The 61,387-nt window shown below is 34.7% G+C and overlaps 2 protein-coding genes across 7 annotated transcripts; both read left to right on the top strand.

Moving 5' to 3' along the window:
* Positions 1–2,186: 2,186 nt before the first annotated feature.
* LOC146993469 (protein GVQW3-like) lies at positions 2,187–2,816 on the top strand. The gene has a single exon (XM_085808262.1). The coding sequence runs from the start codon at positions 2,187–2,189 to the stop codon at positions 2,814–2,816; it is 630 nt and encodes a 209-aa protein (XP_085664388.1).
* Positions 2,817–8,459: 5,643 nt separating this feature from the next.
* LOC118186154 (centromere protein V-like) lies at positions 8,460–30,314 on the top strand. 6 transcript variants are annotated; one of them, XM_035356208.2, is made up of 4 exons: positions 8,460–8,601; positions 13,312–13,451; positions 17,324–17,508; positions 29,698–30,314. In XM_035356208.2, exons 2-4 carry the CDS (start codon positions 13,342–13,344, stop codon positions 29,811–29,813), a joined length of 411 nt encoding a protein of 136 aa, XP_035212099.1. In that variant the 5' UTR covers positions 8,460–8,601; positions 13,312–13,341; the 3' UTR covers positions 29,814–30,314. The 6 variants fall into 6 exon arrangements, with proteins under 6 accessions (XP_035212099.1, XP_035212097.1, XP_035212102.1 ...); XM_035356206.2 differs by having other exon boundaries at positions 8,466–8,601; positions 13,337–13,451; XM_035356211.2 differs by having other exon boundaries at positions 8,578–8,601; positions 13,342–13,451.
* Positions 30,315–61,387: the final 31,073 nt, after the last annotated feature.

The raw sequence follows: 61,387 nt of genomic DNA, 5'->3' as shown, positions 1-61,387 counted from the left end.
AAGTATGTTCCACACGTGCTCTACTGGATTCAAGTCCGGTGAGAATGCTGGCTACTGACCTTTCCTTTTCTTCCCCGTGGTCTTCTCTTGACGAGGATGAGGCTCACTGTGAGATGCAGTTACTGCTCTTTAGTTTCTTTCACCATGGTTAGAATACTTCCTACGCGTCCTGCAGGTCAGTGGCCTGTGTACAAGCTTTCAGAATTTTTTGGGGAGATGGGGAAGTTGACTGTGGGGCTTCAGTCTACATATAGGCAATGTAGGCTGGCGATATCCTACTGAATCAAATATAATATTTAAAAATGCTAAAACAAAAGGTGCATCGGAAGAGTCAGGAATTCATGGATCTCGTATGTGTCTTCAATAAACTCTTCTATTTCGAGTAAGAAGGTATGGGAAAGATTTTGGATAGCTTCATTTATAAAGATCACACATGCTGCATCTTAAAGCTAAGTAGTACTACAATCACCAGCAGGGAAAAAATCGGGAAAACCATTGGACAGGCCTCTCTTTTTTTTCAGCTGTTTCAAATAGCAATAATTCTCATCCTTCCTTCTTTTCTGCAAAGAGGCTCATTGAAACACAAATGATTGATTTTAATATCCCACTTCTGAACTTTATAATCAAGATCTAACCATGCTAGAGATGAAAAGAACACTGTCGCAGACAAGAAGATCAGGTCCTGGTCCAGACGGTATTAACTATACCATGTGTGCATTTCCTTTGTAAGGCATTGGCCGCCATCCTCTCCCTTTTCAACAGTATGGAAGAACAAGTATTTCCCATTGCATTGAGGACAGCTTTTATTATCCCAGTCGTTAAACCAGGAAAAGATCCTACGAATCTCTGAAGTTACCGCCTCATCCGCTTTAACTAGCTGCCCTGGCAAATTGCTTGAAAAGAATGTCGACACTCGCCTGGTCCACTATTTAGAGAAAACTAACTGTATATCCCCTTATCAAAGTGGATTTAGAAAAGAACGGGCAAATGTTGATTAATATTCTGCTCTTAGAAACTGGTATCCGTAAAGCGTTCGTTAAAAGGAATCACTTCAGCACTCTAAATATGTGGCGAGCCGAAAGTCCTCTCGAGAGGTTTGTGGTAGGGGAAGAAGTGTGGGAGATCCTCGAACCCATCCGCTCCCGGGGTACTCTACATCAAATTTGGGGGCGGAAATGAACAAAGTCGTACTGTCACCTGTATGGTGCTCAAGGCTCTTGCCAATGACAGGTGCCGCGAAGAATTCCGTGGCCTTGTTCTGATGTTACTGTTAGACGAGTGAGATAAGTCACAACAACAAAATTTTCTTCCGGATTGAACCATTGTCATAAGATATATGTAAACAAATGAATTGTAAAATCAAGTTTTAAAATATGAACTATTGGGGAGTCTACATTGCCCAGAAGTAGCAATTTTACCTCAGCCAATACACTGAATTCAGCTGTTTCCATCTGCTTCCCCAAGAGCCTCGAACCTACGTCATATATGATAAAATCAAACTCGGAAGTGAATGACCAGCGGGAATTTTGATGGCGTAGAAGTGTTGATCCACAATGAATGGGAAATTGGAGGCGAAGGCAGATTAAATCTTCATGTTTTATTTCAGCAAACATGTTGCGGCCACAAACAAGTTGGCACATTAATTGTGCCTATTCCAAAAAGCTTACATTTTACATATTTTGCCGTAAGAAAGGAGAAATAGAAAGACTGCAGTCTAGCTAGGCGAAAGCATAGAAAGCAAGTGCGTTATGTTCAGGGTGAAATCTTAATTCAGACTGAGTTAGTTGGTTCTTATTACATTTTGATTGTATTGTTAATATTACTGTAAAATTACAATTGGCTCCTTCAGTTTTAGTTCCATTTACATCACCAGAATTATGTAAGAGTCATATGACATGGATTAATCTAGAAATGACGCAGTGCAGAGAGAGGTTACTATTTTTAAAATTGAGAAGGGAAAATTTACGTTGCTAATTTAATCTTTTACATAGTCTTTATTTTTCCTATATATATATGTATATATACGTAGGTTGTTTTTTTTTAAACCTCCGATCGCGCAGTATGATGGCCAGGTATGCGGCAAGTGGTTGGTGTGCGTAGTAGGCGACTGCGCATCTTCCCCTCCACACGCTCTGTCATTGGCGTATTCAACACGCCATTTTCTGTTGAGTTGCAGTCACGTAAACATGGCTGTCGCTATTGATTCTCCCGCCAAGTGTGAATTGCGAGCTGTTATTTGTTTCTTGCAAGCAGAAGGGAACAGTGCAGCGGAAATTCATCGAAGAATGGGTCGAGTGTATGGAAACAGCTTTATGAGTGATGGCGTTGTTCGTGAATGGTGTCGAAAGTTTAAAGATAGCCGAACTGATGTGCATGATGAAGAGGGTCAAGGACGCAAGTCTGTCGCTACAGACGACATTGTTCAACGAGTTGACCAAGCGGTTAAGCAAAATCGAAGGTTCACTATAAGTGAATTATCGATGAAATTTCCGGAAATTTCAAGATCTTCCCTGTACTCTATCGTTACTGAACAGTTGTGCTACAGAAAAGTTTGCGCTCACTGGGTCTCACAGATGTTGACTGACGACCACAAAACTCGCCGAATGGTTGCAGCGTTTGAGTTTCTTGACCGTTACAATGCTGACGAAGAAGAGTTTTTTAAATCCACTGTGACAGGTGATGAGACATGGGTTCAATATGACACGCCCAAAACGAAACGACAGTCACAACTATGGATGCACACAAATTCTCTAAAGAGACCCACAAAATTCAAACGAACCTTTAACAACCGTAAGGTTATGGCAACTGGTTTTTGAGACCAAAAAGGTGTGTTGCTTGTGGAGTTTATGCAGCCTGGAACAAAAATTAATGCAGATTCCTATTGTGAAACTTTGCGACGCTTACGGAGAGCTATTCAAAACAAACGAAGAGGCATGCTGACTTCTGGAATTTTTCTGATCCACGACAATGCCCGTCCTCACAGCGCTCGTGTAACCCAACGGCTCCTTCAGCAATTTCAGTGGGACCTTTTCGAACATCCACCATATAGTCCCGACCTAGCGTCGAGTGACTTTCATCTGTTCCCTGAACTGAAGCAGTGGATTGGCGGGAAGCGCTTGCAAAATGACGTGGAGCTGAAAGAAACCGTCACAACTCACTTCCAATCATTGGCGGGGACATTTTATGAAGAGGGTATTGCAAAGCTTGTTCACAGATATGACAAATACCTCAATCGTCAAGGTGATTATGTAGAGAAATAACCTGTATTGTACATTACTTTTGGTAATAAAATCTTTTTTGTATATTCACCCGTCTTTTCTTTATAGCACATCGGAGGTAGAAAAAAAAATAGCCCTCGTATATGAGGCAGGCAGACTTGAAAACCTTAATGAAGACGGATTCTATTATATATGTCCGTCCTCTTTTAAGTTTAAAATGTAGTTCAGCAGGACATTCAAAAGCCCGAGCATTCTTTGCTTACACTTATTTACGCCACTGGTGCCTTGCAGTTGTTAAATCAGGTGAAAGACAAAATTGAGTTCTCATCCTCCAGGATCTAAATCAATTCATTAAAAATTGCTGTCATCATCCATACGTCAAATACTAGTTTTACAACTCCATATTCAAGAAAGAAATATTAATAAATATAAGAAAAAAATTACACTGGAATATTTTGATCAGATTAAACCAACGACGAATGGAGCTCGTTCTACCGGAATGCTCAACTTTCATAGAGGTGCCGGCACCTAGGCGAACACAGTTCGAAACTAAGGCTTCCGCGCTTCTTGTGGAACGGTATGTGATACACATGGATGCCTAGGCTAACGCCTTACCCCAAATCGAACATAGTTGAAAATTTTGAAATATTTTAGAAAGTAACTTATGAGGTACAGTAATTTTTTTTAATTTAAATTGTCAAGAGATTCACGCACTATAAATTCAAGCCTCAAAGCTGTCTAACTGAATCCTATGTTATCAAGGTAATTTTAAATCAATAGGTCTCACGTGGTGAACAAAAACCAGGGCTGTGGAGTCGGTAGGGAAAATGACCGACTCCGACTCCTAGAATTTTAAAGACTCAGACTCCCTCATATATATATATATATATATATATATTACACATGGGCTACAGCTTGTTTTTTAATATAAAGGAAGTAATAGATGCTACAGAAAAAAATTGATAGCATAACAAATTGTTTATATTAATTAGAATTTATTATGAAATGGAAAAACTAGCATTAGTTATTTCTAAGAAACAGTATAGCTTCGGCAAGATCTTCTTTGTTGGAGGGCCATAGATCCGATTTGATAAGCTTCAGAGCTGATAAGAGTCTTTCCACACTAACTTGAGTAGGAGGAAGAGCTGTTACTGTTAGGACTACTTTCTTTAACATTTCAGAATAGATTTTTATAAGTTCTAAAAGAGGTGTATTGCAAGCGCAATCATATTTCTCTATTTCTTCAAAGGCCGTGTAGAAATCGCGTTTGTATTTTTTCATTTTTGCAGCTAAAGGCTCTTGGTTCTTTATTTTCATTCGCTTTGACTTAACCTTTTCAATATTATCCAAAAATATTTCTCAAATTCTAATTCAGCACTGAGGATGATAGAGATTCAGTTGCAATGGCTGCAGCTTGACTGTCCTGATTCGAATTCTCCAGTTATTCTGAGAATAATTTCATTCTTAATGAAAGTTCATAGACGGCTTTCTTTGCTTTTTTGATTTGTTCGTCATCCAAGAAAATTCAGTGTTTCGAATCTTCATATATTGAACCCAGCAAGATCTCATTGTCTAGCAAACTAGTTTCTCTTCTCTTTTCTTTATTGAAGAAGTGAGTCCTTCTGCAATAAACTCTCCATTTCAGAAAGAACAAACATTACATTCTCCCATTCTCGCCTCCTGTCAATTCTTCAGATTGCAACTTTTTTGTGGCTATATACGGTGTAGAAAGAAGAGTTTCCAATTCTGCAAGATCATCCCACAGTCTTTCTAATGGTCAAACATTAGGGTTATCTGTATCTTATAAAATGTTATTAATTCTAAAAATTTCATCATCATCAAATACGCACTTCCTTATCGCGTTGCTTGATCAATAATTGCTCCTTTTTCTGCTCGCTTCCTAAAAATGGCATCAATTTTGGGAGTTCTTGCTGCTATTGCTGCTTACCTAAATTTACCAGTGAGATTTGTAACTAAATGAATCAGTTTAAGCACTAATGGCAAATATCACAACCATCCTCCTCCCGTATATTTATTTATTAATATGTCAATAATTCATCACTGAGGATTCATCCCTTAATCACTATTTATTAATGAATATAATCTATAAATAAAACTAATAACTCAGCTTGTCATTAATTTTTTCAATTCATTTTAATTTCATTTCAAATTCAAACTGTCCAACAAAAACTGGAGTCGGAGTCAACCTGTTTTTAGCGATTCCAGTTCTGACTCCTTTTACCCCCAAATCTGCCCAACTCCATGACTTCGACTCCACAGCCCTGGTAAAAACTTCTCAGTGGAATTATGCCTAGTTCCGCATGAATTGCATTGTTTCTAATATAGTACGGTGCCTTTGTAATTTGCTGCAGAACAACATTCTGGGCAGTTTGGAGTTTTTGCGTAGAGTTTTACATGAATACGCCCAGATTGGACAAGCGTAACAGTGCATGGGACGCAGTATGTATTTATAAATGAGTTATTATCTATAGACAGAACGCTGTTTCGAGCAATGAAGGGGTTGAGTTAAGCTTTACGAACCCGAAACTTCTGAATACTAGAGTGAATATGTGCGAGCCATGTGAGAGAATTTGTGAAGATCACTCCAAGATAAGAGACTTGCTTAAGCCAGGAATGTGAGGTTCCAAGAAACTGCAGGTTTTGTTCAACTTTTCTATACTTAATGAAGACCACGGCAATTGTTTTTTAAATGTTGACCTGAATTTTCCAATTCAGTAGCCAGGCCTCTATTTCATGTATGTGATTTCGAAGATGCTGTATGACTGGGCTAAGGAATGTATTTTGAACAAGGACCGCTGTGTCGTCAGCATACATTGCTAGTTTAGTGTTGGGTGTGGTGGGTATATCGTTCACATAAATGTTAAAAGTGTAGGCCCTAGTAGTGACCCCTGGGGGACGCCAGCTGGAACCAGACGTTTAGTGGAGTAAGTGTTAGAAAGGTAAACGACAAAGTGTCTACTTGTTAGGTAGGATTTAATTATGTGTGTAATGTAATCCGGAAAGACCAGATTGTGGATTTTGTATATTAGTGTGTCCATCCAGACACGGTCGAAAGCTTTGGCTATGTCCAGGAATAAACCCCCACTATACTTGTAGTGAATTCCTTCAGAGATGTGTTCCACAACACGATAAAGTTGATAGGACTTCCGAAATCCAAACTGTTGTGGGATCAGTACATTGTTTGCTTCCAGATGATCACGTACTCTTTTGGTGATAACTGCTTCCATAAGCTTGCTTATGCAAGGAAGTAGACTAATAGGCCTGTACGACCAGGCTCAAATGCAGGTTTATTTGGTTTGAGAATAACGGTGATTTTAGCTGTTTTCCACTCCTGTGGAATGTATGCCATCGAAAATGTTGGTCAGCTTGAATATTAACTTCAGTGGTAGCATCTTCATCTTGTTGTTGATTTGATCAATGCCGGGGCTTTTGTTTTTCTTTAACTTCTTAACATAGCCAATAACTTCCGACGAAGGACTGGAATGATGTTGTTTGTGACTGGGTTTGTTGTGTAATTGTTATGAAATACAGAGATAATCTATTCTGTTGTTGTGTCATGCATGTTGTTTATGCAAAACTGAGATTCCAGATGCGAAGATAAGAGTTCTACTTTCTCAGTTTCGGTGTAATGGATCCTGTCAGGGCCTTTAAGGGGCGGAATATTATTGTAGCATTTTCTATATCTAGAGCATGTTCTCCAGATGGAATTATCATCCGTAGAAAGCGACGTAGGTGATTAGTCCAGTTTTGTTGTGATTGAAAATTTGTTAAGAGACCTGACGGCATCATTCAATCTATTGAGCAGTTGCTTAACTTCCGCGCTGTTGCGCATCCGGAGTAGATGCCATTGTGTGATTTTCCGTTATGTTTTAGAATAGCGTTTCTTGAAGAGCACTTATGATAGCAGATAGCAGCGATTGACATCAGTTGACAAGGTGAACCTACGGCCACCGGCGCTTCGCGAAATTTCCTGACAGCCTCATTATGGTTATCTCATTTCCTGTGGGCTACAGGGACCAATTTCATACGTATTATGGCCATTTAGTCACCTATTTTAAACGAAAGAAGCAGAAAAACCAGGGTCTTGCACTTCCTAATCCATATTAAGGAGTAAATTTTAAATCTTCATAGCTTACTGAAATTTCTTGAGACACATTTAAAGTAGTGAATGTGCGGGACATTTATGTCCCAACCCCATAGAAAAGGATAAACGAGTAATTTCCCATGTTTTGGCACATAAGGACGGGTCTCTGACATTACGTTACACTCGAAAATACATAAACGATTAAAATAAGGTTATATTTTGGGATGAGGCAGGCGTAATATTTGTTAAAGTTTTTAAATAATCAGATCTTAAGTATGATATTATTCATTTACGAAACAGTGCTAAAATATGCCAAAAGCATAATCGTTAATGATTAACTAAATTATCATTATAACAGCATTTAATTCACCGTTAAAACAATATTTTAAAATTTTAATTTTCACAGTTAAACAGTTTCAGAGCTTTGGCGGGGAAAAATCGCGTTTAAATAATTTTGCAACTTATTTTAATAGATTTAATTACACACAAAATTTCCTCATGCTGTTACAAAAAATAATATGAAATACTATTTCAGGAATATAGAGATATTAAAATGTAAAATATCATTCTCCTTTTATTTGTTATTTTTTAGCAGAAAAATTTTTCATTCCGAGTAATTCTGCAAATTAAACGCCTCAGTTGTTTTGTCAGACTTTAATCAGTGAATTTAACTAAGCTATCATTCGGAAGCAATTTCTCAGCGAGAATTATAACAGCATTCAACCCTAACGCGAAATCTTCGAAGTTTATTTACATCATATGGTCAAATAATTTATAAATTCTGCCATAATTCAACTCCAAAGGTGATAAACAGCCAAATATCGTAGCAATTCATCTCTTAGCTAGCGACATGTAAATCACGTGACAATAGACTTCGTAACTGTAATGCCTCATGATAAAGGACAGTGTAGTAATTCTAGAAATCATAATTTCTTTTGAGGTTAAATTTAATCTATAGTCATTAGAAGTACACAATGAGCAAAATTTATGATTGTAACTAACAATAACCATTCGAACACCAACCGTAAAAATACGTTTATGCATTTTCATATACATGAGTGAATTGCAAATGCATACTTTGAATCTAAACATACTAAGTTTTATCTGCAAATTCTTGACCTTTTGCATCTAGGAAACACGTTGGCCAATGAGGAATAAACATCCGGAAGATAGCGGCCAGCTAGAATAAGTACTGATTTATTTTAGCGTTACTTTTTCTTTCTTTGCTGGTTATGCAGTTGTTGGAAATAAGTTAAAGATTTTAATTCGCAGTTTTTAGTAATGTATCCCCAATCCATTTATTCTTTTATTCACGATTAACGTTAGATTTTATATGGATGTTTCTATTTATACTGAATTAAAGCTGCCTATTTAAAATGAATTAAAAGTGCAAGTAAAATTGATTTTTACTATTTTTCTGTCCTGAAAGAAAATGGAATGTGTAACACCGTATGTTTGGCTTCTTATAACCAACCTGTATAGGTTATGCGGCATTAGTATGTTCTATCCTTTATTTTGAAATGACAGAGACTAAGAATTATGAAAATATAACTCGAATAAACGAGATATTAGGATTAATTAATATTCTCATTGAGCAGAGTTTGCTAGTTGTAAAAACTAAATAATTTATAAGTAAAAATTTGATACATTTTTAATGTTTAGAAAAGTTTTAAGAGAGTTTGTACAATTTATATTTCATGCATTGAAAAAAGGGGGGATTTCTTATTATTTTGGGGGAAATAACTTGTCATGTTGTCTAGCTGGGGAAAAGTAATGGAATATGTTACGTATAAAATTAATTAGAACTGATAAGCTAAAAATAATGAAATAAAATCAACCAGAAATTAATTTTTTAGTTTGCCAGATTTAGATATATTCTTAATGAAATGTTAAAATACTGTTTCGAAATATATTATATTTGTTGGATTATTTTCTTATTGCATGATTATGCACTAAGAAAGGACCCCTGCATGTGTAATGTATGTCCATTATTTTCTTTTATTTCTAAAACAGTCATATATGTGTAATATTATTTTTTTCTCCACAGACAGGGCAAAATGTATTTAAAATGCATTTTTTATTTATTTTAGTCTTTATTAAATAGAGTTTAAGATGTTTAATGCAGTAAAATCCGTTGGTGGAAATGAAGCTGAATTAAACTATACAAAATTTAGTAGTCTTTAAAAAAATATATACTTTAGTGATGTATGTGTCAGTGTATAGTAAGAATACACTGCAAAAAATCACGTAAAGAAATCCATAAAAGTCACAGGAGGTTTTAAGCGATTTTATTTTTAAAATTTTTAATTACAGTTGCTTTCTGTAGATGTCACTTCATTTGTAAGAAAAACCAGAAAATATCACACGAGAAATGTTGAATATGGGAGTACTTATTATGGAAGTATACTACCTGAAGACAAGCTAAGATGAAGAAGAATCAACATTTCTATAAGAATCATTGATACACATCATTATTTATCATGTTTTTAGTTTGCTAGTGATGTTGGATGTTTTCTCTGTATCTATGACTTCAGGTAGCACCATAATAAAAAGTCACTGATTTTCAGATCTAAGGATTTATACAAAAATTTAAACAAGTGATAGCTTATTTCTTCATATTAGCTAAACATTGAAAGTAAGAAGCAACATGGAATGATGTGCTATTCTGTATAATTGTTACAAAATACAATGGTTGCCTTATCTCCACATCAGAAGAATGAGTTCTTTTTTATTATCCATCGGCATCCTTATGACAGGTGATACAATCTGTTGTGTTTTGGGTGTATTTTTTAGTATACACGCAACAATAACTAACTCACACATGCGTATAAAAGGAACTTTCCCATAACTTTATAAAAAGATACGAAATAAATTAATTACTTTTTTTGGACACTGAGTAGTTTTAGTTTACCATATTTCATATATATATATTATTTGCGTAAAAGCTACACACAACACTCATCTACGACCACCCCTGATATTATATATACATGCGTGTGTAAATTAAAGCATCCTAAATTACAATTAAATTGGAATCAAAACAAGGAAATTCCCTAACAATATTAATAATTGCAACCGTGGATACAAGGTCTAACACTGTAGCTAAACATAATCAAAGTTAATATAAGAGTTCATCAGTAGAATAAACCCGAAAAATAAAAATGCGAATTGGTAATAAAAATAAAAATTAAAATTAAATTGCTTTGTCGGAAAACCTAATTCAGAACTCATCAGGGGAAAATGAATTAAAGGGCTATAGTGTAGAATTGGGTGCCTCTTCGATTAGCGACAAGTTTTGTTCAATTTTTGGCGATGAAATAACTATTATGGTAACCAGAAATGGGGTTTCATCGCCAAAATTAGCTAGCTTTAGCTTCCCGATTTTTTTTAAAATGAAAATAGATCGACCTATACATGGACAAAGTTAAGGCAGTTCGCAATGCCTAGTTTGTGCAATTCTCTGATGTTTTTCTAGTGAAAATAGATCGATGTGTACATGGACGCCAAGTTTGTGCAGTTCTTTGATTTCTTACTTTGGTTTTGTGTAGCGGCTATCTTGATATTATGCCTTCCTGGCGCCGATCTTGGCGTCAAAAAAGAATCGCCAAAAAACAAGGGGCACCCAATTGTAAACTTTTACCAATTAAAGTTTCATAAAAGTCGATTAATGTGTCTCGAATGCATGTTGCGTTCTTCTGAACCATTTGAGATCAAAAACCGATAAAAGATTCAATTAAATTCTCTTTAAAAACATTAAATTCAATTAAAACTGAAAGGTCGAGTCTCAGGTGTATTCAGAATTTTCCCTACACGTATTCGAACACTTAGAAATGAGAGGATTGGATTATTTAATTATCGCAAAGCACACGAGGGCTATCTACCTAAAGGGAGGGATGCCTTCGTGGAGGACTTTCTAAGGAAAACTGGCTCGTATACATGTTACACATGGGGAAAACCACGAAAACGCCCATGCAGCCAGCCCGTTCGCTGGATTTGAACCTCGAACCGAACTACCAGTGTTCAGCGTCTTTACCGCTCGGCCGCCGGTGGGCCTTGGAAATGAGAGAAAATGAATAAAATACTATATTATGCGAAAATGACTACTTTAAGAAATAAAATTTGCCTAATTAAATGCAAATCCGACTTTCTAAAGCAATTACAAATTAAGGAGTAAAAAAAATTCACTTTTAAATTAAATTATCAAAACTAAAAAAATTCGGGTTCCTCGATTATGTGAACCTTAAACTTTTAATACTAAGAAAATGACTTTCAAACTTTTCAAACGAGATATTCATAAATAACATAAAATTCTAACCCCAGCCTTAATCAGGTGTCTGAAACACAAATGTGGTTTATTGAATCATACATTTCTTTCATTACTGCCAGGTGATTAATTTATTTATCGTCTCAGGTGCTAATGTGTATAAGTTTTGTAAGTGAAAGCTTGCTTCAAGTGAATCGCAATGGTTGATAGACATAATGACATGGGAGAGTTATATGCCCATTTCATATTATCTTATCTTAATCTTAAAATCAATAGGTGTTTCCAAAGTGGAAATCGATGAAAGGTTGTTAGTGGAAAAAAAATAATAAGAAGCCATATTTTCCTACACAGTGAGCTTTTAATGGATTTTGTTATCAAATTTTAAAGTGTTTCCTTGTTGTCATTCCTAATTATTCCATTTCATCTAATATCGAGGAAAGGCTATTTACATATTAGAATAGAAGTATTATAGAAGAAAAATGGTGTTGACTTGCAGAATCAAAAATTTAGCTGTTACAAACATTGCATGCATATTTAACATTTTAATTAGGTATTTATCCCAAAATCAGTCAGTAAAAATACTTAAAAGTAGATATTTATTTCTTTTGTTTTAGCGGAAATTTCATGGCAATTGCATTAAGACTAGATTTTAAAAAGTGTTCCCTTCAGTGATTTTGCAGCAAAATACTGCATTTCTGTAGACATTTTATTGCAGTTACTTCTGTAGCAGGCAAATTCCAAAAATGCATATTTTAAAATTGGCTTTAAGACAAAAAATATCGTAATTTTTCTAAAAATGCAGTTGGAACTTAAAATACGACAGGAAAAATGCGCATGAAAATGACGATGTTGCTTGAAAGATGTTAAATTTGAAGAACTGTTACGGGCATGGTTATCTAAAGAATTGTTATGTGCTTGATTTCCAGAGTTCGGCTCATTCTGGAATTTTGGTTGCATCTACTAAGGCGGTTGCACAAGTTCGTAAGTACCCGAGGAAAGGAATAAGTTGATATGGTACCAAAAATGCATGGTGTGGTTTTAGTGGAAAAGTAGCAAAATATTTTCGAGAATATTGAGGTAAAATATACCAACTCTGGAAATAATATGACTTTACAAATTTTCTAGTTATTAAAGATTATTACATATTTCTACTCAGTAAGGTCTTGCAGTCCTTTTAGTGATAATGTGATATTAAAAAATGATCATTGTTTTTGTGTATGTGCAGGTGCTTTTGCTGTATTTATCTGCCACAGATACTAAAAATAAAGTGAACTTAACCCTATGTTGATAGTGTGTGACGGTATTTGTTTGCAGTTTGTAATGCGAGATTAGAGTTTATTATGTGTGATATTTGTTTGTCTTTTCATAGGTTTATTATGTGGAACATTCATTATGTGAGGCATCAATATACTGTATTAAAAATGATTCGAATATTAACACTCATTGTAAATTTCCATAGAGAGCATTATGGAAATTGTATGCACAAAAATAAAAAGTGCTAGATAATTTTTGCAGGTTTTGTCTTGAATAATTAAAGTCAGTCTTTTAAAAAAGAGTCACCATTTTATTTCCCACACCAATAATCGTTTTCATAATTCACATTGCACCTGATCTCATCTTTACTCGAACACTAATAAAAATAAAAATAAAAATAAAATTCACTAGTTTGTACGTAATTTATATGATACATATTCTTTATTGATGAATTTTTATTGGTATGTTAGGATCATTTTCTCTTCTAAATTCAAGATTAGATGAAGATGGAATCAAAACGTTCAAATGTACAGCATTCTGGGGGATGTCACTGTGGAGCAGTTCGTTTTGTTGCTTTAGGTCCTCCTAGGGTGAAGGTTTATAAATGCAAGTAAGTAGCTATTCTTTTTGAAAAATCAGTGCTGTGATATCTGATTTCAGAATTAAGTATTTTGAAAATTTCTGTGTTGAAATAAAAAGTTTAAATTAGTTATTCCGTGCCTTGTTTCCCTTTATGCTGCCACAAATTTCTATGGAAATAATAAAAGCCTAACATGCCGTTAAATTTTATACGAAACTTAATTTATAACTTTGTTGAATTGTGGTTAATATGCTAACGTTATAAGGTTTAGTTTACGAGTATGCTGCAACCCTCCTGGTCGACAATAATCGGCCTCATGGTTAACGCAGCACACCCGACGCAGACAAACAAACAAAAAAATTTAAAGTCCTATTCCTATGATAGTCTTGTTTTCATTCACAATCCTCATAATTTCTGTTGCATAGCTATTCAAGAATTTTCTTTTTTCAATTACATTCTGTTCATTTATTTTTCCAAATCTCGTCCTCACACTCTCGGTCAGTTTACATTCTTCCATAAAATGAGCTGCATTTCCGTACTTCCCACAAGCCAAGCATTGATCATTGCCCTGGAGATTAAAACGGTATAAATAGGCCGGGAATCTACCATGATCCGTGATAACTTGAATAGTATCTATATTATTAAATAGATCCATTTTTCTTTTTATGGTCAAAATCCTCAAATAACCCTTATTTTTATTTGAACCATTCCATTCCCGAGCCCATTTCTAAATTATACTTGCTTTCATTTTTCTCAAGGTAATTCTTCTGGAATCATTAATAGCGTCATAAATATCACCCTCTCCCAGGGCAGCCTCTTTAGCTAGCATATCCGCCCTTTCATTCCCGATAACACCAATATGTGCCTTGACCCAATGAAAATTTACCATTTTTCTCTCTTACTTTGTTATAAATGCTTTTTATATCCAAAAGGAGTCTATTACTTGGTTCCGGATTTGCCAAGCCCTGTAGGGCCGAGAGAGCATCAGAATAAATATGTATTGTAAAGTACTGTGTTAAGTTTTTATAACTCCACCGCAGTGCCTCTCTAATTGCAACCGCTTCAGCTTGATACACTGATTTATTTCCTTCTAATCATATTTTTCTATTATAGATTTCGACTCCGTAATAAAAAATAACAAAAGCGCAACCAGTTCCACCTTCATATCCGGAGCCATCAGTGTATATATCAATCATGCCAGTATTCGTATAATCTTTATCGTACGGTATACCCTTGAAATCTTTTGGATGTATATTAATAAAATCTTTTCCTGTCAAGGCGTTACCATTCAAAACATCACCATTTTCACATGTTAAAATCTTTTTAAAACCATAGCTGAGTAAAAATTTTTTATAATAAAAGTTATAAAAAATTGAGAGTGGCGGAATGCCAGCAAGTAAGCAAATAACTTCTGTAGAAATAGTACGGAAAGCTCTTGTGATTGCAAGCAGCCAGCTCCTTTGCAATGAATCCAGTTTAGTTCTCAGTCCAATCAATTTTCCTGCCCGGCAGCCCCACATGCCAATACCATATAAAATTTTTGGCCTAATAACATTTAAATAAATATCTCTAAGGGTAGTGCTTTTTAACTTTAAAGTTTGTGAATCAAAGGTACTTTTATAATATTTTAAAATTTTCTCTATATCTCTGTGAATCGCCTTAAAATGTTCAATAAAAGTTAGCTTTTCATCAATAATCGCTCCAAGATATTTAAAGTGACTTTTAAAATTAATCTTTATACCATTAAATTTCAACTTTGGTTTTCTAGTAGCCTTACCACCCATAGGAAAGAAAATGGCATTTATTTTTTCATTGTTGAACTCTATATTTTACTCATATTGAGATAGGTTTAAACTGTCACTATAACTGGCAGGAATAAGCTTTATATGTTAGTTTTTTCTGAGCTGTAGCAAAGGAAAAATGCTGAAAGTGAATCCTCCTGATCAAAAGTGGATTATTGGGCAGTCTTTTGCTTTACTGGAAGATGATTGCCCATATCATGCTATGTTATTCAGATGATGCCTGGAAAATGATTCAGTGTCTGGACAACCAACTTCATTTGTTACAGCGGAAAATATTGCTCCTTTCAGAAATCCTGGGGAAGGCAGGTGTGCTACCTACTGCTATGTACGATATTCATGCACCAGCAATTCATATCGTTGTGCACAACCATCTTTAAGTTAGGAAATATGCGTTCACATTGGATACCTACTTTAACTAATGAACAGATGGCACAACCTGTTTTATGATCATTCTTCCAAATCTTTTATAGCAGATCTTGCGGGTAATTCATCATTTATCCAATACTATAACTGAGAACAATCTACATACATGCAGCAGTAATTACAATTCTTTCTTCCTTTATTATGCAGTATACATAATAATCAAAATCAGCATACGCAGTACCTGAAATACCATGTATGTTTGTATACCATGCTCTACCTGATTGTTTTTAACCATACATGCCTTCACAAAATCTGAAAATTGGCTTCTGTAGTTGCCTTTCTTTGTTAGTCTCCAATCTTTCAGTTATTTCCATATAGATTTCCTTAAACAAACGCAAGCCTTTGGCAACCAGCTTTGCTTTGAATTGTTTTAGGTGTTCCATTAGCATTATACTCGATCTTGAATACCCATTTTCTATTAACAGGCTTACAATAAGGTAAAAATGGTATTGCTTGCCGTGTTTTATTTCTTTATGAGCTTCAAGTTCTTCCGGTATTGTCGCTTTCTATTTTAAAGCATCTGCATGATTAAGAGAATCATTGTATATAAGTGGAACAAAGACCTTTATTCTTTACAGCATCATGCAGAGTATTAGATTTCACATTTCACATATTTAAACAAATGTTTACTTTTTTTTGTATTGCTGGTGAATCCTTTTCTTTCAGCTGGATTTTATGAAAAATATTAAAGTAAATATAAAATTTGCTTTAACCCTTTCCGGCACGCTACCTTTTAAAATTGGAGTTTTGATTTAAAAAAAAAGGTAGGCAGTCTAATTAGGCCTAGAGGAGTACACAAGTAAAATTTTGTGAAGATAGCACTTATCGTTTAATTCTGTGGGTGTGCCCAAAGTAGGCACACTGATTGAATAGAGCTTCGAAAAGAGTGCTGAAACGAGCATTGTTGTCAATGAACTGACCGATGAGATGAGGAGAAACAAAGAATACAGACTCTTAGTTGTCCTAGATTATCGGTGAGCCTGGTCTGGGCAGTTTATTTTAGGCAAGATTTGAAAGTAAAAATTTAAAACTAATAGAGAATAAGGAGATTAGCATATAGCCAAAAAAATAACATCGAAATTTCTTTTCAAACAATTCCTTTTATACCCTAAAAAAAAATCTGGAAATTTCTTTGAAAAATGAGGGTCTTAAAAAACTAAACATGGATAAAATATATGGACTGGTTTGCGTTGAGCTGCCATCTACTATAAATAAAGAAGGTTCAGAGTAACCTATAGTAACCTATAAATCCTTGTTTATTCAATTTTTCTGTGCGTACAGAAAGAAATTTTTAGGTGTATCCAGACCGAACACACTGTGCCGCAAAGGGTTAATATAATGGTGTCTTTATTTAATGAAGCAGCTAAAAATAATGAAGCTCGTTGTAAAATACTTTATTTCTTCCTATGAAACAAATTTTAATAGTGTATGTTTTAATGAATTCCAAATTATATCTGAATGAAGGAAATTGTGTTGCAAATATGAAAATCTTATTCTTTGTGTTGTTTTCATGACATATTGAGTGACATTTGATGAATAATAAGAGAATTCGTTTATTGATATTTTAGTAACATAATATCTTCTTCCATTGAATTGCAACATGAATATTGATAATAATTTCTTGTTTATTTATAGTTTTATTGTATAAGCATTAATAATATAATATATTTATTATAGTTGCAGCATATGTTCAAAGAAACAAATAAAGGGATTTTTTGTTCCGCAAGAAAATTTTTCACTTTTAAAGGGAAAGGATGATTTATCTGAATATACTTTCAATACTGGAATTGCTAAGCATTATTTTTGCAAAGTGTGTGGTGTTCAGAGCTTTTACAAACCACGTTCAAATCCTACTGGAATGAGTAAGTATCATAAGGATGTAAAAATTTATTTATTTATTTCATAAATACAAGATAATTTTTAAAATTACCTTAATTTTAAAAAATAGGTTAAGTTGTTTTTACTACATTTCTTAAGAAATATTTACTTTTGATAGCAAAATACTTTTGCCAGTATTCATAAAGTCTTACATAACATTCTTTAATAATTATGTAACAGTCTTACATAACAAGGAAGGGAGGAACTGTAAAGGAAACAGTCTTACATAACATTCTTTAATAGTTATGTAACATGGTTAGTCACAGGCGATGATATCTTCATAATTTCTGAATGATTGTCCGATCAGTAGGAATTTCAAGTGAGGCAAAAGCTGTCTAGTAATGCTGAGAAGCATATGCAGATCATATACAGAAGCATATACAGATATAGACATATATATATCTCATAGCAGTATACAGTATCAGAGCGCGTAGGAGTGGAATGAATCATGATTTTTAATGTCAAATAAAAATATGAAAAATTTTCTCACAATTCAGACCCATGATTGCAAACCATGTAACAAACAAATATTCAAATAAGAATTCTTCAAGGAGACAGAAGTGTTCTTTTTAACTGTCAACTAAATTTTGAAAATTTTGTTAACTGTAGAAGCAATAAATAGGTGGAACGTAAGGGAAGTTCATTAATTTGAATGTGTTTAAAATGTGAAGTTTTAAATTCTTAACTACATTTATATGTCATTTTTCTTCAATGTGCCCCATTTCATTTCCGTGTGAATTTTACTGACAGCTATTTCCCTAAGTAATCAGATATACATTTTAAAAAAAAATTTTACTGTTCATGTGAATTTTTCTGAATATTTCCAAAATTAGCAGATATGCTTTTTTAGTGTTATTATTGCAATTTTTACAGACAACATTTATGAAAAATGCTAAAGTATCTTAAATTTAAAATGACTAGTTGAAATATTCATGACATAGCCATTAAATTTTACACCTGTTATTTGTCCAGCACGTTATAAATGCTACCAGTTAAAAGTGAATTAAATTTACCATGTAGCATATACCGAGTAAAACAGACTGACGTTTTCAAAAATTGATAACAGGAAAACGGCTAAGGTTAAAAAAAGTCTAGCAGAAAATTCTTATGACAGGGCATAAATGTTTTCTCTTAAAGTTCGTAGTTTTAGTTCAAAACTTTTCCGACACATGGAGCTGCAAATCCCTTCTACCGTTCTTTCCAGTTTTGAAGTCTGCAAGTCATTAAAATACGCATCCGAAGAAGAGTTTTTGACTTAAAAGGAATGTTATCTGTGACTAGACGAGCAGTAGAGAGTTGAACAGCAAATTCTGTAAGAAAGTGTCGAAATGATGTATTCGTTGGAGGAAAGGAATTTCTTTGTACTGGAATTCAGCTGAGGGGGAGAGAGTATTACAGAAGCAACAAGAAGCTTTCAATGCAAATTCCAAATCGCTAATAATTCGCAGACTAATCCAATAAAAACATGATGCGAGAAATTCAAACGAACGAGTAGTGTTGCGGTGGAGAAAGTCGGAAATGTTGGATGACACCGGTTTCTGCTATTACAGAAGCAAATATACTGGTCGTTGAGGAAACAATTGCACGTTGCCGATGCGTGAACGAAGTTCAGGTTTCTGTGGGCTCCTGGGTTAGAAAACCCTCATCCCAGTCGAATACATGGATCTGTTTCCGAACTTTGTCGATCGTGAATGAAACATAGATAAGCATTGGGGTAAGGCATAAGTTATTTTTCATGTATGTTGTAGAAGATCTTGAGATTCAGTTCGAGTCTGGGAAGCAGAATAAGCAATATGGCAACGGGAACGTCGATTTAGGATGGTTACCATCGGAGAGTGCAGTTTTCAATTTTTTAAAAGAATGTTTTGATAACCTTGTGATTGCTTTAAATTACCCCTACTTCACAGGAAAGGGAATAGAGTGGGCACCGTATTCACCAGACTTGAATCCGTGCGACAGCTTTCTTTGGGATCACTTGAAGGATTCAGTGTACCGGAAAAATCTTTAAACACTAGAGAAACTTAAAGAAATAATCAGTGACGAATGTGCAGCCATACCATAGAAACTGTCTTCTAATTTCATCCTCCGATTGCGACATGTGATTGCGGCTTATGGTGGACATTTCGAAAATATTATAATGTAATTTTCATTCAGCAAAACATTTCGAAGAATTGTGATGCGATTTTCAATTATTTTTCTTTGATTTATTTGTTTACTTTCTGTAGCGCCATCAGTCGGAAGATCTTTGAACTAACAGGAACTCTGGGAGAAAAAATGTATGCCCCGTCAACATGAATCTGCTGCAAGAAGTTTTTTTTAACCTTAACCGTTTTCCGAAATCAACCGACAGATTTTGAAAGCTGTCAATCTACTTTAGGACAAACGGTACTTTGTGATTTTAAATTATTTCTTCTTTAACACATTAAAGACCAGCATGGGCTAAAATTTATGTTTTTAGTGCTTGTGACTAATTACTGAAATTTAAAAATAAGTGTAATCTTATAAATTTCACTGTTAAGTTTTATTAAAGTAATACGAAAAAAATATATATTTAGGAAACAAAGAGAAAAAAATTTAGAAAACATCAAAATGTGTTATATTTTCAAAGAATCAATCTTTAATTCGTCAGTCAACATTTTAATCATTAAATAATATTTAATCATCTGCAGACCGAATAAAAAATATGCTAACTTATACTTGGACACAAACTATGGAAGAGGGGAGGAAATTGATTTTGTTCGTTTATGATAGTTATTCCCCTTTTTGTTCTTGCATTTTTCAAATATATTCATGTACATTCAAGAAACAACTGAAGTACTTCTTTTTATAATTCTACTGTTACACATACTGTGATAGATAAAATTCGAAGTTTTGTTATTAGTATTTAGGCTTTAAATTTTAAATTATACATGATATAATTAATGAGTACTTATGTGCATAATAGGCTGCAATATTTCGAAATCATATTTTAATGAGTAATTTAAAGTAATAAAACTGTACTTTAAAATTAAATTTAAGGAAAGCTACTATATTGTGGTTGAAAAAAAAGAGGTATAGTTTGATATCTTTCGTTCCAGCTGATCCATCTAGAAAATTTAAATTCTATTTTTCGAGTTTCAAAAAGATGGCTCAAGATATATAGTATATGTGCATGTGTACAACCATGTGCTAACATATGCGTTTTGACACAAAGTCGAACTTTTTCTGAACTGACATGCTGACTCTTTCACCAACAGATAATTTTATACTTACATACAAAGTTTTGTAAAAACCACGTAGCAGTGATTTGTGTTCAAATATGGCTTTTTGCCTTGTGTGTGAGTTGTGATGGGGTGGAAGGGTGTAACTTGAATTTTTGCTTTATGTTAACTTTGAGCTCCTTTTTAATACTTCAAAAATGAACACGCTATAAACTGTACAGAACTTTGTTATGCATATTAATTCTGCATTTTAATAGCAACAATTTGGTATTTTGAAGGGGAAAAGCTGAATTTTTCTATCTAAAGTTGTAGGATCTTAAGTTTTACTAACGTTTATTTTATTTTAAATCTTTACTATCACTTCTTATTTTCTACTTCCGGCCAGAATTATAAGCGTTAAGGTTTTTATGCAAAGTTTGTCTGGCGAACGCCAAGTATTTAAGTTGTGGCCTTTTGCCAAGCGAGAGAGAGGAAGCAGTGAGTCAAAGCAGGCCGCTTACCTTAGAAGTTACTTAGTTGCTGTTTGCCTTCCAGGCCAGAGGTTTTAATCCTCTTGATAAATTTAAACGTATTGTAGTGTTCCCAGTCTCTGTACTACATACGCTTCCTGTTAATATAAGGCCAATCTTCCACGTTTATTATTCTAAAGTTAAATTAGAGTTTAGTTTTATTTTTATACTTTTACGTTAGACCCCGAGTAGCGGGTCGGTGTATTCCGAAGTACGGAAGTTATTGTATATAGAGAAAAATAAAGGGTTTTGTATACCCTTCGTCTGTATCCTGTCTACTTACCACAATTAGTGAACATAGCTTTAGTAAGCTCTCTGTTCCGAGTCAGGTCCTTGTATGTTCCCGAAGAAGGTAAGAAGGAACATTGACCCTGATAGTGGCGCCCAACGAAGAAGAATAACCATGGCCGAGTTTCAAGAAGAACCTGTGCTGCCTGCAGAAACGGCTCAGAATCCAGAAATGCCAGCTGCCGCCCTAGAAGGATTTGGTTACATCGTCCAGACCATGCGCGCTTCGATGAAACCAGAAGCAACATTTAATGGAAACTCACCGGTAACCAGTTTTTTGGAAAAATTGGATGACCACTTCATGCTCTACCCCGTGCACGAGTTTCAGAAAGTTACCTTAGCTACCAGCGCTTTGAGGGGCCAAGCGCTTAACTGGTTCAAATGTATAGGCAGAACTCTCTTGGGTCAAGCAGGAAGTCCCACCTATACTTACGAAAATTTCAAGACTGCCCTACTAAAAGCCTTCCCTGTTGTAAGGGATCGTGCGAAATTAGAAACGGAACTTTTCAGTATATATCAACAAAGAATCGAAAACCTCTCGAGCTTTATTTTAAGAAAAATTCACGTTTTCAAGCTCTTGTATGGAAACCGTCCGGATCCTGAAATAATTCAAGTGATTTTGCCGAGGTTACTACCCCAAGTGCAAGACTTTATTGAATTGAGAAATCCGACTACACTGGAAAAGTTATTTGAGCTAGCAATCCAGTTTGAAAGTAGAAGAACGGCGGACGTCGAAAGAAGATGCCAATATCAACAGCGAAACCAATTTGGTACGCCAAGACTACAGCAAACTCAAGCACACGGCTACGGAGAAAAAGCGAATCAGTGGGCAAGGAAACCCGAGCATTCAAAAACAGCCGGCGAACGTCGACAGTTCAATAGCAACCCAGGAAAAAAGTCTCAAGGCCAGTGGAAAAAGAAGGAAAGCACGGAAAGGAAAAATAATTTAAACTAAAACGGATTTCTGCGGACGAGAGGGTGCGGAAATCCGAAGGCCACGAAAACCCCTCTTCCTACAAGTTAAATACAGTAATGGTGAAAAATTTGACTCTTCCGAAGATTGAAGTCTTGGTGAATAATATCCCAGCCACCGCACTCCTGGATACCGGCGCGCAGTGTTCCTGTGTGGCAGAAGAGTTTTTTAGGAAGTATTTTCGCAAATACCGCATATATAATGCGGATAATACGACAGTGTTAGCGGCGCAAGGAGAAAAATGTAAGTGCGTAGGTAAAGTACCTTTGTATATCCGTATCAAGGACGAACAAGTAAAGGTGATGTTTTTTATAGTAAAGAATCTGCAAGCACATTTAATTTTAGGAATAGATTTTCTTTCAGAAGCACAAGCTACGCTGGATTTTAATGAAGCGTCCCTTAAGCTGACAATGAAACCAGTTCGTACAGAAAACGCTGAACCGCCGATGTTAAAACTTGACCACCTCCCTAATGACGAGCAAGGAAGAATCCGACAAGTGGTAAGTGAATTTGCTTCGTTATTTAGTGATATTCCAGGATTTACTCAGGTTACTAACCATAGTATTGACACCGGAGATGCAATGCCAGTTCGTCAAAAACCATACCGGTATGATAAGAATAAGGAAAAAATTATAGAATGGCATATTACCGATATGCTACGTAAAAAGATCATAACGCCCATCTCAAGTAGTTATGCTAGCCCGGTGGTTTTATGTAAGAAAAATAATGACTATCCTTTGACGCATCCAAAAAGATGGAGATTCGCTATTGATTACCGTAAATTAAACTCCATAACTAAATATCCGGTATATCCGTTACCGATCATAGAAGAAATTTTAAGGAACATAAAATCAACCAAATTTATGACGACTTTAGACTTAACGACTGGTTATTTTCAAATAGGGCTTAGGCCTGAAGACGTGCCTAAGACTGCTTTTATAACCAAGTCTGGCACTTATGCATTTTTGCGTATGCCGTTTGGCCTTTCAGGGTCCCCGGCAACATTTCAGCGATGCATGGACATTGTGTTAAGACCTGTTCTTGGAAAGTCCACATTTATCTATTTAGACGATATCATTATTACTAGTGATAATCTCGACCAACATGTACAGGATTTAAGACAGGTGTTTTCTTTATTAAATGAGGCCGGTCTAAAAGTTAATGTCGAAAAGTGCAAATTTGCAGCCCCTGAATTAAAATATTTAGGTTACAAAATATCTCAAAAAGGGTTCGAGACAGATGAATCAAAAATAATCGCTGTACAAAAGTATCCGACTCCAAACACGGCAAAGAAGCTCTCTTCTTTTCTAGGACTTTGTTCATATTATAGGTCCTTTATAAAAAATTTTGCAGCTATTGCTGAGCCATTGTTAAAATTAAAAAGGAAAAAGGCAAGATTCTCGTGGACGGCCGAAGCCAATAGTGCTTTCAAAAAATTAAAACAAGCATTAGCGCAAGCCCCTGTGTTGAAATTTCCTGAAAAGGATGAGAATTTAGAAATTTCAGCGGATGCTTCGGATTATGCGGTAGGAGCGGTACTTTCGCAAAATCAGCAGCCCGTGGCATTTTTTAGCCGAACTTTAAATCAAACACAAAGAAACTATTCCGCGACCGAGAGAGAGGCACTTGCAGTTCTGTTAGCAGTGCAAAAGTTCCGAGTCTATTTTGGAAAGGCGCCGATAACAGTGTACTCTGATCATGCGGCGGTAACTAGATTGTACTCAGGGAAAAATTTATCCCCCAGGTTAATAAGATGGGCACTCAAGCTGCAAGAATATAATCTGGTAATTAAGCATACCCTTGGAAAGGAAAATATCGTAGCAGATGCCCTATCAAGAATTAAAATAGACGAACAAGGAAATACCGTAAAGGTGGCAATGCTTACAGCATGTACAATAAATTCCCGAGAAACTGTAATAACCGAACTGGGTAAGGATCCTGAGTTTGGAAGCATTTATGACTATTTGAAGGATCCTCAAAATTTTAGCCACCAAGATATTGTGGCGATAAGAAATAGGGCGGCCCATTACGAACTAATAGATGGTCTATTATTCTATACAAAAACTACGAATTCCAACAACGAATTTCGACCTGTTATCCCAGCTAGTCTTAGATTAAATATCCTGCAGGAGCTCCATGACAGCCCTTTAGCTTCTCATGCTGGTATTCGAAAAACTATCCAACGCGTACGCGAGGCAGTCTACTTTCCTGAACTGCAAAAGTTAACAAGGGCTTATGTCCAGTCCTGCCCAACATGTCAAGCAGTTAATTATATTAATTTCCGCCCGGCCGGGTTTCTAAATAGTATTAAATCCGAATTTCCAAATGAAATAATTGGCATCGATTTATTGGGCCCTTTCCCAAAAAGTCAGTTAAATAAAAGTCGCTATCTCCTTGTTATGGTTGATCATTTTAGTAAATGGACCGAAATTGTTCCCTTAAAACGAGCCTCCGCGAAATTAGTTACTGATTCTATTTTAAATAAATATATTTTAAAATTCGGGGCGCCCCTAAAAGCTATATCGGATAATGGTCCTCAATTTGTAAGTAATATATTTGAAGACATGTGCCAAAAACTGGGCATACGTCATTTAAAAATGGTCCCGTATCGGCCGCAATCAAATATAGCGGAACGGGTCAATAGAAATATAGTGAAAATTATCCGTAGTTATGTTAAAAATTTTCATAAAAGCTGGGATAACTATGTCAATGAAGTTGCTTTCGCCCTTAGGACCGCAAAACATGATACAACGGGCAAAACTCCTGCTGAGTTATTTCTAGGCAGAAAGATTATAACACCGTTAGATAAATTATTTTATGTGCAACAAAGAGCCCCAGAATTTAAAATGGGTGATATAGAAAAACTAATAAAAGAAGCAAAAAAGAATACGGAAGTAGCACAAAGAAAACAGAAGCTCTATTATGATTTGAAACGACGGGGAGTAAAACTTATAAAGTAGGGGATGAAGTTTTAAAAATTAAGCATTCACTTTCTTCAGCACCAGAAGATAAAACTGCCGAACTTTTTCCACGATTTGAAGGACCATATGTTATAGAAAAAATAACTCACGCTGTAGTAGTGTTAAAAGCCAGAAATGGTGAAACCTGTTCCGCAAACATTGATCAAATCAAGCCCTACTTCGATCATAATAAAATGCAAATATTTTCAGATCTCTTGCAGGATCCGGCACGGCAGACACCGCAGGCGCAAGCTCCAGAGGTGGAAAAACGACAAGTACAAGGGCAAGCCAATAAGAGGCAGGAGCAAGTGAAAAGAAAATTGCCCCGCGGAAAAATTGAAGGTAGCAAGAAAAAGAAGCCGTTCCACCGTCCAGAAAAGAGAGCTCGCGAACACCCCCAGAATGAAGAAGGGAGAAGGACGACGTATGCAAAGAGAACCAGGAGAAATGACGGCAACTATAACCCGGCTCTAAAACGGAAGATCGACTCATCCGACAGGACTCTCCGCAGTAAACGTAGCCGAACTGCGGAAGGGCCATCAGCGGCGGAGGAAAAGTTACAAGGAAAATTTGAACGGCCACAACGAGGTCCAAGCAGGAACACGACAGAAGTTTCCCGGTTCCGCCAAGACCAGCTGCCATCAAACGGCCAAGACCACAAGCAGAGGAGAAAAAGAAGGTATTCAAGGGTGACCGAACTGGTGAAAAAAGGAAGCTTCCAGAGGAAAGCACTGAAGGGCGAGCCCGTACAAGAAGGAGGATAAATCACACAACTATCTGCAATACCTTTAAAGACTGGGCCCAGAAAAGGATGTCCGAATATCACAAAGATAAGTAAAATTTTATGTTACTTTGCAAACTTAAGTTAATCTTTCATTCTTACTGCAAGTGGCAGATTCCAAGAAGTTTTACCTCATGCGAGGTCTACCTTTATCGCCAAAAGGGCGAGAAATGAGTTGTTACCGATTTTCGTATTATGTTTTTAAATTACTCGCGCGTAAACTGAAGTTGATGTATAATAGCGTTGTGTAAAGACTTAAATATTGAAAAAAAAGTTATTGTATAAATTTTATTTAAAACATTCTAGCAAGAGAGAAGTTTTAGTCTGAAAGACTTTTTGAAATGTAGTATTTCAATGTAGAAAGAATTGGCACTTGCTTTGAAAAGAATAGAAGTTAACAATGTACTACTAATATATGTTTTCAAATGTGTAAAATTAACGGCATGTTGATATGTTCTTATATACAATGTGAACTGTTATTTTAAATGTTAAGAAATACCGTGATATGGTAAAAGTGAATGTTAAAATTTTTTTTTATTCGTGTGACTGTAAAAAGACTAAAGCATGGCGAATATGTGTTAAAGGTTTAATGATGTAGTTAGGCTCTCTGACGCTACACTTTAGAGTTAGCCACTTTTAGAATAGTACCTCAGGGTTTAGAGTTGAAATTAGGGTGTGTTAAGAGGTCTTGTTATGTTGAATTTTAACACGTTAGTGTTTTGATTGTAGGAGGAAGTGTGGAACACGTAGACAGAAACACATTCGTGTTTGGTGTTCTTTTACAACACATGTCAGAGAGCACGGGGAGAGATAATTAAAATAGTCATGAATGAAATAAGAATGTTAAGAGAAGTATAATTGTATATGTTACTTGCTATTTCATTGTGTAACATTTCATTAAACTAGTTTTCCTTCCAGATCTCTGGAAGGAACCAGAATTGAATAAAAGCTCCTGTTTAGATGCAGTACAGATGAAAAAAAATTGTTGTATATCCTGGGAGCTGCTATTGTAAAAAAAAAAAAAAAAAAAAAAAAAAAAAATTTCTTTCTTTTAAATTTCTAGTTTCTAGCGAAGTATGTTTGTAAAAGATTGGCCTCGCGTTAGATTCTAGAGCTAAAAGTTTTCAACAAGGTCGTTTTAGACCTCAGTTTCAAACTAATTAACTCTGGCGGGAAGTATGTAAGGATCTTAAGTTTTACTAACGTTTATTTTATTTTAAATCTTTACTATCACTTCTTATTTTCTACTTCCGGCCAGAATTATAAGCGTTAAGGTTTTTATGCAAAGTTTGTCTGGCGAACGCCAAGTATTTAAGTTGTGGCCTTTTGCCAAGCGAGAGAGAGGAAGCAGTGAGTCAAAGCAGGCCGCTTACCTTAGAAGTTACTTAGTTGCTGTTTGCCTTCCAGGCCAGAGGTTTTAATCCTCTTGATAAATTTAAACGTATTGTAGTGTTCCCAGTCTCTGTACTACATACGCTTCCTGTTAATATAAGGCCAATCTTCCACGTTTATTATTCTAAAGTTAAATTAGAGTTTAGTTTTATTTTTATACTTTTACGTTAGACCCCGAGTAGCGGGTCGGTGTATTCCGAAGTACGGAAGTTATTGTATATAGAGAAAAATAAAGGGTTTTGTATACCCTTCGTCTGTATCCTGTCTACTTACCACAATTAGTGAACATAGCTTTAGTAAGCTCTCTGTTCCGAGTCAGGTCCTTGTATGTTCCCGAAGAAGGTAAGAAGGAACATTGAACCTGATAAAGTTAGGGCATTTTATAAATGTTTTAAAATAATAAAAATATTAACGAAAAAAAAAAACTCTTTAAAATGGCATTCATTTACGAATAAAATTAAATACATCTGATCATCGGCTATATTAAAGATTAAAAATTTCAATTTGTTATTTCATAAAAGTGTGTCAGCACAGGATTATCATATAAAATACACAACATACAGCCATGAAATTGTTGAAAAAGGCTTTTTGCGATCATTACAATAAAAATTGATCGCAAATTTGTAATGATCGCCAATTTTGGGTCTGAGGACAAGAACTTTTTGCATTTTCTAAATTTAATTTTTAATTTTTCTTCTTTATTTTCGTCCACTGGGATGTAGTATGTATTTTACGTGATATTTTGATTAGAACTGGTTTGACTGTCAATTATTTGAACAATTTCATTTGAAAAAGACTTAATTATTAAATTTGTTGAAACAAAATATATTTCCTGAAAATTAATTAAAACCCAAAAGAAAATTAAAAATTTCGACAAAATTGTCATTTCGACTTTTATTTATATGAACCTTCTTTCGCTTAATAGTTCCTCATCTGTACTTCCTGAAAAATCTTAATGTTTGACTTGGAATTAACTGTTTGATGTGCTGAATGGACTAAAGAAGGGAAGAAGGCCTCTCACCTTCAATCTGAGCATAAATCTAGTTGGTAAAACCCTGTTTCTGTTGAATTCGTTTATGTTCGTCCTCCTCAAATAGTTTTTGAACACAAACTATGGAAGAGGGGAGGAAATTAATTTTTTAAGTTATGTGTTGTGTCCGAATACTCGGGCCCTAAAATTCCTAACTATAGTATTCTTTGTCTGATTTAGGATCCTCAATGAATTAATTATGGAAAAGGCAAGAATACTGTTTGATTTTGGAAATGTTGCTGTTTGGGAACTTATAAGGCATTTCTCCCACTTACCTAGCGTGCCTTCGTGGTGTAACGGCAGCACACTGGGCCGGTATTCCAGAGGTCCGTGGTTCGATTCCCGGCGAAGGCAGTAGCATATTTTTCATCTTTTCTGCTTCCAATTAACCTAATGACTCTACAAGTGGCGCCCGAATTAAAAGGGTTGTGGATGATGATTTTCTGCACCCAGGATTTGGCGACTAGGTCCCCTAAAACCCTAGTCGCCCTTTAAAAAGGGAGTATATAAGGTATTTCTCCCACTTCCCTAACGTGCCTTCGTGGTGTAACGGCAACACGCTGGGCCGGTATTCCAGAGGTCCGTGGTTCGATTCCCGGCGAAGGCGGTTGCATATAACTGTCTGATATAAATAAATAGAACATATAAATACATATATGGTACACATATAAGTAAATAGCAAATTCCTACATGACATTTATTGCTTGATGGACTGTAGTAGATCATATTTCATGACCTTGTGTCTGAAAAACAGGAATCTAGTAACTAAAAGTCACAATCAATTGATCAATTGATTGTAAAGTTCTGAAAACCTGGTCGAAAAATAGGATTGCTAAAATAGTGAATAATTTATTTTCCATAAATGGGAACTTTCCAATTATACTCGCTGCCTGCATTAAGTAAGCAATGAACATAAATGTGATACCTGAACGTGTATCATTGTAAAACCTCGCACTAAAATGTTTAAAATTATATGCAGTTAGAAACAGCCATGTGTGATTTCAGTAAAAGTTTATAATATAGTGCATTGTTTTTTTCAGGTATTATGATTTATTGTCTAGATTCTGGAACAATAGAAGATGTGGAAGAAATTGAATTTGATGGCCAAAATTGGGAGGCTTCAATGAAAAAGAATCCACCTATTTGTAGCCATTAGGTGTATGAGTTTCTGTCACAGATTTTTAGAGCTGAAATTTATATTAAAATAGGTATTTGAGATAAAGCAATTCTAGATCAATCATTGATGCTATATTTAATAAAAATAACACTCAGAAAAACTAGAGTTGATGTAAATTCTACAAGGGAGATGAAATAATAGTACCTAAGTTTGAAGTTCTGTATTCAGAATTTGGAGGCATTCTTTTATTTCGTTTTGATATGTAAAACTTTATTCTACATGTAGTGCCTTCTTTGCTATGCTCCACTATTGTAGAATATAAAAGAAATTTAAAATTAAGTTAATTATTATTAGCAAAATTTTTTATTCCACTCTTTTTGCCTCATTTACATTATATATATATATTCTATTCCATTTATGCATCTGTGTAACTGAATGGTATTTCTTGATTACAAAGTGATTTACCGGCTTTTTTTTCAAGAATTTGTCCTAAAAATGCCACTCTGTTTAAATGTAATTAAAGAAATTTCTGTTATTGTCCATATTTTAACATTAATATATTTACGTAGACAACATAATTAAACACGATTTTTTAACTGGCATCAGAATACTGGGATTGGCAGCCAAAAAAAGAAGGAAACGTAGTCGAAAGAATGCAGTCCCCTAGATGCAGATTTAAGTGCATTGCTCTTTCGATTATTTGTGCGTGGCGTTGCACACTCTACGCCAACCTTGTGCTCGCCGATTGTTTTGTATGTGCTCGGCAGCCCGATTAGGTACTACGAACAAAAAATATTTTTAAAATAACCATTAATTTATATTTGTTAATTGTTAAAATATGGTAAGCATTTACAGTCATAAGAGATATCTCGCAAGACGTTGTAAAATAATTGATTGCTGAATGATGAACTTGATAGCGAACATGGAACCTTATTGCTCCATTCCGATGTTTAGATGGCTCAGCAGGGGCAAAGTACTTCAACGCTTTGTAGAATTTCTTTCGCCAATAAAGCAGTTTTGGGAAACCGGAAACGAAAGTTATAAAGAATTGAACGATAATAATTGGTTATCCGATCTGTATTTTCTCACGGATATAACTGTTAAACTGAACAAACTGAACGAAGATCTTCAGGGAAAAGAAAAATCCCTTTTCAATTGACTGGGACTGTAACTGCTTTTCAGATAAAGTGAAATTTGTGGATAAATCAGATGAAAGAAAAACATTTCGCCTATTTTTCAGAATTTATCAAGCCATATTAATAACCACAAGGCAATTGAAACAGAGAAATACTTGGAAAACCTAAAGGCATTGAAAAATAATTTTGAGCTTCGCTTCTCTGATTTCCATAAGTTCAACCAATATTATTATTAATCTCAAACCCACTTGCCGAAATTAATATTTCAGATGTATCACATAAAATTGGAAATATGTTTAACAAAAATGTTGATGTTTTGGAAATGTGCTTGTCGCAATAGGACAAAATGTGGTCGCGAGAGACCAAAGGTTGGGCAGCACTGCTTTACGCTATACGTGAGAATGTATAAAAAAAAAGTATGCACAAGTCCGAGTATGAATTGCGTCTTTAGTTTTAGTTTCAACGATTAGCTCGTACAATTCGTTCTGCATGTACAGATTTATCTCATTGTGAATACCTCGAGGCAGTAACTGAAGTTGTATGCGAAAAAAATCGAAGATTTCGGGTCAGGAAAACATCAAGAAATTGTTCGATGGCGATTTGACTGAGCCGTGCTTTAATGCTTGTGTGTAGTGTTGTTGGCCGTGATCGTATTAAAGTAACGATACTAAGAGCATCAAATGCGAATTAATTCCGCGTAAATAGTTAAACTAAAATTTAGTGGTTAGTACATTGCGTGATCTTTAATAATAAGAATAAAATGACTTACCCAATAAGGCATGCATGAGTCTGTATTTCTCTTTTAAATATGCATTTATTAAATCACAAAACACACTTTTCTTGATTAGCCTAGATAAATCACAAAAACACACTTTTCTTGATTAGCCTAGATTATATATGTTACAAAAAAAACTTCATTCATGAATGCCTTTCGGCATGTCCTACTCGTTAGTCCTACGAGACTCTCACAGCGTTCATTTCTTACGGTATACTGTAATTCCTAATCCTACAGCATCGATGGCACATTACTTATCAGCATCTTGCAAGCAGCTTAATTAATAGGCAGTGCAATTATTCGCGATAGAAGAGAGAAGATCTCTTGTAGATGTGCTTGAATTTGGCGCACATGGTCGTCACTTCGAAAATTCCAGTTATCAGGATTATATACGTTGAATCACAGCACAGAAACAATTTTTACCTCGTAGCATATTCAGTAAAGTTTACCTGAGTTCTTATGTTCTTCGTACAAGAACATATTTTCTCCTCCATCTTATGCAAAGGAATATCAGCTCGATTACATTATGTTTTACCGTGGACGATGGCGAGAGCTGTGTGTGAGGCCCGAAGGCCCACACACTCGTTAACAGGACGACAGGCAGAAAGAGAGAGAAAACCAGTCCTTCCAGGTTTTATCCACTGCGACGCACGTGGCAGGGCGCGATAACGATTCAAGAATCGATAAAGCCACCGTGTTCACTGTGAGAATTCTGTGTTCTCACATTCCCTCCGGCCGAAGAAAAAATTTGTCCGATCACTGGACAAATGCAATCCCTCTCTGCTGGACATACTTGAACTTTCGTCTGCACTACATACACATTTCACACCAATCTTTACATCAGTTGTAAAGGCACTACACTTTATCATTTCGTTGGCACTATATAAACATTTCACATTACATGCACACAGTTGAGCTCTCGTATGTAATATACACACATAATTCACATTAATTTTTCACATTGCTTGGGAAAAAAAACACAGCACTTTAAACACTTTGTTATACACATTTTTTTACATTCCTAAATTAGTATTATTCTTTTACGTACTCATGCATGTCTACTCTTACCTAAAATATCACCACAGATGTGATTCCATAAAAGAAATTTTGACATATATAATTTATAACTCACATGTGATAAAATCAATTTATCAATTACTAATGATATTGTATTATCAATTTGATGTTACTCCTCTTAACCATTGTTTACATTATATCATTCTTTACATTTTAGAATCACATGCACTATTTCATTACTTAGCTACTTTTATCATTTGATCATATTCATTTCACATATACATTTCATACACCAATGTGTCATGTGTCACATTGTTACAAGCTACATTTGTATTAGATCCACTACTAAATTACATACCTTCAATTTGATTCAGCAGTAAGACAAGGAGATTTGCACCACACTCTTTCTTTTTTAATCTGCTACCTAGTAATCAATGATACCCTGCATAGTACAATTCAATTCTTCTGGTATCTGGACCAGCCAACTCTACCAAAATCGTGCAATTAGCGCTTTATTACACTAAATTAACCCATACCACACATATCATCATTCATTATCTAGCTTGTACACATGCTACATTCTTATCATAATCACAACTTTTTTACACTTTTTTTTTTTTTTTTGTTTTTTTGTTTTGTTTTGTTTTGCTGATCTACAATTTACAATTGTGTTACACTCCTAATCCTCATTTTGTGTTGAATCTATTCTTGAAGGCTTTTGTAAAAACAATTTACTTACGTGAACTTTAGTGGTTTTATTATCTAATTGTATTATATAATTATCATTTCGTAGCTTTTTAATGATCTCATATGGCCCCTTGTATTTTGGATGTAGCACCCTTCGATCAGTAAATTCCTGCATAAAAACTTTATCCCCTGATTTCAATTCTGGAATTTTTCTCCCTTTCAAATATTCTTTTGCACAATTAAAGTATTCATCCTCATTTAATTTTACTTGTTGCTTATCTCTACTCAATTGTTCCTTTAGTCTTTTGGAATATTCCTGGAAATCTTCTAATTTAAGAGGATCATTGCTATCTATGGGAGTATTTAATGTTCTACCAAAAAATAATTCTGCTGGTGAAAACTGAGTTACAGAATGTTTAGCATTATTATAATACAGTTTAAACATCAGTACTTTTTGTGGCCATTCAAATATTTTGTTTGTTATTGCTGCAATTGATTCTTTCATTACCCTGTGAACTCTTTCAATCAACCCATTGGACTGTGGATAATAAATTGAACTTTTTCTGTGTTCTATTTTAAGCGATTTTAAAAATTGTATAAATTCTGTGGAACGAAAATAGGAGCCGTTGTCTGATAACAAAATTTTTGGAATGCCAAATCTGGCAAAATAATCATTTAAAGATTTTATGATGGATTGAGAAGTGCAGTTGTTTAACGGAACTGTTTCCAAATATCTGGAATAATGATCAATGATAGTGAGTACATAAAACTTATTATCTATGGATCTTGGCAGTTTACCAACTATGTCTATAGCTATCATCTCTCCAGGAGCAAGATCTTTCTTAGGAATTAGACGTGGCAGAGTGTTGTGAGGTCTAGACTTATTTTGTAAGCAATCTGAACAATTTTCTACAAAGCTTTTAGTATCGCTGTACATACCTTTCCAATAATACTTTGCCTTTACAAACTCATATGTCTTTTGAATACCAAAGTGAGGCACATGAACTGTCTGTAATACATCTTTAATTAATGCCTTAGGAATTAGAAATTTATTCTGGATACTTCTGTCTTTCTTTCTAACATTTACAGGTTTTAATTTTATCATTACTACATCTGTATGAATGTCAATAAAATATTGTTCTACACTTTCTTTGTGGTTATCCTGTAATTTTTTATAATTGATTTTATGTCTGGATCACTTTGCTGTTTACTAATTATGTTTTGAATAGACAAATTATCATTGGTCTTAAATATATTTACATTGTTTACCACTACATCCTCTGAAACTCTTGACAAGTAATCTGCTGGGTTTTTTAAACCAGGAATATGCTCCATCGTGTATTGAAATTCCTGTAAGTATAACAACCAGCGTGCTACAACATCTGGCTGTTTGTCAAGACTAATATGGAAAGTCAAGAGGTTTAGCATCCGTTAATATTATAAATTTTTTTCCATACAGATGTTCGTGAAATTGCTTTACTGATCTGAAGATTGCATACAATTCTCTCCTAATTGAAGGATATCTAGCCTCAGCAGGTGTTAAAATTTTTGAGTAAAATTGTACTGGGAAAAACTTATCACCATTTTTTTTTTGCATTAATATGCCACAAATGGCTGATCTAGAAGCATCAGTTACTAAATACAAAGGTTTATCATTTTCTATGTTTTTTATTGTGGGTTTTTCTCAAATTAATTCTTGTATTTTATCTAATGCATTTTGGCATCTCTCGTTCCACACGAATGGTATATTCTTTCTTGTTAAATTTACTATTGGCTTGACAATTTCTGCATAATTAAAAATTAAGTGTCTAAAATAATTTACCATGCCTATGAATGTTTGAACCTCTTTCACATTTCTTGGCCTAGGAAATTTGGCTACTTTCTGAATATTCTCCTCTGAAGGAGCAAAACCATTCTTATTAACCGAAAAACCTAAATACGTAATCTCTTGTTTACATAACTGCAATTTGGCTGGGTCTAACGTTAAATTAAATTTTTTTAACTTGTCAAACACCTTTTGTAAAATAATTACTAGTTCATTTATACTGTTAGCTGCAACAATTATGTCATCTAGAAAATATTGTAAATTTGGACCCTGCAATTCACCTAAACATTTTGATATTAGAGTATGGAAATAAGCAGATGAATTTTTTGCACCAAAAGGTAACCGAGTTGGTTGAAAATTGCCAAGTTCCGTGCAAAAGGCTAATTTTACTTTATCTTTCTGATCTAACTTTATTTGAAAAAATGCTGACTTAAGATCTAGCACACAATAATAACTTTTAACTGCTATATTATGCAAAATATCTGAAATCTTAGGTAGACATATTTGATATGATTCAGTTATGCAATTTAGCAATCTATAATCTACTGCCATTCTAAATTTTAATTTGCTAGGATCAGTATTAGGTGGTGCTTTCTTTTTGACAAAAATTACTGGAAAACTGTAACTCGATGTCGATGGCTCTATAATACCTGCTTCTAACAATTTGGCTATCTCCTCTTGGGCATATTTTTTAGCAATGCGAGGAATAGTGTATGGTCTAGTTTGAATTGGAAAGTTATGTAACAAATTAAATTGTGGCACGACCGCATCAGTCTCACCCAGAGTGGTGTAAGATTTTGAAAACACGGCTGAATTTTTCATGAGCATTTCAATCATCTTATTTTTTTGTTCTGCTTCTAAATGACTTAAATCAAAATCATCTGGGCTTAATTCCTCCTTTCTTAATTTTTTAATTTCCTTTAAAGTTATGTGGTTAATCTGCAAATTTTGTTGCTCTCTAGGTTTTTCAAATTGTTTGTCTTCGACTTTATATACCTTACCAATCTTTTCACCCTTTCTTAGAATAATTGTGTAATTGGAATTGTTTTCAATTATGGTGAATATATATTGCCTGTCACTTATCTCATGAATTGAATCAGTCATACCTATCTTGCCCACTTTTCGCCTATCTGGTGAGAACATTATTTGCTTTTCTTTCTGCATGTTAATTGGAATGCATAACTTTACTATCTGTGATGTATTTGGCGCAATTCTGGTATTTAATACTACTCTTACAATACCCGACTCCTCTGGTCTACTATTCTTGTCTACCTTTTTTGCATTAATGTTAGTACAATTTTTTCTTTTGTCCAGAAGATCAAAATATGTGTTATCAATGATTAACTGACTTTTATCTGCATCTATAAGTATCTTATTTTTTTTTATGAAATCATACCCTAAAATCATTTGATAATTTGTGTTCCAATTATGTTGTGTAACAAAAAATTGGTTGGCAAGCCATTTATTTCCTAAACGAAATTTTAAGTTTACAGCAGATAAATATGGGATAGTAGCATTATTTAGCGTATGTATTCTTACAGATCTGCTTAAGTAATGAATCTTTGTATAATTTTTTATTACCTGCAAGGTGTCTGGCTGTATTAAGCTTAAATTTGCACCTGTATCGAGTAATGCTTCTACCACAAAGTCGCCAAATTTGATTTCTATTACTGGTAATTCTGTGATACTATTAGTCTGGCAAGAAGCTACCAATTTTTGTTCACTACTTTCTTTAATTTTGTGTCGGAGTCTTTCATGTGTATCTGGCCTATTTGAGTTCCTTATTTTCTTAATTTTGTCTTGTTTCCCCCAAATTTTTTTATGGGCACTTGAGTAATACTTAGTGTATCTGGGAGATCTGCAAGTACCCTTCATTAGTTTAAATTATTTCTACGAGTATTGTATCTTCTGTATTGTGGCCTATTTCTATTACTGTTCTGTGGTCTATTTCCTAGCGTGAAAGCATACTGACTATTTTATCTATTCCTTCTATTGATAAAGTTACCCCTATAAAAATTTTTCTGTGGTTGTTTCTAGCCTGTGTATAATATTGAAAATTATTGTTTGAAGGAAAATAAGGACACTCTGTAGTCCAATGATTCTGTTGGCAAATATGACAAGACTCTCTATTATTACTACTTTGTGTAGCATTATTTTCTAGTCTAGTTACATTGTTTACACTACCATTAGGTAAAATTTCATTAAATATTTTTGACAAATCCTCAATGGCTCTATTATTTTGCATTTGTTGCATAATTAATGTATTTAATTCAGGTGAAAAATCATGTGTCTGTGAGCTATTACCAGAATCCTCCAATGCTTTTTCTATGTTCTTTGCCTGTTTAACAGCAGTAGCAAAATCAACAGGTCCTAGTTTTTTAACCTCCAGTCTTAAATCTGGTCTGAGAGCTTCTAAGAATTTTGAAAGCATTGCTTTTTGAGTGAGGTTATGTACCTCTTCACTCGAACTAGGATAGCACCCAAAATATTTTGTAGCATAAGTATTCACTTTTTCCGTTAAGTCCTCGACTGACTGATTTGGGGTCTGTCTAATTGAGTTAAAGTTATTTTGAATTGTGTCAAATGACTGAGATTTTGCAAATTTTTTACTTAGTAATGCTTTTAAATCATCAAATGACATATCTTTACACGATTCATTATCAATTACAAATTTTAATGCTTTACCCCTCAATTAAATTTTTAACACCAGACTTTTTCTGTTCTCATTCCAATTCTCTAAATTTGCCATTTGGCATAACTGATCTAAAAAAAATGTTATATTTTCGTCATGCTCCCCTGAAAAAGTAGGAAGAGCAGTAGCCAGACTCATGTTCATTACATTATTTTTCTTAGCCATTCTAAATCAATTTACTATCCTTTAGTACCACTATAAATTACTATTATTATTACTCCTAATATATAGTACATTCATGAATACACTATTGTAACTTATCGAAATTTTTCATATGGATACGAGTTACTACATACTCATTACCACACAATATGATATACATTCAGGAATAATTTCTTAAATACTGACTAATTTTGAATTGATATTACCATTTTCACATACCTATTTTTTATCATTAAATTATTTCACATTAGCAGAAAACATAGTCATATGAAATTCTATTTTTTTTTTTTTTTTTTTTTTTCATATGCAATTTTCAACTTAATCTTTCTTAATGATTCATATCAGATAATCACAAAATTTAAAATTTTATCCAATCACTACTAATATTCACCTATTTGATATCAGACATAATCACAAAATTCAAAATATTTAAGCAATTATCAATAGTATTCATACTGGAATCACATGTGTAGTTATATTTTTAGGCATAAGCATAAAATGGTTTTCTACCTGACATCAAACAGTTAAAACTTATATTCTCTCTCTCTTTTTTTTTTTTTTTTTTTTTTTTTTTTTTTTTGTCACGGCACCATTAATGTAGTGTTGTTGGCCGTGATCGTATTAAAGTAACGATACTAAGAGCATCAAATGCGAATTAATTTCGCGTAAATAGTTAAACTAAAATTTAGTGGTTAGTACATTGCGTGATCTTTAATAATAAGAATAAAATGACTTACCCAATAAGGCATGCATGAGTCTGTATTTCTCTTTTAAATATACATTTATTAAATCACAAAACACACTTTTCTTGATTAGCCTAGATAAATCACAAAAACACACTTTTCTTGATTAGCCTAGATTATATATGTTACAAAAAAAACTTCATTCATGAATGCCTTTCGGCATGTCCTACACGTTAGTCCTACGGGACTCTCACAGCGTTCATTTCTTACGGTATACTGTAATTCCTAATCCTACAGCATCGATGGCACATTACTTATCAGCATCTTGCAAGCAGCTTAATTAATAATTCTGTGTTCTCACATTGTGCGATGCGGATATTGTTTCAAATATCATATCAAAAGAGGTACTTAAAATACAAACGAAGAAGATAGTGACTATTACATTAGTGCCAAGATAGCAGTATTGTCTCTTGAAACTCTGTTGGACTTCGTTGACCAAAGGATATTTAAATACAGTGATAAAACAGCACTTCGGAAATTGCTAGTAAAATTCGGTTTTCATTTTATTTTATTTTTCACTTTAAGGATATGCTCTAATAAATCAATTCCAAAAATTACATCAGGGAAACTGGCTTTTACGCGGTACAATTACACGGCCGAGCTATAATATATTAAATTAACTGGCAACTGCCACATGATTTGACATATTGCGTCACAAAATGATTCCAATTGTGGTAAGTAAAAAGCTTCTATCACCTTCTGCACCGTTTTCCTCACGCATATATGTCATAGCAATTAGCGCATCATGTAGCACATCCAATATATTTAATCTTAAATTCGCTGGGATAAACGGTTGTAATTCCGTGTTTTTCTTTGCGGCCTTAGTGTCAATTATTTCGTAGTTCCCGATCCTGTTCCCAGTGCCAATGACATCGGGGTGTTCAAAATTATCAGGATTTCTTCAAATGTGCATAAATGTTTTTAAACTCGAGACCCTCCTTTATTGCGATTTCTCAAGCATTTGAAATTTTGAAGTTAACATGGCGCATCTTTCCACCTTTCCCTCGTCAGCTAGTTTAATTCTCAGTGCGGCATCAACCATGATATTATCTTTCCCGGGAATCTTCTTCAAACCATTAATTTTATATACAGAAAAGTGTTTAAGAAACAATTCAGTTGTATTATATAAGGGATAAGATTTAAGACCTAATCAATCAACAGAGTACTTGCTTAGAAACAATTAAAGCTATTATACAATTAGTAAATTAGCTAAACATTTGTTTTAGAATGTTTACAAAGGGAACTTTCTTATCTTTTCAAAAAGCAAATTAGATTTATTAGATTTTAAATAAAATTAAATTTGTTAATCTGTCCTACATTATTATTTTCCTATGATTCATAATCATGTACTGTTGCATAATACATTCTAATCCCCAAATAACTACGTACTGAAAACACATTCATTTATAAAGATTAAAATGCAACATTGAACTAATTTTATAATTTAATCGATTAATTTTCCTCAGCTTTCTCATCATTGACGTGATCTATTAGGGAAAAATAGAAAATATTCTACACTTTTTTAAACTTTCATTTATTGCGGCATTTTTTGCATAACTCCATAGTGTGTGTTTACCTAAAATAATAACAATAATAATAATAAAATTATTATTAGTCTTGTAAACTAAATTAAATTTACTATTTAATTAGATACTTTTACTCAGGTTCGTTATCATAATATTATCTTTTACGGAAAGAACTATAAAATATTTTTTGTTTTTAAAAATTTTCAATATTGCATTATTTTTGAGTATTAATCACCGGTGTGTGTTTCATTAAAATAACAATAATCATCAGTTTTTCAGGTCGCCGGGAGGTCTACAATTTACACAACTTTTTAACATCCTAGGAAAGAGAAGTAAAATTTTCATGTTTAGACTTGGAGCTTTTAGAAACCAAACATCTTACGGTTCTGTTGCAATGAAAGCTGAGTAACAAATGTTGCATTTCACTTTTCATACAAAAAAAAAACTCCATAAGATGAAAATTATAAGCTGAGCAAGAGCAAACCATAGTACAATTTCCTGAGTTATTCCAAATTTTCCGGCTGCTTTTTTTTTTTTTTTTTTTTTTCCCTTCCCCACCCGCGTTATATCGCAAGTTAGGGAGAAAACCCAGATGGGTTAATCTAATTTCTTAACAGAACTTCAAGACTTCTTACTCCCATTTCGTATTGATTTCAATCAACAGATGGCGCTACGAACGCTGAACGATAAAGTATGATATCTGCAAGACTACCTAGAGCTTAGTTACTATGGCAACGTTTTATATCCTCAGTACTAGTTTGGCGGGAAAGTGAGTAACCCCACAGAATATGTAACACCAATACCAGATATGTAAATAATATATATAAATTATGCCAAATAAAAATAAAATGTTGTAAAAACAATAGAAATTTCTGTCATCCAAGTAAATGGCACAATAAAAAACAAGCTCAACTGCTAACACAACAATGCAAAGTGCATAAAAATATGTCACATAACTCACTGTCCTATGATTTTAATTAAGTTAGAAGAGGAAAAACTCATTTCTTAGTGAAGTAAGTGAATGAAGAAATAAGTTGTTATAATAAGAATGAATAAATACTCCTCTTCTCCCCCCCCCGGGGAAAAAAAAATGGTAAACTTGCTTCGGGAAAAAAAATATTCGGGCAATTAACCACCTCTCATGTAAGTAATTCAAATCTGGACAATTTCAGACCTTCTAAATGAGAAAATAAACATATTTAATTTCCGAATGAACCTACTATGAATTTATAAAAGAAGCAATGATCGATATAATGAATAAATTATTTCTGACATCTCGAATCCATCCATCGGCTTGTTCGTAAGCTTACAAATTCCGTCCCCCCCCCCCACTTTACCCCGAAATTTAATACTCCATATGAATGTAAACAAACACAGGACTGTGCATTAGAGATGCAATAGGGTTGCCATATTCTCTGCTGGCAAACGGCTGTTTGTAGTACAACAATGACACTGTTAGCGAAGACTGTGGTGTAAAAGAATATATCAAACGTTTCTATATATAATTTAGAAAAAAAAATCATTTGCAACTGGTATCAAAATTAATTATTTTGTAAATTTTTAGAGATATACGACAATTTTAACTTGTGTCGCCATCTGCTGATACAAGATAGCTTTTCAAACTACGCAAACGGATTTTAATAAATGTATATTATTTAAGCAGATTTTATTCCAAACTTGATTTTTAACTTTGCCAAACCAAAATCGAGTTATTACTTTATATTTTTGTCCAAATTTCATGCATTGTTATTCCTTAATTAACGCACTACCGTGCGTACAATATTTTAGCATTATAAACCTATTCCTTAAAAAGTACATGATTCGACCATGTAATCAAATACAAAAAGCAACAGTAATGCCTTACGCTGGAAAAATAGCTCGACGACCTTTTAATAACAGGATGGAATGATACAGAGTTCAATTCATATGATTTCTTTCTTCCTTTTCGGCTTTATTAAGGACGTGGTCTGCAAACCAACGGAGAAATCTCAGGCTAAACCAAAGTATTAAAACTTTGCTCCAACTTTCTTTGGGTATAGCTGACATTCTACAGCGTACAAGAATGTTAGCATATTGAGCTCCCAATTATATATGCTAATTTATGCACTGATACACACATATAAATCATATCAAAAAATGGTCATGTAAAATTGTAATTCACAGACGGAGACTATAAAAATGGATTTAAGTGAATTACATACATACTACTTAAAATAAGATTTAATTTAAAATATTAATAAAATTTAGATAGAATTCAGTGTTTCTCCTGGAAAAAATCTTTTATAGTCTTCCTTTTTAGAGCCGTGTTAACATTCTCACTAGCAATATGGGCAATGTGCAAAGCTAGTATGCCATTAAATTCGAACTAAGTTTATTCATTCTTAGTCTGACAGATTATTTACATATTGCCGTGCCCCAACATGACCAGTTTTTCTATTTTCACTGTCATTTTTCTTTTTTCTTTTTGTGCTTCTACCGTCTGCTCTTAAGTCATTGTATAAAGATTTTTTAGCTTTGTGTTATGGTAAATTATATTTTTCAAGCTCTTGGACTCCATAAGTTTCCGCTTCATCGCAGTCTTTAAGTCTACTTTGCAGTGTTAGGAGTATTTTTCTTCCCGCTGTGCAATAACTTTATGCTTTTAACTTCATACTAAGCAATGAAAGTAAACAGTAGTAATAAAGATTCTTTTCATCAAAAATTCTGAATTTCTTCTGAGATATTACAAGTTTTCTATCTTTTCAATTGCACCTACAGCCTATCACAGGCAAAGGCCGTCTCAACGCACTTCCTCCAACGTATCTGATTTGTCGCTACGGTCAGACTTAAGACCTCTTCTGGACGATCTTAAAGTGCCGTTCCCACTGGGGTTTATCTGAGCTAACGGAGTGAGTTCCATGTATCGACTAGCTACGCTATGCCTGCAGTTCAGATTTTTCAACTTGCTGCCCTATGGGAAAAACTGGTTTTGGAGATGGGTCGGCTCCGTTAGTTGTGCCCGTTAGCTCAGATAACCCCCAGCGGGAACGGCCCTATAAACCCCAGTGGGAACCAAGGAGGCTACAGTTTGTCTGTCATAAGATAAGCTCCCGCCAGTTAGTCTGCACCTGTCTGTAGCCGTAGAAACGAGCCTTGACCCATTTTCCGTAGGGGTGTCTAGAAGACGAATGACAACTCTTTTCCCCTCAGCGAACAGCCGCTAAAAACAAAATAGCAATAAAGTAACCCTTGGTTCGCCCCTATTTGAAATATTTGAATATAGCCTTGTTGCTATAACTACCGCCACCCGCCAGACACTGTGGTGTGGCTGTTCTTCTCGTAGACAGACAGAAGAACAGGCTTTATTCTAACCTCCTTGGTGGGAACAGCCCTTTAGTGTTTTGGCAGAATGCCAGCCAAGGTTGCGCTTGACACGGTCGAACTATATCTGTTAAAGTTAACATCAGTCATTGAAAATTACCTGAGTATCAGATTTCTTTTTCCATTCGCGTGAAAAAATTTACGACATTGATGCCAAGATATGAAATAAATATAGCAGACTTTACGGAAAAATCATTGAAGTAATTTCAACAGATTTTTTTTTAATTTTTAAATTTAACATGCCATTAATTCATTAAATTTGTAAAATGAAATTTGTGCGTTATAAAAATGGTATAGTTGTTTTTGAGTATCTCTGATGCGTAGGGTTTTTATTATCAAGTTTAGATTGCTTTTTGCTGCTAGATGAGAAAGTACAAATGAAGCAATAAGGTGGCTTAAAATTAATCTTAAGATTCAGGATTTCTTTTAGAAACTGCATAAATGACACTAAAGATATCGATTCTAAAATTCGGGATGATAACTTCATTTCAAATATTTTTCATTTAGATTTATTTGCTTGTAAGGATTATGTTAATTTTATTAACAATTAAATTTAAGTTCCTTTCCTGTCAAATTCTTAACTTCAACTTACTACTTCCGGCTAGAACGTAGTTTTAGAATCACGTCTGAATACATAATGAGGAAGAGCGGTATTTAACCGCGAAGTTCTTTCGTCTTAGCGAGAGAGAATCACAGTTTCTGATTTACGCGCGTCTGCCTTTTGGCCACTCTCTCCCTCTCAAAGCTGTTATTACGCTCGGCCGTACTCAGGCCCTTGATAGAGTTAAGGGGCCAAATGCATTAGAAACTTGATAGCTTCGGCTATATTTCTTTAGTTAATTAGTTTTAGTTTAATTCTTAGTCTCGTAAGCCCAAGTGTCGGCTTTGATTGTACACATCCAAGACGGAGTTTTGTTAAATCTTATGGGAATAATAAAGGGTTAGTTACCCCTCTATCTTGTTCTTTCTTGTCACACGAACTTACGCGATTATTCGCTAACTAGTTATTAAGATTCGTCACTTTCTACAGTAACTGAGAATTACATAAGTGAAAATCTTACATGCTTATAGAATTTGGTATTCTTTCGTAACATAAACTAGCTCCAAAACTCTAAAAGATAATCTGTGAATTATCACTATGTCTTTTAAATACCACCGAAACAGGGAAACCCTGTAAAAGACTCTTTTATAAACTCAAATAAAGTTAACATATGGCACCAATTCGTTCTTAGAGAATCCAACAATTATGGCTTAAATTAAATATAATGGATGAACTACCACTGGTGAGAATAACTTAGCCTAAAGGCTTCACAACTGAAAATAGCGCGCAAGCTGGCTCTGACCTAAGTGAGGCGTAAACAAACCTAAGGGCAAGAATAATTCCACGCCGAAGAATATTAATCGTGAGAGAATAAAATTTAGCAACGTGGACTTCAAGCAGACAGAACACGCTCTGATTTTACCAGATCATGGATCATAGTTCATGTAAAAGGCGTACGGACTGTGAACGGCCTTTACTATTCTGTTTCTTTCGGGCTTTAAAGTAGTGAAGAGAAGAAAATACAATACGAAGAAAAATAAAATCCTCAACTGTAGAGTCCTTCACGAACGAGGGTCGAACCCGCTACCAAAGTAGTGAGGCGACCCTGCTCGTAACTAGTCGGATGTAACTGCTCAGGGTGAAAAATGAAATTTACTCTTCTTTTTCGGAAAATGAGATGATTATCTACATTGTTTCAATACCTTTTGTGATCTTCTCTGATGGGGATTTAGCATTTCTTAATTGTGTAATGATAAGCATGACTTCTGATACAAATTTCATATTTTGGTCTTGAAAGATTTCAGAAACTGGGTTTGTGTTTCTTTTTAGGGTGACTAAGTTTTTGCATAGCATTTCGCTGTAGCTTCTCTTAGGGAGAGTAGTTTCATCATTATTAGAAGAACTGGTTAGGGATGCAAAGTTTTCTTTAAATCTATTAGAAGGTTGCAGCTTTTCTTCTGATTTACTGGGTTTTGAAAAACGCTTCTTATACTCAGGACATCCACGAATCCACGATAGAAACTGACATGGTCTTGGCTGCAGAAATGCATTTTGGCTTTTCTTCTGGTTTCAGTATAATTCTACCATCTAAAACCTTCCTTTAAATAGTCTCTTCTTTCTACCCAATTTGAATACCGCGCGAGCTACAGATTTACATTCTGGTAAAAAAATAGAAATAAGATCTATAGGAAAAATATTAATGATACCTTATATGTTCTATTAACATTTGGTACGACATTCTTTAGTGGCATACGTATTATAAGCAAAGGGATGAAAGTCCATGATTTAATATGCAAATAGTTATATATAATCTTGAGCTCATGTGAAGAATTACAGGACCTCTCAGAAATGTATAAACATTAGTATTTCTACAAAGATGATGGTAACCATCTTAATATTGATACTGTTTTTCAAAAAACATTGGAAGGAAAAAGAATGCGTGGATAAGTTGATAAATGATGCCCTATGGAAATTTTATGTCCCAGTTAATTTTTTAGTGTTTACTACTCGCACTAACAAAAATTACAGAAAACATTGTATAGCTGAACAGCAAATGACTTATAAGGTATTTCTCACCCTTTCGTAGTGTGCCTTCGTGGTGTAGTTGTTCTGGACGTTGGGCCAGTATTCCAGAGGTCCGTGGTTCGATTCCCGGCGAAGGCGTTTGCTAATTTTTCATCATCATTTCATATCTTTTCTGTTTCCAAAAAATTACCTAATGTCTTTACAGACTTATAAGCAAATTAGAATAATGAAGCAATATAAACAAAGTAAAAGATTATAGCAATATTTGTTTAACCTTGCAAATTAAGCAAATACAAGAAATTAAGCAACACAAAAAATTCTGACACTCGGGATGCTAATGGCATGACTTCATTTCAGAAATAAAAGACCTTGCAATGTTTTACAGAAATAGATACATAATGCGTCTGTGTTGTTAAGACTGAATTTTTTCAGCTGCTCCAAGTGAGGCTGCAAGTGATAACTGGGCAATATGAAAATAACATATTTCAACTAGTTTCCTGAAAAATCTAATCCGCTTGCAGAAAAGAATTTGAATCAAATTTTTTTTATTTAATTTTGTGTATAAAATTATCTGGCAATACGAATCAATGACTAAAGTGAGAAAAGTGTGGAAAATTTTCTTTATGTGAAGTTTATAGCAAACAAAAATATAAGGCCAGTTTTAGACTTATCGATGCAAAACTCAATCAGAAGTTTTCTAAGAAACATATTTCTCTCAGAAATACTAAGGAAGACATCTCAGAAAAATACTGAAGCAGAACTTTCCTCTGAGTGTTCCTTTCCTTCTTTTCCTATGCGAAAAAGTGTTGACAGAGTAACTTTTTACCCAATGTCGTAATGTACTGGGGATACGTAAGCGAAACAGATAAGTGAAAAATCGTTGCTCAAAATTTACATGTAGAAACATCTTATTCACATTCTAGTCTATAACTTTAAAAAATAGGCACTTTAGCAAGGTTAAACAGAAGGTTAACCTTTCTCCTCATTCCTTGGGCGACTCCTCACCGACGTTATCCTTATTGGGGGAGTTAACAGGAAGTAGTCTGACGTCACTATGTTGCATCTGCTCTGACTTCGCCTATTAAAGACTGTAGTTCCATTCTGCTGCAAAGCGATATTCCAGCAATGTGAACATCCCAATTTAATTTTAAACGTATACATTTTTTTCTAGTAAAGTTCCTATTTTCTAGTAATTATTTAATCATATATATTGTTTTCTAGTAATGTCAAACTGGCGGCCCTCGTAGTAATTTTATGCTGCCTGCGAATACATTTCCCGTAAATTAATTAGCATTTTTGTGACGAGAATTTGAAGAAAACGTTTAAGATTTTAATAGTTTGAAGTCCAGTTTTACGTTATTTTCATTACCAAAAACGAAAGTAACTCTTCGGAAAGTCTAGAAATAGATCTAATTAATTTGCAGCGTGGATTTATAGGAGAACAGTCCCCCCTCCCCAGTTGAAAATTAATAATTCTACGAAAAGAACCAGACTGCCGATGAGTATCTAAAATCTGTCAAATTTGTCATGATACTTTTGAATAATTTCCCTCCAAAATTACAAAATTTATGAAAATCGAAACGTCATGAGGTATAATAGCTGAAAGGTGTATAAGATATTTCTCCCGCCTTCTTAACGAGCCTTCGTGTTGTAGTGGTCTGCACGCTCAGCGCATAATTGAGAGTTCCGCGGCGAAGGCGTTCCATATTTTTCATCTTGCCTGCTTCCAAAATACCTAATGTCTCTACAGATGTAATAAAAAACAAAGATCTTTACACTAATTTACATACAAATATTATTGTCTGAGAAAAATCTGCTAATCTTTGGAATATGGTAACAGGTAGTTTGGCGTAATTTTGGTAAGGCGATAAAGGTTACTAGCTAGGACTTCAGCAGTCTACATGGATAAATTCAAGAGTCTGCGCAATGCCATTTTTGTGCAATTCTGGGATTTTTTTTTTTAAGTGAAAATAGGTCGACGTGTACATGGATACCGTGTATGTGCAATTCTTAAAAACGCGGCAAGCAGTCTGCGATTCTCCACTTTCTCCCAATTTCGCACCTAATCTCCGTCATGATTAAGCATTTTTGTTCCATAAAAGTTCTAGTATAAGTGTAATTCGGCTAGCAGATTATTGGAAAAAATGTTGAGGGGAAAAAAAAAAAAGCCTTTACTTCGTGAAAACAAAATGGCGTCCAAAACAAAACTAGCAGGTTGCTGTAGCAGGGTTGGTCGCCAAATTTTCTCCAAAAAAATCGCTAAGTTACCATAATCCGAAGATTAACCGAAAAATCTTATAAATAAAAGAAAGGGAAGAGGTTGTCATTATATATTCTCAATTATATATATATTTTCATTATATATTTGTCCCTTTTGGGAAGCTTTCATATATTTCTTTTTAGTTTAAATTAAAATTAAGTTACTTAGTAATTCAATATATTACAATTAATTGATTAAACGCCAATTTGAAAATTTTAATATTTAAATGTCAAATTTGTCAGTTTGAATTCCAGATTGTGACCAACAAAAATTTTCTGCAAATACCAACTTTTAGATTTCATGTAAAAAATATAAGTGTAAATTTGATATTTTTCCTTGCGTTATTTTTATTCCTATGTTTTAACAAATATCTAGTAAAACGTTTTTAATTTAATTAACAAATTTTATTTTGTTAAAAAAAATCACCCCCCCCTTTTTTTTTTTTTTTTTTGTAATTGCTGCTCATCAGCTACTTTCCATTTGCGCATTGGCCCGTGTATGTGCAATGTAAGTTTGAGATCACTGCTTCAAAGTATCGTTTATGTAATATACCGGGTGGCCATGATTAAACTGACAGTGCTCACAGTGTTCTGTAGCGCGATCTATTTGCGAGAATGACGCCACATTTTGTAGGAAGATTAAACAAGACGGGGGACGAAGGATTCCGCGAAAAAACAAATTAGTTCCAAAAGTCACCGCTAGGGGAATATTTGGCGCTGTGTAATAGAAAATAGAGTGTTAACAAATGCAAATTAATACGGAATAAAATTACCTTTTATTATCCACATTTTCTGATTTACTTCAAGTGCAATATGGCAACACTTTTAAAAAAGCGTAAAATCTACATAAACACCGATAAAGTCTCGTGATCTGCAATATCACGTACGCTGAGCAGAAGTTCTTTATTCAAATTTCACGTTACATCCATTCGCACAGTGCCAGTTGCTTGGGTTTTAAAAGCAATGCGTTACGTTTCGAATCAATCGGATTGAAAGTTTATGTGCAATGTCTCCTTCTTTAGTCGAGCGTGCGTTACTGGTCAAATTCTTTTACCTCAACCAGTGTAAATCGTCAGCCGCTCTTCGTGCTTTTAGAACGCACAAAAAAAAAAAAAAAAATGCGTAAAGGTAACTGTCTTGTGTCAGTTAATGGGCTAAAAGCAATGGTTGCGACGTTTAAGAAAACAGGTTCTCTGAAGGTTCAGTCAGGCAGAGGACGAAAACCTGTACCAAGGATAGAATCGAAGCAGTTGCCACGGCGATTTTCGACAGAGGACCAGACAATATTGCTGCCACCTCTAGCGCTCGTGGAGTAGCTCGGAATATGGATATACCTTACAGTACGGTATGGAAAATCTTACGAAAGATTATCAACTTCTATCCGTACAAGATCAGCCGTGTACAGGAGTTACTGTACCCCGACCATGATAAGCGATTGAAATTTGCTCTCACCTTTCTTGCCAGAATGGAGGTGGATGATACTTGGCCGTGGAAAATCTTATGGGGAGACGAGGCCCACTTTTACCTGAATGGAACTGTGAATACCCAGAACTGCCGAATTTGGGATGACAAATCACCACATACAGTCACAGCAATTCCCTTACATTCACCAAAGGTAACTGTTTGGTGTGGGTTCAGAGCGGAATTTATCGTAGGTCCATTCTTCTATGAGAACTTTACCCCGACAGGACCGGAAACCTGTTCTGTTACAGAAGAGAAATATCGCCACATGTTTAACAGCTTTGTCATTCCGTCACTTCAGCAAAAAAATTGCCTGGGGGAAATCCTTTTTATGCAAGATGGAGCCCCTTCACACGTTTCTGTACCGGTGCAACAGATGCTACGACAGAAATTCACAACAGAAAGAGTCATTAGCCGCTACTTTCCAACTGCATGGCCACCTCGGTCGCCTGATCTTACCCCATGCGACTTCTGGCTATGGGGTTACCTTAAGTCCAAGGTCTATCAAGGAGTGGTCCAGGACCTGGCTACGTTGAAGGATAACATATCACGGACTGTACGGGAGATTCCTGCAGACATGTTACTTTCTGCTGTTGTGCATACTGTGCACAGAATGCAATATGTGGTCCAGAACAACGGCAGCTACATTGAACCTCATTTGAATGCAAAATAAAAGGTAATTTCCATATTGATTTGCATTTGTTAACACTCTATTTTCTATTACATAGCACCAAATATTCACCTAGCGGTGACTTTTGGAACTAATTTGTTTTTTCGCGGAATGCATCGTCCCTCGTCTTGTTCAATCTTCCTACAAAATGTGGCGTCATTCTCGCAAATAGATCGCGCTACAGAACACTGTGAGTTTAATTATGGCCACCCGGTATTTTCTTGCGTGGCAACAAAGGGCCATAAAATTCATAGAAATGGGAAAGATAGACATTTTTTTCAAAGAGTAATTTGCTTTGGGCGGAAAAAAATGGATATATGTGTCAAAGACAGGATTCTTTTAATGTGAAGAACGCAAGAATTTGCAGCGAACATTTTCTATGCATTGATTATGAAAATGACATGAAAAATCGCTTGCTTGGATTACCGCAAAAGCAAAATCCAATACTTTGTCAAGAAAAGAAAAATAATGGATAGTGCTCTTGAAAAGACTACACTGATTAGGTTTGAAGAAAATTCATTTTGAGGCCGATTACGAAAATTATGATAGGAATAATAAATCAGATACAAATGATTTTAAAATAGAACTCACAAATGACGATATAAATATTGGTGAGTGCCCTAACTGTAAAAATAAACAAGAATGCATTGATAATTTGTAAAAAACAAAGATAGCTCAGCATTTTAGATAATTTTTAATCATATAAAACGTCAAAGTAATTTCGCATAAAAAAAGATCCTCCTCTTCCCCTCCTTTGAAAGATTAAGTAATTCTCTTTAAATACTGTGAGCAAAGTTGTTTTGTAAAGCAAGACAATGATCATATATTTATTTAAATATAATGTATGTGTATAAATGTGAGTATAAGTTAGACAACTGTTATATTTGCTATTATATCAAATCGGAAGAGAAACACAGCAATATAAAATTTATAATTAGATCAAAAAAGCAATCTTAGATTAGATTAAATTTTGAATAAAACTATCAATGTCAAGGGCAATCAAACACAACTTCCTCTTCTTTAGAGGGAGAAAAAAAAAAATGACGTACGTATATTCAAAACTACGCCAAACTAATGTGTGTTGTTTTTCCCTAATTTTAAAAAGCTGTTATTATAATTATCTTAGTAAGAGTAACAGAGTTCTCTCCCTTGGTGTAAAGATGAAGAAAAGATATGAATGCCATAGTTTTTTTATTCGTGATTTAATACTAAATGCGAAGAGGGGGAACCTGCATCTTTTAAGAAAACGTAGCGTACTTTATCTGTTATTTTAAAATGAATCAATAAGTGTTATTAACTTTCTAAGCGTTTAAATGCATAGAGTAACAACATCTTCTCTTCTGAATTAAAGCTATTTTTTCATGCAAAGACTTTTAAGGCTGTTCTCATAAATTCAAAACATTTATTTCTTTACTGCGAATTGCATATTTGCAGTCAGTATCAACATGACTACGTCATCACTCCTTACTTCCTGTTTCATGGGAGAAAGCTCTATGAACTAGCCCTTCTCTTCTAAGTCTTGCACGTTAAGCCTCTTCGACCTTCTTCCATTTGCGTTCGTAACATGTGTCACCACGTATTTTCTACACTTTATTAAGACTGCAGTTCAAGACAGCCTTCATTCATGTGCTTTTCAAGAAGCGAAACACTCTAAACGGAAATAAAGTGAGAAAAATAATTTATAGAACTTTGCATCTGCCGCATGGTTACTAGACAAGCAGGACGGGAAGGGACCCTCAAGTGTTTTTTCTAAAGAATAAGTTATAATTCTGGAAAAAAGGCGATTCTTAGAAAATTGTTTTGTTTCACGTCGCTAGATCTCATTAAGGCCATAACTTTTGCTAATAATTCTCCTTACTTGCCATATTTAGGCATCAGCCATCTATCTTCTGTTCCGAAGGCATCTCTTTCCTCAGGCAGATAGCCTTCGTTTGCTTAATTATATTAAAGTAACAAATAGTTTTCTGTTCTCTAATGAAATACCAACTTAAAAATAATTTTTGACGGTCTTTCCCAAAAAACGTAACGATGGGATGGATAAGTGTTCCAAGAATTGATTTTTAAGAGCCAATTCACCAGCGTATTAAGTAAGGCATAATATCAAAAGAAAGTGCGTGTAGAAAGCTAAACAGTGGGAAAATTATTTTCTGCCGATCTTGATATTTTACAAATTTAGCTTTAAAATTTTGTAGATGCATTGTGTATGTCTCCTCACGACATTTTAAGGTATTTATATAAAAATAGTATTTGGAAAATAATATCTTTCCGTATGCTTTCTTATATTTCCTATTTATCTAGTGTTGCCTATTCTCCATCTTCTAGAGAAATATTCTTCAAAATTAAAGCAATGAAAGATAAACAAAATCGTAAAAACAACCTTGTATTTAGCGTAAGTATAATGAAACAATCGATTTCGAGGGCAGCTAAAGGTCCCTCCTTATCAGGAGAAAGAAATACCTAGAAAGAAGAAAATAAAGAAGAAGGAGTTTCAGAAACACGTGGTCCTTATCAGCACTGCACGTGGTTATAACTGGATTTTTAATCAGAGTTGCACTGGCCGCCTACTTTTACTGAGCCAGGCTATCTGATCAAGCATAAAGGACAAGAAAAATTAGCGAAGTTAAAATAGGGAGCGAGCGGGCAAATGCACCTTCACGCTCAAAATCTGAACTTCGAATAATGGAAAGCAACCACTGAACGGATTTTTATACCCTCTGGTAGTAGCAAACGCGAGGAGGTAACGCCATCTATCGGCAAAAATAACTGAATTAAGATAGTAGAATTTTAAAGGCATTAGGAAGGACTGGATTGGACTTCAATTCATTAACTAAACCTGCTAAATCTTTGTGAATGTGAAAAGCCTCAAGAAAATCCAATTCACCTTTGGAAAGAAGCTTTTTGGATAATTTTTGCAGACCCAAAGTAAAAATTATGGTAAAATGTCCAACTATGATATGCTATTGAAGACTTGTTAATTTCGCCTTTACTGACATAAGATTCATGTTCCTTGATACGAAACTTCAACGTTCTTTTTGTTTGGCCAATATATCTTAAACCACACTGACACGATATACTATAAATTCCCCAAGAATTCAAGACAGAAACGCAATCTTTTAGAATCGAAGGGTGAATTTTATTAATAGGGGAGAAACCGACTTGAAAATTGAATTTCTGGAGAATCCGTGCAATTTTATAGCTAACAGAAGGATAAAATGGAAGCACGACAAGGTCATTAATATTATTTCTAACAGTGGAATGCCTTCTTTGATGGGAATCTGAAAATTTTTTAACGGCTTTATCAATAATCACGGGAGAAAATCCACAGTCAATCGCAACTGCTCCCAAATAATTAAGTTCATTGGTAAGCAAAGATTCAGAGGAACAAACTTTAAGCGCGCGGAATACATAATAGTAAAAAGAAGCCATTTTTTGCTTAACAGGGTGGCATGACTTGGCATGGGGTGGTAAACAAACTGCAAAGGGTTTACGGTACACAGTGGTGCTAAAATCAGTTTCATTGCGGATTATAAGAATATCAGGGAGGGGAGGGAATTGTTGGATTCAATTTCAAGAGTGAATTGGATGGCTGGATCAATTGAATTCATAATAGATAGAATCTCGGATAAATTCTCTTTATAACCGTCAAAAAGTGCGAAAGTGTCGTCAACATACCGAATCCAAAGACGAAAAGATAGTTTATCAAATAATTTCATCTCAAAATAGTACATATAAATGTCAGCAAGTACCGGACTGAAAGGAATACTCATAGCCAATCCTTCAACTTGACGAAAATATGCAATTTGGAAAACAAAGTGGGTTTGACTCGAGAAACGTTAGTAAGCGAAACCAACTCACTAATTTCAGTATGTGTGAAGTGAAATTCCCGAAGCCTAGTTTCAAGATAATTTAGTGCTCCTTCGACCGGAACATTAGTCAACAGTGATTTGACATCAAATGAAACCATAATGGAACGAAGTGGAGAAATATTTTTAAGCGTATCAATGACTTCAAAAAAATGTTTTACAGTGTGAATGTTGTTAGCAAGTAGAGGAGAAAATCTGGAAACTAAATATTTGGCCAAAGGATATGAAGCAGTACCTATGTTGGAAACAATTGGTCGAAAAGGAATACCGGTTTTGAGGACTTTTGGAAGAGCATGAAGCCTAGCGCAATTAGTAATAGATGGAAAAAGTGATTTCTTCAACTGAGTTGGCAGAATGTGGGAAGATTTAATAGCACTGTGGTGTTGCGTGGCCCTAAATTGCCCGCAACAGGAGTAGTGACTGCTATGAACGGGAAATTACACAAACTCTTAAGAAGGGTTTAACTCCCTTTTTATTCCACTTTAGAAGTTACAGATGCGTTCACTTGACGCTCACAAACTACGCCGACCTGGCGGTTAAATAAAAATAGAAAAGTACAACTAAAAATAAATAACAGGATGACTAAATAACGAGGTCACTACCTACGAGGCTCTATAAACGTGACTAACTTAACCGCGTTCTAAGATACAGCTGAGATTTCAGCAAACTTTCTGAATAAGAAGTTGAAAGATTCAACTAACTGCCGAAGTAGGCACACAGGCCGAAACACGCGGTTCTTCAATTTCTACCTAGCAACCTTCACGCTCGTGAATCAAGAAAGCACACTTACAAACTCGTTTCCCTTCTATTTAACTCAAAATTACTTCTGCTAAAAATTTGAATACTCTGGGCGTTCTACTAAAATTTACGTACTCTGGCATTGGCAATTCCAGGGGAAAGTAAAGGCTTGACATGAAAGATAGCTTAAACTTATAATAAATGTTAGTTAAAATAAATATAAACCATACAGCACTTTTAACTAAAATCGATTGAGTGTGTCATTATACTTACGTTAAATACAAGGTTGTTTTTACGATTTTGATTGTCACATTAGCGTGTTTCTCTTCTAGTCTAGTTTGTGCTATCAACCGGCATTTTCGAGAATATTTTACTGTTTATCGTTTTACCACGTGCACCATTTTATTTACTTCTTTCCACGTGGCTATTAGTTTTTCGTATTTGGTTTATGCTATCAACCGGCATTTTCGAGGAAATTCTACTTTTTATCGGTTTACCACGTGCACGATTTTGACTTTCGTTGCTTCTTTCCACGTGGCTATTGGTTTTCAGTATTAGATGTTTCTCTCCTGTTGGAATGTTTTTGTCATATGTTGATAAAAATTGTCTTCATTATTTATTGGTGTTTTTTCATGTTATAAGTAATTACTTGTTTGGACTTTCGGAATTATATTTTTTTGTTCACTTGTTTTTTGCTTGTACCCTTTTCACAATATGTCCACTGACAGGAACCGATTTTGTAAGTTACTCCTTAAGCGTACGAAATTCTTGAATCATCTACAGTTTCTACTTAAATGCAAACATCAAAATATCATTCCCAAATTTATACATGTGAAATGTAGCCTTAAAGCTTCCGTTTACGTTTCAAAAATTTTGCATAAATTCAAATTGGCACTTCTTCGTCATATTATAAGGGACACGCGCAAACGTTTATCTAAAATTGAATTTGAATTATATTACCTCCATTTAAAAATTGCTAATTCAACTGAAAATTTTTTTTCATTTGAACATACATCCTGGTCTAGAACCGATACCGTTTGTCAACGGCATAAAAATGTGCTTATTTCGAAATTCCTTAAACTCACACACCAGTCGGATAGTCCCACCTATCTAGCTGATCTTCCCACTGTAAACGTTAACCCCATCGTTAATATCTCCAATAGGAATCTTTCAGAGGATCAGTTAAAAGTATTAAAATATAATTTCAACGTTTCAAAGACATCTAAACCTTCAGTTCCTCAAATCATCGCCCCTATAGAGAAAGCCTTTAAATTCTCCAAAATTTCGGAAACACAGAAGGATACAATCCGCCACCTAATTACTCATAACGTTAAATTTAACAACAAATCTTTGGGTTCGAATCTTAGCAAAAAGGAAAATGAGATCTTACGTGAAATTCATTTTGATACTAATATCATTATCTCTAAAGCAGATAAGGGCGGACAGATCGTTGTTATGGACAAACACACATATATTACTGGAGTCTCTAAACTGATAAATGAAGGCCCATACTGCTCGATCCCTAAAGATCCTTCAACTTCGGACCTCACGAAAGTTAAAAGTGCTATTAAATCTTCCCACATTCTGCCAACTCAGTTGAAGAAATCACTTTTTCCATCTATTACTAATTGCGCTAGGCTTCATGCTCTTCCAAAAGTCCTCAAAACCGGTATTCCTTTTCGACCAATTGTTTCCAACATAGGTACTGCTTCATATCCTTTGGCCAAATATTTAGTTTCCAGATTTTCTCCTCTACTTGCTAACAATATTCACACTGTAAAACATTTTTTTGAAGTCATTGATACACTTAAAAATATTTCTCCACTTCGTTCCATCATGGTTTCATTTGATGTCAAATCACTGTTTACTAATGTTCCGGTCGAAGGAGCACTAAATTGTCTTGAAACTAGGCTTCGGGAATTTCACTTCACACATACTGAAATTAATGAGTTGGTTTCACTTACTAAAGTTTCTCTAAGTCAAACCCACTTTGTTTTCCAAAATGCATATTTTCGTCAAGTTGAAGGATTGGCTATGGGTAATCCTTTCAGTCCGGTACTTGCTGACATTTATATATACTATTTTGAGATGAAATTATTTGATAAATTATCTTTTCGTCTTTGGATTCGGTATGTTGACGACACTTTCGCACTTTTTGACGGTTATAAAGAGAATTTATCCGAGATTCTATCTATTTTGAATCCGAGATTCTATCTATTCTATCTATTAGCGTGTTTCTCTTCTAGTCAATGAAAGATATTTGTGATCAACAATTTTTGAATAACTTCTTACCGATTTCTCAACAGTATCATGCCATCACACATATCTACATAAAAATAATCTAATTAAGAATTTTGAGGAGCCCAAATGTTTCCAAACTATGTTAATTTTGGGAAAAAGATAGGTGCTCTTCTTGAAAAAATTGTTATGAAAAGTGTTTTTCATAGCCGAATCATGAGAAGATAGTATTTATTTGCTATATAAGTAAATAAAAAGAAGACGTTGACGACATCATTATCAGCGCAGGTTATGACTCTGATAAAACTCGGAAGACAGAGTAGAAGGTCGAAGCCTTTGTTTGTCGGTTTAGGAAGGGAAAAAGATAACTCTTTGAAATAGGTCAAGGATATTCACTAATAGTGAAGTTCATTAGATGGGGAGAGAGAACAGGACTTCAGATCGAAATTACACATCTTTATTCAATAATTACATCGCCCCGTTCACAAAATTGATCGTTAAGAATTACGCTCAGCGTAAGTATTCTTTTAGAGACAAATGACCTTTGCATGCTTTGCCGTAATAAATTATTTTACTATCCGTGAACTGAATGTTTATCCAATTTAAAAGTTTGGGATAATTGCAATGTTATTGAATTTCCCGTAATGAGCAGAAAACTATCTGGAAATCAATTCAAAAGGCATCTATGGTAATGATGTCATGCTAACTCCTAATGACGCTTTCGTAGAACACATTATCATATTAAGCATAAAAATTAAACTCCCAAGTATTCAATAAATTTGTATCAGAAATATACACTCGTGTGCAAAATTTAAAGAATTTGCAAATTATGTCTATTTTTACGAAAAGTATTGAACCAAAGGCACCAATTCTGCAAATATTCAGAGCGCTTTCAGAGACACGCACATGTACGTAAGCGTGCATGTGCGTGTCTACGTAGCTGTGATTGTGAGGTTGGATATCAGCGCACAAAGGGTTTTCGGGATTTATGTGCTCGTATTCTTTCACAATATTCCTCGCGTTTTTCGCAAGATTTGAGTAAATTTTATAAGGTAGCCAGAAAAATGAAGATTCATTAATGTATGGTGTCGGAATGAGATGAAGGAAGGAAGAGAATCCACAACCACGAATCAGGATCATTATTTGGCATTTTCAGCGCGCCGACACAGGATTGCTACAGCTTTGCAAGTCTCACGTGTGCTGTATGCTGCAACTGGAACCCGAGTTTCATGGTCTTCACTTACCCGATGGCTTCATGAGATAAGGCTGTATGCCAAAAGACTCGCTGTTTGTGTCCCGCTCGCTGCAGCACACAAGAGAGCACGTTTAGCATGATGCAGATTTCAGTTGATCACCGTGTTTTTTACACATGAGTCGAGATTCAACTCGAACACTGATTCTCGGCTTATCTGTATTTAGAGAGAACCTGGAAGACGATATCATCCCTTCTTCATCAGGGAAAAGAATCATTACGGTCCTGAAGGTATGATGGTTTGGGCAGGCATTAAGTTGGACAGCCCTTACTACCATGAGGTACAGAGCTGGAGATCTTAGAGCTCTATGTTTCACTATTCAGGGGAACAGCTGGTCCTGGACTCCTCTTAATAGGCGACTACACTCGGCCACAAAAGGCTCAGCTGGTCGACGATTACCTGGAAAGTAACGATATTCGTCGCATGGATTGACCAGCCAGCCCTTCTGACTATAGAGCTATAACCCTATAAAGCATGTCTGGGGCGCTCGTGGAAGGGCAATTTCATCTCGCCATCCCCCTCCGAGAACCATTTCGGAGTTGAAAACTACCTTGCTGCAGAAGTGGGATTCACCGCCACAGGGATTCCTCAATGCTTCCTGTCCGGTATGCTGTCAAGCTCCGTGATCTGTCTGACTGGGAGACGGTATCATATCCCAAAATAGACTCATTTTGTGTTCGATATCACAATGTTGATTTTGGACATCCCTGCACTATGAGCTTCACTGATAGTTATGCGTACATAAAATGACTTTTGAATGGTGCATCTCTTTCTCTGTTTTAAATGTATATTCATACCAAATTTCATTGAAACCTGTCGATAAGTTTTTCAGAAATTTGCCATAATATGCAAATTCTCTTAATTTTGCACACGATTGTACGAAAGCATAAGAGTATGCAAATGTCTTTCTCAAATGACCGATTTAAGACAACACCTCTAACAGAGAAATCTTCTTGAGAGCGGTGTTGCTATGTTTGGTTTGGTTTATTTAATTATGGCAAAGCACTTGTGGGCTGTCTTCCTAAGGGAAGGGATGCTTTCGTAGAGGACCTTTCTAAGGGAAACTGGCTCGTGCACGCGTTACACACGGGTAAAACCATCCTATTCACGAGAATCGAATCTCAGATCGAACTATAAGTGTTCAGCGACTTTACCGCTCAGCCGCTAGTGGGCCGGAGGTGTTGCATGAGACCTTTTATAAATCTCCGAAAGTTAGATATTTAATACTTATGCTTAATTTGGCGAAACTATTCTTTAAGGTTCAAACTGGCTGCTCGCGGGATGCATTCGTCCTTCAAGGTATATTTACACTGCGAATACATTTCACGTAAATTATTTAGCATTATTATAACTGCAATTCGAAGAAAACATTTAAGGTTTTCATGATGTGGAGTCCAATTTTACGTCAATCTCATTACCATGAAAAATGAACATCAGTAACGCTCCAGAAATTCTACAAATGGATTTATTTAATTTACAGTGTTATATAAATCTTACTCAAAGATTTGAAGATATAAAGATTTAATTAAATTTTATTCATATTTCTTTAAAGATTTCTTTAAAGCCCTAGGTTATAAATGTTTTGCAAATAAGAATAATACATTTGCTTGGGAGTACATTTATATGTGACGCGTTTTTACCGCAGTTTGAAAGAAAATAGAGTGACTGGAGCATCCAGCAATGCATGATGAAGACAGTTTCCAGTAATTTTAACAATCTTTATCAAAATCGAAATGCCATTAAGAGTTGCGGCAGAAATTTGTAATAAGAAATAAAGAAGCTTCAAATTATTTACATACAAATATATGTATCTTTTCTGTATACGCTGAAGAATAAATAAAAGAAAGAAGATAGGTTGCCATTATTATTCTCAGTTTGCTCACATGGAAATATTTAGCAATTTGTTTATTTTTAGTTTAAGTAATAAATTATTTAGTGGTTAATTCAACATATTAGAATTATTCGAAATTAATGTCAGGATAGAAATTTAATATTTAGCTTTCAGAATTACAAAGTATAACCAATAGAAATTTCTTGCAAATAGACTTTTAGATTTCAGATAAAAAATAAATATAAATTTGAATTTTGTCTTTTACGTCATTATTATTATTGTTTATTTACGTTTTGACAAATATTTAATAAATAAAATTTTTAATTTAGTTATTATTTAGTTTAGTTTTATTCTGTTAAAAAGAGAAAAAAATTCGACCCGTCAGCTGTTTCAGATCACGCATTCCGCCCGCATGTAATTTGAGTCTGAGATCACTGCTTCGAGCTATGTTACTACGGCCACATGATCATATCACATAAAAACAATGAAAGTAAATCTTGCTAAGATACAACAGGTAGAGACACAGGTAGAAGTGAGCGGTACCAGAATTTTGACATTGGAAGTACAGGTGTAATACCGTCGTACTACGATAAAGTCCTGCCGAATTTGAGGAGACAGTCTGAGAATCTCACACCTCTCTTCCCCTACTACCAACCTCTTGAGAGGATTTTTGGCTCGCCGTGTATTTTGAGTGGCCTCCTTGCCGCACAGACACAATACGCTTACAAAGATCCATGCATTTTCCGGGATTCGAACAATCGGTACGGCAGTCAGCTTCACTTACCACTATACCGGTTGAACGGCGCTAGGG

The sequence above is a fragment of the Stegodyphus dumicola genome, chromosome X1, assembly GCF_044657685.1.
Source record: "Stegodyphus dumicola isolate Sdum_Otavi_A_Nest chromosome X1, ASM4465768v1".
NCBI lineage: Eukaryota > Metazoa > Arthropoda > Arachnida > Araneae > Eresidae > Stegodyphus > Stegodyphus dumicola.
The sequence above is the reverse complement of the archived record's forward strand: the minus strand, read 5'-3'. Positions and strand labels throughout refer to the sequence as shown.

What these genes read in the sequence shown, in the direction of transcription:
- LOC118186154 (XM_035356205.2), top strand. An exon ending in GTGAAGGTTTATAAATGCAA is followed by an intron (nt 13,452 to 17,323) that starts GTAAGTAGCTAT and finishes TATTTATTATAG; the next exon opens with TTGCAGCATATGTTCAAAGA. An exon ending in TTCAAATCCTACTGGAATGA is followed by an intron (nt 17,509 to 29,697) that starts GTAAGTATCATA and finishes TGTTTTTTTCAG; the next exon opens with GTATTATGATTTATTGTCTA.
- LOC146993469 (XM_085808262.1), top strand. Translation starts at nt 2,187, where the DNA reads ATGGCTGTCGCTATTGATTCTCCCGCCAAGTGTGAATTGCGAGCTGTT.